We start from the raw sequence: 72,089 nt of genomic DNA, 5'->3' as shown, positions 1-72,089 counted from the left end.
TCAGAAGGCAATTAACTGTAGGTTCTAGTAGAAACATATAAAACAGACTAAATTACGAATTTAAACTTTTGATGCAAATAACCATTACCAACGGTTTAACAGGTTTAGTTTTTGCTGTTGTAAAATGGTAAAATTCAGTGAAAATAATTTGACTACTGTACCGCTTTCCGCTTTTAACATTCAAAACATCCCTGGTAGTTTTATGGCCACTTGCTTCGCTTAAATATGTATAAGAAATTTGGAAAATAAAAAGTTGCGATTTTTGAGATTATTTAAGAAACGGATCGGGTAACAACTATAACGCAGATTCTAAGGTAACAACTTGATTATCAGCAATTCTTAATGTTCTTTAATGGAGTGCGTAGTACGTACGGGCAGGGAAATATATTTTGAAAACCAAATGAACGAAATGAAAAAAAAATCACAAACATATTAATGCATGCACAAACACTGGCACATCTCGCTGCCTCATATGTAGAGTTTTTGTTGTTCAGTATCTATCTCATAAGAATTTTAAACAGCAACAGAGAAGAACTTTAAAGCGAAGAAAATATACTTTAATACTTTGGAAGTTCAGTGTGAAAACAATTTCAACTGTCACTTAGCTGGAATCGAAGCAGATCAATCAACTGCATAATCATGTAGACTGAAATGCAAAGAGATTTTTTGGTTTTGTTCGACAAATGACCTTCCCAGGGGGCTAGTTTAACAAAAATTGATTAAACTAATGGGGGAGAACATTAACAAAGAAAATTGATTGGAGATTTCGATTTTTTGTACACCAATAACCACTAAAACAAAATATAATTTTTTGGTAAATTGTATCATCCAACCCCAAAATCAATGCCAGGAGGGCACCAGGCTTGTGCAAAACCTCCCTTCGACTGGATTTCCTGGGGTCTCCTGATGTCCAGTTATAAGCTAGCCTTAGCGACTTGCTTAAATTTAGGAAGGAGTATTGGTCCCCCCTGAACGGGTGGGACGACTTATTTTGGTGAAGCTAAAATACCTTCTCAGATTTGAATAATGTAAAATTATTACAAGGAACTTTACGGCGTAGAAAGACGATCACCGTTTTGACATCTTCAATGACGAGCTTAGGCGATCTATAAAAAAAGACTTATGCGAGCGCCGCTTAAGTATAAAGCGAAGTGGCCTCTATGTATTATTTTTTTGTCGTTGTTGTTTTTTCCTCGCCCAGACCATTTCATATGAAAAGAGTTGTCGCAGAAAATTCGCAGGAGAAACACTCGATTAAAAATTGTAATTTCTAGTGCCCTTTTAACAGTAAAGAGTGATTGATGGGCACACAGCCCCTTTACCACGCCCCTATTAACTGCCTTCCTTCCAAAGATATCTGATAAAAATTTTAAAATATCCATCTCGTCATAAATAGTTTAAAGCTCTAATTAGTATGACTCAGGGGATAAAATGCATCCCACAGGCATTGGGGCAAAGGTAGTAAGTTGTACAGGTTTTGTTACTGGGAAAGGTGGGCTTGTTTGATCCTTGGTTTCGAAAAAGCCTAAGGGTATTAAGATGGAACTTGTTGGGACTTTTGAGGGCAATGTTAAACTAAATCAATACACTTCATGTGCATGCAGGGTGTCAAAAGGCCGTATCAGCAAAATCTTGGCAACAGTTTGTGGTATTAAGTTGAAACTTTCAGAGCATGTCTAAGAAGATGTTGAACTAACCAAAAGACACTTAATACGCAATGCTACTACTACTACTATAACAAATAAAACTGCGACTACTACGGCTACTACTACTGCACCTAACACTACGGATACTGCAACTTCTACTGTTACGACTACTGTAACTTTTACTACTACGAATACTACTACTACGATTGATACTACTACGATTACGACTGTCGTGACTACTATTACTCGACTGCTATTACTATGACTACTACTACTACTGCTACTACTACTAACAATATTACTACTACTACTGCTACTACTACTAATACTAGTAATACGACTACTGCTAACAGGACTACTACTATGACGATCACGACCACTACTTTAACTGTTGCGACTGAAACGGACACTGCTACTAAGACTACTATTACTACTACTACTGCTACTACTACTACTACTGACTACGTATGACTGCGCCTGTGACTACTTGTGATTATGACTAATAATGCTTGTGGCTGGAACTACGACTACTTGTGACTTGCGACTTGTGACCACTTTGTGACGGCTTGTGGCTGCGACTTATTAAAATTGCGACTGCAGCTACTTGCAACCGCGATTTTGAGTACTTGCATCTGCGAGTACGACTAGTTACGATTGTGACTGTGACTGCTTGTGATTCTGACTGCAACTACTTTCGACTGTGAATCTGAATACTTGCGACTGCACCTTCAGCTACTTGCTACTAAGACTGCCTGAGACTGTGACTATTTGCGACTGCAGCTACTTGTGACTTTCAACTACTTGCGACTGTGACTGAGAGTACATGTGACTGTGACTACTAGCACAACTGACGTTCTAGCCTTTAGAAGGCAGTGGGGGGGGGGCTTAGTCCTACTCCTGTTTGCGGTAGCTTCTGTTCGTTTTAAGCGTAACTCGAATATTTATTATATTTTTATTCGTTTTGGGGTTGCATTTGTTTATTTATGAAATAAAAAAACAGTCTTTTCAACTGAAAGTAATGAGCAACCTTTAAACTTAAGACAAACTTAAGTCTTTCCGCATATGAGGGTGACTGCCGCTTCCTTAACCCTCTTTCTTTAGACTAAAGTCTTAAAGTTTTTAAAAAATACTTCTCATCCAAATTTCAACAGGCTTGGTGTTTGAATAGTCTTTCTTAAAGAACTGCGACAAATTCCGAACTTTAGCATAGAGAGCGGGGGTTAAGGAACTGATGAATATGGAATCTTCTGAGTCTTTTTTAGGTTAAAAAGGAGCTAATAGTGTAGTTCTACTTGAACAAGTAAATTTGACTAAAGATCCTATGTATTCGACAGTGCAGCTTATGCCACTGTAGAGCCGACCACTTGAGTCATATTGACTGTGGTTGATTTTACGCAGTTTCAGTAGCGTTTATATAACATCAGTAAAACAACACTATTTTTATATTAAAGTAAAGAGCATAATTAAATCTTAAAAAGAAAAGAAATCATTCCATACATCAAGGAGATCCCTCTCCTCCACCCCTGCTCTTTACGCAAACGTTTTACATTGCTTCACTGAAAGAACATATGGATGTTACGCAGTTAAGGAAGTGCATAAGTTATGGAAGTGCAGTTAAGGATACTAACAAGTGTTTTATTTACCGATTGCCTTTAAAATATTTGGACTGTAAATCTTACCGTTTAAAACAAATGCGCATCAATAAGCTCTTTCACTCTTGAGGTATCGTGAACAAATTTTTAATTCTATTCCGATCGCCTTGTGTTTTAGCAGTCGATCTTAAAATATTAGGGCCAGAGGTTTAACCTCAGCGTAAAGCGTCGGGGAGGATGAGGAGGGGACAGCTATCTTATTTTTGGAATTATTTCTGTTCGTTTTAAGCTTTAATTCCGCTTTTTACTTTCGTTAGGAAAATACTTTTTTTTGTATTTAGTTTCTGTCCTTTTTAATACCATACAAAGAAGCCAATATAACTATAATGAGGTCTTCGGTCCACTCAACCCCAACTCTTTACATCAAAGTTTGCCTTTTGAGAACAATTTTTCGAGAAAAAAGGATATCCGCTGTATTTAATTTTTCTAAACAAAGCATCATTTTCCCGAATAAACAATTTTCTCCGAGATAAAAGGGCGAGCTTCATCCCCTCAGCCCAATACTACATGCCTCATCTTATCATCATTCACGTATATGCTTCCTAATAAAGGGCAGTCACAGGTTAAATCCATCAATCATTTGAATATTTATTTAACTCATCTGAAACACCTTTTATAGAAAGTTGGAAAATCTTGAGCAAAAATACATTCTTGAAGCACTAGGTACCCCCCCGACTCATAAAAATAATCTTTTGGACAACACTTGAGTGTATATCTGGTAACTATGTTTTACTTAATAGTCGTTAGTTTCGTACTATAAATGTTCTAAGGGTTAATTTTTTAAGGTCTGCATGTATGTTTAGATAAGAGTGGTGCATCATAAACCAGTCCAGTATGCCATCTGAGACTGGAAGACTAAATAAATACTCTTTCAATAATCGTCACAAATTTTGTCCAGTAACACTCGGGCCCTGATCGACTCAAAATTGCTGTTTTAGGGACAAAAATGCCAAAATTCGGTCTTTTCTGCAACGTAAACTCTTCTGTTGCTGAAAAAGGGAGTTTTCAGATTTTCATTTGGATGAGCTCACTTCCAAATATATGACTCCTGGTTCAGTATACCCTGGGAAAACAACCACGTATATGTGACTGTCCTTTTCAGGAAAAAAGACGTTTCGCATTATTTTAAACAGTGGCTCGAGGGTTCTGATACACTTAGAATTTCGTTGTATAATTTCTACAGATCGCGCCTGTTTTCGGGCAGTTTAACCCCTTTTTTCTGCAATTAAACCAATTTTATTTGCTGCTAGCTTTTGAGGATCAACTTCAAAATCAATGAATATTGCATATTTAATCAACACAAACAATATATTTTGATATGGCAAATGTAGATGATAAAAACTGTGCTTTATAAATTTTCGTTTCTATTGACCAGGGTCACTCTTTTCTTACAGTTTGATGCTACAATCTATTTGATACACGGCCCTCTTAAACTAAAGTTCTGCACATTCAAGTTTAGAAATTGTATAACAATGTGTCAAATATGATAATTGTTGCTAAAAGTGCACCCTTTCCAATTTTGCTCAGGAGGAGGAGGCGGGTCTGAAAAATTCAAAAGTGAATTTTTGCGTAATTTCCACGTGTTTTAATTCCACGTGTAATTCCACGCGTTTTAAGAGTATTTGTTTGAAGGAATATACTTTATAGAGATTTCCCTTAGGTATACCTAAAGGGGATTCTCGGTCACATTGTATAACAAGTAAATAAGATAGTAATACCATTATTTCATTCAAAAAATGACGCATTGTATAAAATAAATCTTTATATGTTCTCTATAAGGCTACATAGTCTGTAAAATAGGGTTTAGGAAGTTGGAAATTAACAACTGTTAAACAATTTAATTCTAAACTCATTTTTCTCCTTTATTTCAATTCTTTATCTTCTGCTTCCTTTTTTTCTGTTCGTTTTTATTATCTTCTTCTAAATTTTCTTCTTCTAAACTCATTTTTCTCCTTTATTTCAATTCTTCCATCTTCTGCTTCGTTTTTTTCTGTTCGTTTTTATTATCTTCTTCTAAATTTTCTTCTTCTAAACTCATTTTTCTCCTTTATTTCAATTCTTTATCTTCTACCTTCCTTTTTTTCTGTTCGTTATGTATTCCTTCTTCTTCTTCTAGGAAAAGCGACAAAAAATGTTTGTTTACCTAACAATAAAAAACATGAACAAAGCCGTAAACCTGGATGACGAAAAGAGCAGGATAAAACCACTCATCAAACGCTAAACACGCTCAACACAGAGTAAAACGATGGGAAGAAAAATTTCCCTCTACAGAGGGAAATCTTTCGAGGGGAGTTTTCTGGAGGTCAATTTTCCAGGCGGGAATCTGCCGGACCCCGTTGAGAGGTTTTGGTCAAAAAACGAGTATGTTATGGAAATGAAGCAAACAAGGGTCAATATCTTATTTTGGGGATAATATACTCGGTTGAAGGACCCTACCTTCCAACTTGTAATATCCTCCAAAATTCCCATATAAAATATAGGCAACGTTTGTCTATTATTCAGAACTTTGTCACTGTTTGGATCCATTTGCAAAGAGTGATTTTTTCTTTGCCAAGTGATAGCTAAGCTACAGTCACTCATCCTCGCATTCTTTGCGATTGGAATGTTTGAGACATTAAAATAGTAAATTGAAGTAGTTTATTAAATGCCAAAATGAAGACTTAGGTTTGAAGAATCTTCTGAGGCATTCAATTTTCTGGTCTATCTGGTCTAGCTATTGACTGCGCTTATTAGATATAAAATGTTGAGAAATTTTTATAGAACAAGGAAGTTTCAAATAGTGTTTTTAGAACAAGGAAAACTGACGAGGAAATTCGAGTATGGCCAGCTGGCGTACCGTTGTTTGATATTTCATCTCTGGTAGTCCATTCAAGCTTAAATTGATTCCTGGAAAACTGGTGTGTAGATATTATGAAGCAAGTTCTACAACAAGATAAATAATATAAAAATAGCTGCTTGATGCATCTACCACGGCTGTCAATTATCACAGAGCTTCTTGAAATCTATGATCTCTAGTCAATATTATTTAATGTTTGAGTTTTAAAGCATATCTTTAACTTCGAGATGTATAATAAATGGAAGATTTTCACCAAAGTGATGCATCAATAACTAGAAGTATTGCAATTTTTTTTTTAAGAATAATAATACTTTATGTATAATAGGGTTGTTATCACTGCCTAGCCAACATGCTAGGAAATATTACTCAAGCAATTAGGATTGTTTGGTGTTGCATATCAACCCGGTCCCAGTGGTGTCTTTCCAGCAAAACTACGTCTTGATTCCTTCTATGGTAGGCTTGGAAGATCCGTAAAACCATTTAGTAAATTGAATAAGGACTAGCAGAATAGCCGCCGTCGTGTGTGTATATATATATATATATATATATATATATATATATATATATATATATATATGTGTGTGTGTGTGTGTGTGTGTGTGTGTGTGTGTGTGTGTGTGTGTGTGTGTGTGTGTGTGTGTGTGTGTATATATGTGTGTGTGTGTGTGTGTGTGTGTGTGTATATATATATATATATATAAAGGTTTAGAGAGCCTTCTTCATGTTTCTCCATTCTAAGAAAAACTATGTCTTCAGTCATTCATCAGATTTAAGTGCTGGTTACATTTGTGAAGCTTTGTTCAGTCTGTATAAATGGGTTATAATTAATCCATATTTTTAAAAGGAGATTCAGAGAAAAATTCCTCTAGAATAAGGTCAGCTTCTTTAAGGGTTATAAATGTTGCCGTCGGCAAGTAGAGGAACACTGCGAAAACCCGTCATCATATATATATATATATATATATATATATATATATATATATATATATATATATATATATATATATATATATATATATATATATATATATATATATATATATATATATATATATATATATATATATATATATATATATAAAGAAGGTTTAGAGAAGGCCTTCTTCATTTTTCTCTATTCTTTGATAAATTATGCCTTCAGTCTTTGATCAGATTTAAATACTGATTACATTTGTGAAGTTTTGTACAGTCTATACAAATGGTTTACAGTTAATCCATATTTTAAGAGGAGATTCAGAGAAAAATTCCTCTAGAATAAGGTCAGCTCTTTAAAGGGTTATAAATGTTGCCGTCGGGACAGTTATAAATTTTTAAGTTATAGTAGAAAAAAAATATTGTGAGATAGAAGAAGTTACAAGTAACTCTTTTATTATTATTCGGTATAAAAAAAAATAATTTTTTAACTCAGCATGAAAGCATGCCATTTTAGTTTGTCAAGAGTACCGTATGTCAAGAGTACCGTAGTACAAAATAGAAATAGATTGAACACGAATATAAATATTTTTCGAGAAAAAAAAATCAAACGTAAAGTATCGACTGGGTGTTAAGTAAGGAAATACACAATTTGGTTAAAATATTTCCTTATCTTGATTGCATTTTGCAATTTTATTTAAGGGTCCTAGACAAAGAAACTTCATTGAAAAATTTACCGGCAAAGTTATTTACTACTTCAAGAATATAGAATATAGGTCAGATGCAAATACACACCACTATGGATTATGGTAAAAGTAGACTACAATGTTAAATAATAAATTAAATTTATTTCTTATGGAAACGAATTTATTAATTAAGCAGATACAAATTTTTTTTTAACTACCTCTTCTGAAAAGCAAAGCTCGTCCGCGGAAGGCTATAAAAAAAATCGTTGTGAGAAAAAAAACTTTGCCAGCAACACAACCACAATAATCAATTAATATTTAAAAACAGACATCATGTTTTATCTTAGGAAACTATGTATCACCATAATTTCCGACAAGAATATTTAAATAAATAGAAAATAAAATTCAGACTCCGCAAAAAAACAGTTCCCTAACAGTTTTTCTACTATACTTTTATTATCTTTTGCAAATATTCTGATACATTAACAGTCAAACTCAAGCTCATACTGTTCTAAAACCGCAACTTTATCTTTAAAGACATCAGGATTATTTCTTTACGAATTTTAGCCAATGTAATATTAGTGAAACTTCTGGCATAAATGAATCGTTTTCGCTGAACGCTATGTATTCTGTATCCTCATGTTCTGTTTTCTGTTTTAGTGTGAAAATACATCATAAATTAATATGTATTAACCTATGTTACCACTATGGATTGATCCCTGTTTGGCAGTACACAACAAGGGTTTTGATCCCAGCTGCTGCACGGCCGACGGGGCAGAGGATCCGTCGGTTAAATATATTCCTTCCAAACATCACTTGTTACCATATGCGCAAGGGGTGACACGGGATTAATTCTATTTTTATGCCTTATAGAAGTTGTTTCAAGTCAAACAGTTAAATTGGCATCAAAAACCAAAAAAAGTTACATTAGTAAAATTAACTATTTTTCCTTTTTTCCAACATAAACTTCGAATAGATCATATGTGATTGTAAGCCTTAGTAAGAATTGCAAAGTGCTAACCATTACACCATGAAACGATTATATGGTACAACTTATCCCAGAGGCCCAAGAACTTCAATTTAGATTTAGTTTTTAAATAAAGGATCGATATAGTTCGTCGTAAATGGTGTTAGTCAAGAGGATCTCGCGTAGTAGTCACTAATAGAAGTTTTGTTACATAAAGGAACGATCATAAATGGTGTTAGTCAATATAATAAAAAACGAACTCTAGACCGCATTAATATAAAAAGCAGCTTCAGAGACTGATGAATTATTTTATAAATTTTTAACTTAGAAAATATTGCTTTAAATTTCTTTCAAAGAGGCCACCAAACTACAGAATAAGTCTGCATATGGTCCACGCAAATGGCTAGGCTACTCACCTTAGAACAATTTTATTAATTCTTTCCAATCTTCTTTCTTTAAAGATGTAATCCGGTAAAATACTTGAAGAAAAAAAGAACCACAGAAACCACAATCTCCAGTGAAGTCTAACTAAGCAATAAACAAGGTTACTATAGTGCGTGAAAAAATATAAGAAAGCTAAATATCCCTTAGCCATTAAAATTTTGGGTGACAATAATTGTCGTAGGTTAATTTGCTTCCTAGGCGAACCTTTTTCTTTTTATAGCATCATTTCCAAGCAATGTGTTTGACCCTGAGTAATTTCGTCAAAATAAGAGCAAACATAAAATTGAAATAAAATGAAGCATTTTCTCGGCAACAATAAGACCTACAACCAAAAGCAGTAAAAATTGATTGAACACCTCTTGGAGACAAATGCAAACATAAAATTAAGCTTTTTGTTTTCTTTTAGTTCGTATACTGCATGGAAGGCTCGAATCGGAACACATTTTCTACAGGAAAAGTAAATTTTGGGAAATCGGTGTGTGGAGTAACGGGGTGACATTTTAGTTATAGCAAATTGTATGCTTGGAGCAGGTTTAATCCCTTGTTTGTTTTAAGAAAGAAATTTCTACAATTTTTAGTAGTAACTAATCCATTCCGGGCATTTTGTCAATGCTTTTTGGCAAAAAATAAGTATACCATAGCAAATAGGCAAGGATGTAGATTTGAGGTTTTCACTGCTGGATTGGAGTAGAAACTGTTGGGAGACAACGCCAATTTTAAAGGCATTAAAATAACATAGAATAGAAATTCATAAATAATAAAATTAAGCAATGCTTTAGGGGTACGAGAAACCCAGCCGATTTCAATAAAGATCCACTCTGCGTTTTTTTTACAAAAGAAAAAGTATGCAATATTGCCTGGAAATATTATTTCAATATGATTTTGCAGTGTGTGCAAGCAGATTCCATTAGTTTCGTCACAATACCTCCAAAAATCGAATGTCATTTGAGCGACAAAATTTGATTCAGTGATGATTCCAAAATTTGGAGTACGGCTAAGATAGGAAAAGATTTATTCATGATGAAATACGCATACAATAATACACTATAATATTCTCCCTAGTGCTCTTTGGCCTGTAAAGAAAGGGGAAGACACACGAGTTACTAGCATAGAAAGAAATATAAATCTCTTTCTTACCCACAGAGAAGAGCAACAGAAAAGAAAAAAAATCAGAAAAAATTATATAGCACAAAAATTACACAGACTGGATAGATTGAAAGAATTAAATAGATTAAACAGACTCCAATAAATCCTGCAAAACAGAGAATTTTTTCATTGGATTTATCGATTATTTTAGCTATCCAAAAATTTGGGCTGCGATTTAATTTTTACATATATTAGGCTGTCTGTTTGAGATGCCATATGTATATTTTTGTTTCGTGTAATGTATTTTTTATTTCGTATAATATGTATATTATATTTCGTTGAACCACTGCCTATATTTTTAGTTTCAAAACACGTTAAAGTCAATGGAAAACGAAATAGCTTAATTATGAGTACTTAAAAATAAATAAAATAGCTACAGCCGTACATGCATGGACTGAAATTGACTTATAAAGTAACTCTTTCTAATTTATGATAACAATAATAGAAAATGGGCAAAATGCTGATACTTATTCAATTCTTGGTCTTAAGTGGTAATTCTTTCAGTGCTTTCAGTTACGAATTCTTTCAGTTACAAATTCTCTCAGTTACAAAGTTAAGCAAAATCGACATGTTCAAAAATTATTAAAGAAGTTACGTCGGATTGGTGTTAGACATAAACTGAAATCGAAGTTATACAGTGTTTTAGTTTATTGGTAATAGCAATTATGAAGTGGTATTGGAGATTTAGAAATTTGATACTTATTTTGTTCCTACATATTTTTCTAAGGCTGCTCTAAATAGTGGTGGATCAAATCGATTTTTAATAGTTTAAAAAAAGGATCCTTGACAATGGAAACACCAAATAAAAGGAATTTTGAGCCCAAATTTGTCTTATAACTTAGCATAATAGGTCAATGCAATATCACTGATTGAGAAAAAGCCGTCTTTCTCCAATGGACTTTTTTTTCCCTGGCCTCATAACATAGAATAGATTACCCTCTACAAAACAGGGGCTCATTAAGTGAACATTACTGAGATATAGCACCCGCATAAATAGCAAAAGTAATTGGGAAGATTCAGTTACCCTTCGACGTACTCAGTACCAGGGACCCCTACAGGCAAACACGGGATTGCATCAAAATTGAATTTTCTTCCTTTCATGAGAACGGCCCAAAAGCACAATCGTGTGCCCCAGTGCATTCACAGTCAGCAAGGAACCAGGGGAAGGGAAGGGTAAGCCTATATTTAGCAAATGATATTTACAATTTACCAAATGAGGCATTTAACGGTTCGAAAATTTTTTAATTGCAAATATTATCAATAAATTGCACTATAAGACTCCCAAACCAAAAACCCAATGTGTAGCCTATTTTTTCACAAACGGCTTCCAGTTCTGAGCCTGTGGATTATGAATCAGAGTTTGGTATAAGAATATACAAGTCCAAGATGAAAATCGTAAGCATATATTTTAAAAACAGCGCTTGGTTTCCACTGAAATTGGCAGCTACGGGCTTTTGAAGCCATTAATCACAAATATGAGTTTAAAACTGTAATATGAGTGTTTTAAACGAATTACCGAATATAGTCAGTTTTTTCTTCACCGTCTTCCAATCTCCATCACAGTTTCTATTTAACGTCAAACATGATGTCCAAAATTCACCATGACTGATTTTTACAAACAATTATAGTCACTAGTTACAAATATGGAAGCTCATCTAACTTAAACCATATTTCAGATGCAAAAATCTTTTGGGTATTGCTGAATATAAATCAACAGCTTCTATTGCAACATAGAAAGAATTTCTGAGCTTATACTGATAATCAAACAGTGGTTAATACTATGGTATCAGGGGTCCAAAACCAAAACACGATTAGTAGGTCTTTAAATAACTGGCGTCTGGTCTTCACTAAGGTATTTCTATAAGATTTTAGAAGTAATTAATTATGAAAGCGATGCTGGAACTGCAATATAAGTCTATTGAAACAAAACAAGAATGCAACACGTACTATCTTTTATAAGTGTTTTGGCACCTATCCTCCCGAAGAAGCTTTCAGCTTTTTTTTTATAGATCTGAGGCTAATATTGCAACACTGGAATTCAAAAGCAACACAGCAAGAAATATATATCACAAAGAGCTTTGATTTCCTTCGAAGTTGGCATTGAGGGCTCCGAAGTTATTGATTTATATTTTACTTGCTGTTATATATCAAGTAAACAGTAATGTGTATCCTATGCACTATTTAGGTCTTTCTCCAGCCTTGTCTTGGCGAATGGTAATTGTAGAAACTAGGGATAGATTTCGTTCTATTATTTGTTTTTAGTCTGGTACCCTTTTTAAGTGACAAAGTAGGTAACAGGGCACCCACCAACTCTTTTCGGAGTCTGATGCGTCCAAAGGTGCTATCGCTTTTTGCTTCGTATAGTATCGAGACTAGAAAAGCTTACAAATATAACCCTAGTGATGACAGGATGTTTACCGCCACAAAAAGAAATAGTGTCAATTTTTGAAAAAAAACTGATCATGGCTGCAGTGATAGATATAACCTAGTAAAGAATGAACCACGACCCATAGAAGCACAACCTTTAAAAATGAGTTGTTTTTTTACGGAACTATCTCGTGGGAAGAAATTTTCATTTGTAGCCGACTCAGGAATGGTAGCTATTATTTTGATTAATGTTAATAGTAAAATGTTATTTTGGAAACAAGTTTGTAAATTTTTTAGAAAGAGCCTAAAAACCCAAGAAAATGGGTTTGGAGCAAAACGAAAGTGCAACCGTTGTAGTATCCATCGTTGAAAATCTTATACAGAAAACCTAAAGCCCCTCCACTTTTAACAAAAAGGAAAATCTGTGTTTTATTTTTTTTTTCCCTGCCGGAGCATTGGAACATAATAGAGAGCTGTCTAAGGGCTTACCGAAAGCTAATTTTTATGCCTAATTACTTTTTATACATCCAATTTGATAGCAGCATTACAAAAGGCAGCCCAATGTGCAATTTGGGTGTCATTTCTGGAATGGAAAAGCTGGCTGGGCACAGGAGCATCTTTGAGAGATGTTTCAGGGCTAAATTAAGAGCTATTTTAATATCTGATCGTTTATTATAAATTTGACTTGATAACGCTAACATAAAGCGCCGTATAAAGATTGCACTTTGGGTACCATATCCGGAATGGAAAGGCTGGGAAGAATGAAACGGGCACTATGATAATCTCCATGGTTTGAAGATCTAATTCTGAGGTTTACAATCTCCCTCTTTAATATTTTCTTCCCAGCCGCCTAAATATTGTTCATAACCTGTCTACTTACTAGCAGAACTAGAAGACTAATGCAACATGATAGAGAGCTGTTTAAGGGCTTATCTAAAAGGTAATTTGCATACATAATCGATTTTTATATAGTTGACTTTATGACGCATTATAAAGCGTTGTATGAAACCCAAAACGAACACCTTGGGTTAATATTTTTAAGGAAAATACCGAGAAAAGGGACCTTTCCAATGAAAAGACTCCAAAAAAAAGGTATATTCCAAAATTTAGGTTTAAGAAAAACCTAGGGGGGGGGGTAACGGGCCCCCCGTCCTCTATTACCACCAATAGAACCATTACGCTGGCAAAACTGTTAAGCGATGCTTGAAAGCTCGATTCAAAGCTACTAATCAATTCAGCGTGATTTTTGTAGACTTGTACTGAAAAAAGCATTATAAAATGAGCCTTATCAAGCGATGATAGAATCTTGTCGTCTATGTTACCTTATCATCTAAACTTTCTACCATGCAATAAACCTGTGGTCTGAAAAAGAAAGTCGTATAAAAAAGGCTTATTTATAAGATGCTTTAGTCTGGTGGTTATAGATCTGCCTTGTAGCTTCTTTAGCAAAAATTCAACTCTTGTTTATAACATTTTTTTAAATTTAAGCCTATAGACTCTTTCATTGGTCGATCCGTTTCCTGTAATCAGTTCTCCCAAAATGTTAATGTCGAAGAAGCCAAAATAATGAAAACAAAAACTTGTCTAAATTATTTAAGAGCTAATTTTCTTAGTCATTTCATAGATAATTTTATTTGATAATTAAACATTTTATTTGTAAGTCTTCAAAGGTGCCAAAGATAAATACTCCCCATTTAGATCCAACAAAGATTCAATTTAGAACAATAATGCAAATGAAGACCTCTCTTCGGCTGCTATTTCTTAATAATTTAATGTGTAGGAGTTATTTAGTTTTTGTAAATGTTTAAGTTTTTTTTAATTATTGGTGCCACTGAGAGGAGAGGAGGTGGGGTTAAAAAAGAGAGAGATAAAAAAAAATACTCCCCGGATTCTTTTGGTGATAAACCTCAGGTTTTGTAAGGCAAAGTTTAAGAGAGATGTGAAGTTAAGCCTATATTTGATGCACAATGAACAAAGCAGCAAACACTTACGTTATTCTTATTAGTTTCTTTGCCTAGATTGAATTTTCTTTCATAAGGTCTATTGGCAATATTGTAAAACGTACAAACCTCAAAAATTATGTTTAAAAAAAAGTTTTCTGATGAAAGTAAAAGCGAAGTTGACACTTAAAACGATCAGAGTTACTGCTTCGAGTTTTATGCAACATATTTGTGAAAAACTGTTTCAAACAAGCTGGCTCATAACGCTTCCCGATGTTTGTAGAACCCTGAAAAATTAGCGGTTTACTCAAAACTGAGCTTTCTTGAGTTTCTTAGAGAAATAGTGTCGTAAAAATTGTTGATTTCAAGGCCAATAAAAGACTGTTGAAAGTGTTATGAACTTTTCTTTTATTTTGTGCAGGTCACTTTAAAATTTTCCTGTTTTTATTTATATTTTTTCGTCGTTTTTTTTCGTCGGATGTTTGTAGAACCCTGAAAAATTAGCGTTTTACTCAAAACTGAGCTTTCTTGAGTTTCTTAGAGAAATAAAAGCGTCGTCAAAATTGTTGATTTCAAGGCCAATAAAAGACTGTTGAAAGTGTTATGAACTTTTCTTTTATTTTGTGCAGGTCACTTTAAAATTTTCCTGTTTTTATTTATATTTTTTCGTCGGTTTTATGCTTTGCATGCACGCATAATATTTTTTAGAGCTATTTAATTAATCTCTCTTTTCGATACAATTTATCATTTAGAAATCAATAAATAATTTTATTATCCATCTACAGGCCATTATTGTTATAAACGGGTTAGTACATACGAGCTATTACTATTTTCATATTTAAGGTACTTGTAGGTTATTGGAAATACACCCAAGAAGTGAAGTTAGGTCAATCTTAATGAAATATAACAAAAATTGATGATAAAATAATACTTTGGAAACAAAATTATTGAAACCTAACGTAACCTAACCTAACCCAGCCCGACCAAACGTAACCTAATCTGACCCCGCCCCTCACTAATGTGCAAATATATAGCTCAAATTATACAAGTTCAATGCATTTTTTCTAAGTCCAATGCATTGCATCACCCGTGACTTGTTTTTGTAGCTATAAAACCATTTGGTACTTATGCATTAGCTGGTACCCACGCGATATATTGTGCTAAATGAAACTAGTCAAAACGGGTATCTGTCAATAGAGAATTGGATCGCAAACCGTGGGTTGTCATTGCGTTTACAATATTTAAACTATTGTTTTTTGGGATTTAGGGGGGAAAAGGTACCTAGGTTAGGTTACGTATCTAATATATGTTATGCTTTACCCCCATCCCCCACACACACCTAATGTGCAAATATATAGCTCAAATTTGTTTATAAACTATTATATTTTCATTATATTTTGTTTTATTTCATTAGCACTAACCAAATTTGACTTCTCGCGTGGTACCCAGCTAATGCATAAGTACCAACCATTTAAACTGTGAAGTACCCATTTTAACACTATTTTATGCTGAACGTTCTTTATATGAAGTTTAAAAACTTTTTTCGAACTTTCGGTTACTATGGATCGTGGTTTGGTATTTAATTAGGCTGCCCCTATTCCCAAAACCATGATTACATTCCGTTATTCGTTTAGCCGTTAAAGAGTTAAAACATAAATTAAAATTTATAATTTTCACTTTGGTTTAGTGGAATGAAAGAGTTTTTATGTACACTCACATTTAACACATCCCATACACCATCTACAGCAAACACTATGTAGATAACAAAGTTCAAAATGTTGAAGTGAATCAAACTGCTCAGCACAAAAACTTTTGTAAACATAACATATAATAATAAAGTAATTTTTAAAAATATGTAGTTTCAGACACCAAAGATGTTGCCACTAATTCAAAAAGCAGAGCATCAAAGTTTAAAAGATACAAAGGAACCGTCTGTTTATTTGTTCTTCCTGGGCATCCTGTCCACCTTGCCGAAACCAGCAAATGTTTCTTGCGATATTCACTCTTGTATCCTTGTGCTAGACACAGAGGCCGCTAATTTGGTGTAAACAGTCGAAATGCAAATGACAATCGATTTTGCAACATTCAACCCATTTCTACATGACGACAGAATGGTGTCTGGTCACACTTTTGGTTTATTTGAATCTGTTTTTCAAACCTATTTTAGCTCTTTATTGCTTCCTTTCGCAAAAAAAACACGTGGAATAGGGGGCAAAACTTCCGTTTGGATAGCTCTGTACAAAAACATGTCAAAATTCGTGTTACATATTGTTAAATTACCAGTAGGCCTACCTGTATAATCCAACAAACCCTGGTTTTCTGAAAGTCAAAACAAAAGTAACGCAATAACAGAAATTTGTTAATGCAAACCAATTTAAACATTAAAAACAAATAAAAAACAGTCCTTACAAAATGAGACCCAGAATCTCTCAGATATAGCTCTTCGGATTTGTGTCAAGTTAGTCATTCAAATCCCCTCAAATAATCCAAATTTAATAAAGGAAATTGAAATAAAAACAAATAGAACTTAACCTAGTGGCGTCAATTCACAGAAATTAAGGGGAGGGACATATTCTTCAAAATCTAGGGGAAGAGTAAAAAATAAGGAGAAGCTATGTCCACCCCCAATTGATGCTACCGATAGCCATCAGATAATAAAAGCCCAATTAGCTTATCATATAAGCTAATATTTTTGCGTTGGTTCTTGTTTCACGATTATTGCCGGAAAAAGGGTGTCGATTACTTGATCCAGGCTTCTTTGGTGGTAGTTGCAAGTGTTTTATTTACCGATTGCCTTTCAAAACATTTGAACTTGAAATTGCATCGTTTAAAGCAAGTGCGAAAAATGAGCCTTTCATTCTTACAGCATTCTCATTAAAAAAAAACTTTTCTTCCCATTATTCCTGAGTATGGCCATTCATTCTTAAAGTATTGAGGATAAGAATTTAGCTTCAGCGCCAATCCCCTCACAAATAGGTGATTTTCCATTCTTTTCGGTTTTAATATCTTCTTTAATTAATTGAAAAAATTTGTTTTTGTTTAACTTCTGTTTGTTTAATATCATTTTCCAAGCAATCGAAATATTCGAGATGATCCCACCCATTAAGCCACCCGGTCTTAATGCTATTAAGTAAAAACAAGCTTTTTCTACTGAAAGTCAGGAACAACATTAAAACTTAAGACGAACAAAATTATTCCGTGTATGAGGGGGGCTGTACCCTCGTCAATACCCCTCTCTTCACGCTAACGTTTGTAAGAACTTTTAAAATAGGTTTTGATTCCAATTACACGGCCCTTGTGTTTCAGGAATCGTTCTTAAAGAATTGGGACAAAAGGTTGAACTTTAGCGTAAAGAGCAGGGTATTGAGAAGGGGGAAGCTCCCCTCATATACGGAATAATTTCTGTCCGTTTTAAGTTTTAACGTTGCTCCTTACTTTCAGTAGAAAAAAATTGTTTTTTATTCAAGTTCTCATTGTTCTTAAAATAATCCCAGGAAATCCGTCACCCTTCGTGGAAAATCCCCCCCCCAAAAAAAAAAATTTCTACATAGAAAGTTCCTCCCACATAAATTCTTCACCGGGAAATTACCCCCGGACGATTCCATCCTCACTGCGAGTTCCTCTCGCCAGAAAATTTCTTGCTTATGACTCCGCCTGAAAAACACTCCTTAACATACTTTCATTTGAAGAAAGACTCGTTTTTGATTAATTTCTGATCGTTTTTTAGGTCAGGGCAGAATCTCCCCTGTGTGGAAAGTATTTCTCAGAAATCCCTTTCCCCCAATGTAAAGTTTCTCCCGCAGAAAATTTCCCCATGTACAATTTTTTCTGGTGATAATTCCCCAGTGGAGAATTTCTCCCATGTGAAATTCCCCCCCCCCTCCGACGTAAAAATCCCCCAAAGTAATCCAATATTACTGAAAATTCCCCCTAACAATTCCGCCGGAGTATCTCCACTTGTAAAATGGTGTCGCCAACAACGAAAAAGACAGATAAAACGGAATTCGTATGTGTGTTCTGGCAAATTTCCCCGTGTACAATTTGCCCTGGAAAGTTCAGCCCCGGAAACTTACGTCCCTGAAAAATTTCGGTATACTTCCCGATAACAAATACTGTATGTAAGCAATGGGCAAATTTCATAACTTGCAGCCCTTCCTCCAGGACGCTGGGGCGTCATGTCATCCCCAAAGACATAACTATTTGACCTTTCAGCTATACTGAAAAAAATGACTATCTCAAAATTTTGATCAGACGACTTTGGGGAAAAACAGGCGTGAGAGGGGGAATACCTCTAAATGAGAGAAACCAGGCAAACGCTGATCGAGGTTTTTTTTCTAGGAGGGGTGGAGGGTTGTGCTCGAAAAAGGGTAGGGCAGTTCCAAAGGTAGAGCAATAGCCTGGCAGTCCGTCTTTTGAAACTGGGATGCTGTAAAACGGGTTTTTAGTAATTCTAAGTCAATTAGGTTTCTGGGAATTGTCGCTCGATAGCATTTGTGTCTAATCTGTTGCCAAATCTGTTGTTTTGTGGCAAATAATAAGATAAATAGGGAATTTTTTTCTGGCACGGTTATTTTATAACAAAAAGGGTACTGTATTTCACATTCCTAATTAGCTTTAGTCCTCTTCCTATACTATACAACTATGTACTTGACACAACAATCCTTAAAATAACCTATCTGTGACTGTTCTTCCCGGAAAAGATCCTAAAATTCGTGTTTTTGTGGAAAAGTGCTTCACTCCTCCGCTCTGGGGCTCTTTGACATGTTGTATTTCCTGATTTAGTGTTCAGAAAACATCTTTTTTGCGGGAAGGGGGGGGGTCTCTATTTTCAAAAATACACAAACCCACTTATACTAAATACTTTTTAACAGTATGTCTGAGATAAATAAATTTTGCACATTCAGAATCAGCAAAAAAAAAATCTCCCAAGAATTTACGCAATAGAATTGTCCTCTCACATGAACCATATTGCCAGAGTCATTTCCTAGCAGGCCTCTCACTCCCAAATTTTCTTTTGGAAAACTTTTCAAGAAATCTCCCTGCCCCAGCCCATCTATTGGCAGGAATTCTATTACTTGGAATCAAAATATTCTTGATTCCAAGTGGAATTCGTTTTTCTGTGCCGAATTTTAGCACTGAAGCAGAACTTGCCTCATTTTAGAAAAAGGAGAAAAAAACCCCTAAAAGTCATAGAACTCTGATGAAAATCAAACCATCAGATTCAGCGTATCAGAGAACCCTACTATAGAAATTTCAAGCTCCTATCTGCAAAAATGTGGAATTTCGTAATTTTTTGCCAGAAGAAAGATCACGAATGCGTGTTTATTTATTTTTTTCCCAGGGGTGATCGTATCGACCCAGTGGTCCTAGAGTATTACGGGAGGAATAATTCGAACGGAAATTAAAAGTTCTAGTGCCTTTTTTAAGTAACCAAAAAAACGGAGGGCAACTAGTTCCTCCCACGCCAATTTTTTCCCAAATTCACCCGATCAAAATTTTGAGATAGCCATTTTGTTCAGCAAGGTCGAAAAATGTAATAACTATGTCTTTTAGGATGACTTAATCCCTCAAAGCCCCCAGGGGGAGGGCTGATAGTTACGAACTTTGCCCAATGTTTACATATAGTATTGGTTATTGGAAGTATACATAAGTTTTCAGGGGGGATTTTTTCTGGTAGTAAGGGGGAGGGATGAGTCGGGGGTTACGTGGGAGGATCTTTTCATGGAGGAAGTTTTCATGGGTGAAAGGATATTGCTATGAAGGGGGCGCAGGATTTCCCAGCATTATTTAAAAAATGATCAGAAATTAAACTTAAAAAATGGATTTCTTCAACTGAAGGTAAGGAGCAACATCAAAACTTAAAACGAACAGAAATTATTACGCATATGATTGTTTTCGCCTCCTAGTCATTACCTCAATCTTTATGCTAAAGTTTTTTTTTGTACTTTCATCAGAGCAATTATTCTAATTAACGGCCTTTGTGATTAAGGGGTCATTCTTAAAGAATTGGAACAAAATTTGAACTCTAGTGGAAAGGGTGAGGTATTGAATAAAGGGCGAGACCCCTAATATACGTAATAAAAATATAGGAATATATAAGTTCGGTACGTAAGTTAATTCGTAAGTTACGTCAGATAAAAATTTCGAGAAAGTCATTTAGCCAAAAAAAAATTAATATGCAAAATTCATGTACGGTGAGCCAAAATCAAAGCTGCATAAATTCGAAAACGTTCAGAATTTAAATATAAAAAAACAACTTTTGTTTAACTGAACGTTAGGAACGACATTAAAACTTAAAACGAACAGAAAATATTCCGTATATGAACGGGGCTGTCCCCTCCACAACGCCTCACTCTTTACGCGAAAGTTTGACTCTGTCTCACAACTTTATTTTTAAAACAATAAAACACTTTTGCCTAAAGAGTGACGCGTTGAGGAGGGGACAGTCCCTTTCATATACGGAATAATTTCTGTTCGTTTTAAGTTTTAATGTAGCTCCTTACTTTCAGTTAATTTTTTTTTTATTTATATGAAGAAAGGCTAGATACTTTTCTTTAAAGTTGTCCTCTCAACAATTTCGTTGTTTCAGTTGATACTCTAGCTCGAGCAACCCTACGACCAAAAGGTACGGAATGTTTCAGTATTGATAGGGTTAGTGCTTTTAGGATTTTCCATGGTAGTAAGAAGCTGGTTAACCATATTACTGTCTTAATACAGATTAAATGAAAAAACAAGTTTTTTTTAACTGAAAGTAAGGAGCGACATTAAAACTTAAAACGAACATAAATTATTCCCTATGTGAAAGGGGCTGTCCCCTCGTCAACGCCTCCGTCTTTACGCTAAAGTTTTTTATTCTTTAAAAGAAAGTTATGAGACAGAGTCAAACTTTATCCTAAAGAGCGAGGCATTGAGGAGGGGACTTCCCCTTTCATATACGGATTAATTTCTGTTAGTTTTAAGTTTTAATGTCGCTCCTTACTTTAAGTTAAAAAAACTTGTTTTTTTATTTAATTTCTGAAAGTTTTTGAATTAATGCAGGTTTTGATTTTGGGCTCACCGTACATGAATAATTAAACCAAATTTGCATATTAATTTTATTTTTCTTTTGGTTAAATGGCCTTCTCGAAAGTTGTTTAATGTTATTTACGAACGTTCTTATTAGTAATAGATATACGTAACTTACGAATTAACTTACGTAACGAACTTCTATATTCGTATATTTTATTACGTATATTGTGGGGTTCTCCCCCTAGTCAATACCTCGCTCTTTACGCTAAAGTTCAATTTTTTTTCCATTCTTTAAAAATGACCCCTTAATCACAAAGGTCGTTAATTAGAATAAACAGCTCTTATGAAAGTACTAAAAAAACTTTAGCGTAAAGAGCGAGGTATTATGGGGCGAACCAAATCATATACGCAATAATTTCTGTTTATTTTAAGTTTTAATGTTGCTCCTTACTTTCAGTTGAGAAACTTGTTTTTTTTTCATTTAATTTCTGATCGCTTTAATTTCTAATGCTGGGAAATCTGGCGCCCCCTACTTATCAATGTCCCTTCTCCAATGAAAACTTCTTCCATGGAAAGATCCTCCCACGTAACCCCCGACCATCCCCACTATCAGAAAAAATCCCCAGTGAAAACGTCTGTATACTTCCCAATAACTAATACTTCCCAATAGACATCGGGCAAGGTTCATAACTTGCAGCCCTTCCCCAGGGGACTGTGGGGGTTAATCATCCTCAAAGAGACAGTTAATACATCTTTCGACCATGCTGAACAAAATGGCTATCTCAAAATTTTGATCGGTGACTTTGAAAAAAAGGAGCGTGTGAGGGGGCCTAGTTATCCTCCATTTTTTTGGTCACTTAAAAGGGGCAGTACAACTTTTAATTTCCGTTTTAATTAGCCCTCCCGTTATATTCTAGGACCACTGGGTTGATAGGATCAGCCCTGTGAAAACAAAAAACCAAAATAAACAAACAAATAAACACGCATCGGTAAAAAATACAAAATTCCGCTTTTTTGCAGATAGGAGCTTGAAACCTCTGCTGTAGGGTTCTCTGATACGCTGAATCTGTTGGTGTGATTTTCATTAAGGGTCTATGTCTTTTAGGGGGTGTTTCTCCCTTTTTCGAAAATAAGGCATTTCTTTCTTGCTTAAATTACGATGGATAAGACTAAACTTGATGAAACATATATATTTGAAATCAGCATAAAAATCTGATTCTTCTGATGCCTCTATTGGTATCAAAATTTCATTTTTTAGAGTTTCGGCTACTATTGAGCCGGGTTGCTTCTTACTTACAGTTCGTTATAACGAACTGTCTGATAATTGTTGTCCAAAAAATTGGGCCATCTTCGTTTTCGATCCGAGGTCTCAGTCCAATTTTGAAGAAACTCGAAGTTCTCACCTAGTGCTCGTTGTTGACCCTTTAGCTACAACTTCATGAAAGCTCTTTGAACTTCTCTTCATCGGCCTTATGAATACAAAGTGTTAGGTTCATCCAGTTAAGACTCAAATCACGCATTGGTTGTGCCCAAACCTTGTCCATTATTGTGAATTCAGTGTTGGATGCTGATACCTCAGGCGAAACTCTAGTGCTTACTGGCCACGACGTGTGTAAAGTACTAGAGTCTTTGATTCACGCCAAAATGTTACCCCACACAGTAAAATCTTATTCATAAAGAACTTTCGAAGATTCTTGCCTCAAAGTTCGCCTAGTACTTCGTTCGTCGACCAAAGCTGATGACCCTCAAGTGAGCCGCTTACCTTTTATCCACTCAGTGCTTCCTGATGCTGTAACAAGTATAATCAACTAAAATAAATAGTCTAATAAAATAAAACATAATGTAATACTTCTAATTTTGGAATTTGAAAAAGTAAAATACGAAGATTAGATATAATATGCCGGATGTCCAGGGTATTTTGATAAGTGTTAATTTCCCAGATATCATACAAGATGTGGTACAAGAAATAGGCGCAAAAGCCCAAAATTATCATAGAGAAAAATACTATGTAAGGTCGATAAAATAGAAAAATTGTGCATTATTGAAGTCTATTGACACATGGTGCCACTTCAATACGGCACTTTTGGGATGAACCAGTTTGCTTCGATTATAGGCGTTATTTATTTGAATATATGTCTGTAAATCATATTAGAAGTCATATATTACAAGAGATAACCTAGATTTTCCTTGTTCAGGACTCAGCAGAACCTTTGCCAAATCGTAAGTTTCTTTGTTTACCCCTTTCAATATTGCCCTTTGTAGCTAAATCAGGAATGGTAACTGTTATCCCGATTAATCTTAATAGTAAAATATTATACCTAAAACAAATTTATAGGGGTTTCCAAAAGAGCCCGAAAATCCTCAAAAATGGCGTCAGATAAAAAAAGGGGCACTGTTGGAATCATCATGGTCGAAAACTTCACACCCCACTTTGAACAACAAGGCAAATCATTTTTTTCATGGAGAGGACTGTTGTGTCTCCTTTTTCTTCTTTTTCGTTATTTTCTTTGCCAATAGGGGGGCACTAAAATACCATAGAGATCTGTTTAAGAACTCAATTGAAAGCTATTTTAACATCTACGCACAAATTTGACTTCATAACACCATCGTCAAGTGCCATATGGCACCCAAAAATGGCATTGTGGGTATTATTTCTGGAGTGGAAATACTAAGAAGCATGGAAAAGGTACCATAATAATCTTCATATTCAGAATCCCAAGCCTAAGTTTTACAACTCCCTGTCTCTCATGCCCCCTCCCATCAGCCTTAATAGTTTTCATAAATTGCTAGCTGAATATGAGAACCCGGAGGCTTGTGCAACATCTTAGAGAGATGTTTAGTAGCTCACTTCAGAGCTTTTGGTCATATCAACGTAATTTTTGTAGATTCATCTTGACAGCAAATTCCAGCGTTTCTAATAAGTTTCACAGATCGTCTAATGACTAACAGAACTAACAGGCTACTGCAACATCGTATGTCAAAGAGCTGGATATGGTTCAACATCCTGAGTTCAGCCACTCCTTAAGGTTGTACCCCGGGGGAGAGCATCTATGATTTTACCATCCCTGAAATATGAAAAATTGTACACTCTCATTGTAAATTCTTTTGAGGTGCAATAACAGCTAAAAGAGACCAGCAAACATCTTCATCATAGCTAACCCCATCATGCCTCCAAAACAGTTACCAATTAAAAGTTTTTGTGACATTCAACCTCAAGAAGTTGGAATCTCACTGTACGGAAAAATAATCAATAAGACAACACCAATTCAATTAATATCGCTTTTCTAATAAAAAACTTCAAATTCACAAATTTGTAACCTGCTTACTTTTGTATTATTTAGCAAGTGGTGAGAAGGGAAGGGTTCTTCGAGGAACTGCGGGCCCACTTTGCTCCTTAAACCATACGTTTTTAAGTTGAAAAAAAAGGATTCATCGTTCTCACGTTATTAAACATATTTTCTGACGAAAAAAAGCAGGAAAAAGTTAATAAGTAATTTTCAATAATATCAAAGCATTGATAACGATATTGTTCGATTATCGAGGAGTAAAATTTTCCGATAGAGACCGTTATTAGCTAATGCAGGGAGAAACTTTATTCTTGGGCGTTCCTTTTTTATTTAGCATAAATATATTTATGCCATGGTTCTACACTAGAGGCTTCTTTTCCAAATTATCTTTCTCAAAGAACATGGTATATTCAAGTTACTATTTAGATTTTCCTTGATTTGTATCTTGAATTGATCAATGATGCGCTCTTTAAGAAAGACATTTGCGTCAACTTAGTGGAGCCTTTGTCCCCTAAAATTTTCGACCCCCTCCCCTAGAATTTTAAATATACCTATGTAATTATACTCTAATTGAAAAACGCGTCATTTTTAGTATTTTCCTTGAAAAATTAAAAAAATGAAAATTTTCCCCTCGCCCCTATATATTAAAAATACTTTTTATCCCCTTTCTATATTTTTGTGTATTATCATCAATGAAAAAAGACTGTAGGGGAGGGTGTGTATGAATTTTTCTTAGGACAAACCGAAAACACTCTATAAACAAATTAAAATAATGCATAAAGACTCCTTACAATCACATCAAATGCCTTTTGTTTTGTCTCTTGGTTTTGTTTAATGACACTTTTTTTTTTAGCAAGAAAATACAAATAGCTAAAATGTATATAATCCTAGAATACGCGGTAGGGGGTACGTAGAAAAGACCAATGGGCTCTGTCTTTTTTTTGGTTCACCATCGTGCCGAATCGTATCGATGATCATAAAAATTGTACAAGGGCTTAATTGACCGCAAGTTCTGAGACCAATTGTAGGTTCTCAGGGACGAAATAAAATCCACGAGGCACAATGACCTAAATCCTAAAAAATCTAGTCAAATGTTCAAAGACAGTTATTGTGGTTGGAACTTTGATTTTTTTGTTAAAAAGGAAATTTTATTTTAATTTAGTTTATTTACCCTAGAAACTCACAACGTATCAACAATTTCTTTATTCAAACCAATGCATCATGAGAAAGCTACTGGAGCCTTGCTGAGGAACAGTAATTAATGCTCTAACCTGTATTGTACGCTAAATCATTATGTGAAACAAAACAAAAAAGAGAAAAAATTGTATTCGAGATTAACGAACAAACTATATAAATGCGTAAAGTAACAACATAGCAAGGAAAAACCATTAAGAAAATAAAGTCCAAAAAACAAGGATTTTTTTTACAAAGATTTTCAACTCCTCTATGAATACGAAAAAAGTAATAATTCTTTCTTTAAGGAAACCATTAATATACTCTATTTTAATCTGTGTCTGACATGGCTTGCAGAGTAAATGTAGGCCAAATTTGTCTTACCAACTCCTTTCTATTTTCACATAGAAAAAGGCCGCTTCAAGGAGTTCGTTGCCTCCCTCTTCTTACCTCACTCGCTACGGTTGACATCTACGGCCCTTGGCCCTTGCAAGTGTATAGTACGACAAGTATGTACGACCATAGATAGTGCCAAATTTGATAACTTTGAGGAATTGTGGTTTTCTAGGATTGATAATCTATAAGTCTTATGGTAAGTCCCAGCGGCACACGGTCTTCCTCGACAGTAAGTAGATGTGTACTTTTGAAACAAATGATATGCCGTTAACGATGATGCATACGAATGAAGTGGCAAGGACGGTTAGAAAATACGATGATGTTAAAAAATATTGTAAGAAGACGAAGATGAAGTGAATGAATTGGTCCTTATCCCCTGTGGGATGATGATGATTTTGACAAAAATTATGCGGATGATGGTTTTTCGTAGCTTTCATTATTATTTTAACGTGATTTAAAATGACGATGAGATGAAAACCAAAATGTAGATTATACCCTCGAGTAGAATTTTAAATCCCTTATCTACAGAAAAAGGAAAGAGATTCAATTTTTCTCAAGAAGGATATCCAAGTTTTTGCAGTTGTTCATTTAGAAGCAACTAAGTTTCCAAATCAAATAGTTCGTAGTAACGAAGTGTAAATAAAGAACGACATATGTCTATAGTAGCCGAAACTCCCCCCCCCCCAAAAAAAACAACTAATTTCAATAACAGTAAATATATCAGAAAAATCCCCTTTTTATGGTAATTCCAAACATGAAAAATTTCAATTCTAAAATTACGAACAAAAAATAATAATAAACAGAATTAAGAATCAGAAGAAAAATTCTAAGATTTGAGAATAGGTTGAAACACCTCCAAAAAGGGTATGCAATCCTTATAAAACTGTATGTTCATCTTCAGTATGTCCAAGGGCACAATTGTGAAGGTTTCAAGTTTTTATATGCGAAAACACAAAAGTTGGCATTTTACCGGAGAAATATGATAATGGTTGCATGTTTATTTATTTGTCTTTTTGTTTAATTTTTCCTCCAAGATTGACAATATTAAAATGGTTGTGGCAAAACATATGGATAAGCCTCAATCAAATGTTTTAGGCCGTAAACAAAAATTTGGCCCGGAAACGAAGAAAATTGCTATTGAGTTAAACCGTACATGTGAATAATGGGTTTTGAATTATTTGAAAGTTACTGTCATATATATAGTTACTATCATATATATATATATATATATATATATATATATATATATATATATATATATATATATATATATATATATATATATATATATATATATATATATATATATATATATATATATATATATATATGAATAGTTCCTATTCCTGCCTGTGTGTGCAGAAAACTAGAAATTTTGGCCCAAAAAGGGTCAACATAGCCTAGTATTGAGCGAAAATTCTTAGACAGCCAATTATATATATATTATAATTATATATATATATATATATATATATATATATATATATATATATATATATATATATATTATGAATAGTTCCTATTCCTGCCTGTGTATGCAGAAAACTAGAAATTTTGGCCCAAAAAGGGTCAACATAGCCTAGTATTGAGCGAAAATTCTTAGACAGCCAATTCAATTGGCTTAAAACTTTTGAAGAGCTATATGAACATTCTCCCAGTTTCATGGATTATACTGTCACGTGGTGTGGCATTTTTCTCTAAACATGTACACTTTCCATACAAAATGAAGAAATTTTCCTTTTCGGAGTTGATTTTCATTTTTGAAAACGCTCTCATAGATGAACAATGTCATAAAAAGTATCTTTTTTGTCACATTGCCTCAAAAATAGAATTATTCTAATTCTTTTTGCATTTCTATAAGAAAACAAACTAACTCGAAGCATAATTCACACTATTTAGTGAATTGGGACTGCTTAGAAAATATTTGGTGTTCGATTACTAAAATATATAAGACCATTTTGAATTAATCCATACCTTTCGGAATATAAACGGGCAAACTTGAGAATCACTAAATTATTTTGAGGCGAACACCCTTAAATGACATATAATAAAATTCATTTATTTGAGCACTGAGCAGATCAATCGCGTAAGTAATTGTATGTTAACTTTACAAGTGGCTCACTGTAGTCTTTCCAGTAAAAAAAAAAAAAAAAACAAAAAAAAAACAGTTTTAACACTCGCAATTATGGTTTAATTTTTTGTGCTTACCCATATGTGCTTAGGTTTCTTTTCAATTTGTAAAAATTTGCATTCAGACGAGCTACTTAACTTTGATTATTTTCTCATGATTGCAGAACTCAGCTGGGTACCGACTAAGAGTTTGAAATATAGAGCTGAAACAAAACAACTTAAACAAAACTAATTACTGACTTTCATGAAAAACAGTGGCTTAGCATTTTAATACCATAAAACTTCCTACATTGCAAAAAAATCACATCCCTCAACCATAAAGTTCTGAGTAGATTTCGTCTAAATGTGGATTCGCTCTCATATATTTTTTTTATACCTTTCGCTATTTGATTTGCAGTGTAATTAAAATAGCCGAAGATGCTAACTGTCTTAGATGTGACGGACTCTCCTAATTAAGTTTTAGCATTGACTAGACTGTCATGGTCTCCAACAGTGAGTAAAAACTAAGTATGCCGCATGAATTAAATTTTTATGAATCAATATATTAGGAGAGACTTGTTAAAATCAGTGTACTACCACTACTAGAAACATATTGCAGCATCAAGCCACCTGAGGATGGCACAGCTGCACCCGCACCTTCCTCCTCCCATCTTATCTATTTATAGGTTCAATCTGTATCCCCTCCGATGAAGTTTCAACTTCCTTTAAATCCTTATGACCTTGTCTCACCCCATTGAAGGACAATCTATTTTTCGCTTATTTGCAGACGGATAGGAAAAGAGAACGTTTTTGGTAATATGTCACCCTTCATCCATAAAACGTGTCCGAGCCGTCTCGAACTTTTCTTTCATTATAGTCCTAGGAAGTGAGATGGGACCGATTGTTTTGTACAGCTTGTTGCTTGACATATATTCAGTCAGACGGGTACCTAAAATTTTTCTGAGAAAATTCTTCTGGAAAACATTTAACAGATCTTCCTTTGCCTTTCAAAGCGCCCACGCTTCAGGACCATACTTGACCACGGTCATTACTGTAGCTTCCAGTATTCTAATCTCGGTTGGCAACATTATCTTCCTATTCCTCCAAACTTCTTCAACTGTATAATAATACCCTGGGCCTTGGCTATTCTATCTTTTACATCTTCAGTACATCCACCATCTTTGCTAATAACACTACCCAGGTAAGTGAAGCTATCAACTTGATCGACCTTCTCGTTACCCAAAATCTCCTCTTTACCTTAATTTATTCCTTTTCTAAGCTACTTAGTCTTCTTAACATTTATTTTCAAACTTATTCTTGCACCCTGAACCCTAAATCTGCCAAAATTTTATTCATATTGCTAGCATTTTTATCTAGGCCACTCAGGTCATCTGCATACTCTACGTTTAGAGAGTTTTACTTTCCCATTTCATTCCATGTCTCCTATAGCCTTTGCCGTACTCCTTAGGATAAAGTCAATCAAGATGTAAATAATCTATTTTTTTATAACTGTTCAAATGTTATAATGTCCGGTATTTACCAAATGGCAAAGTAGGACGTTTATCAAAGCACCATCTATATTCAAGGGTCCATGGAAACTATGTTGTCATTGTCTGTTCTAGGGCCTACCTTTTTTTCAAGTGTATACCATGAAGGATATTCCCAAATTAAGACCTGTCAAACTGACAGATTCTGGAAACGGCTAAACTAGGATTATCTAAATTTGGAACCCACTGACGACTTTACCACAGGGCATAAAAGTAGATGATTTTGACCCTGAAAGGGTTTAAGTTCATTATAGTGAGTTATTATAATTATCGATTAAACGATAATGTTATTGCACTAGAATAATGGTAGTACTAAAATTTACTAATAATAAATTATCAACATATTGAAAATTCTAGCTATAAAAGATATGCTTCTTTGAAAAAAATAATTTGCAAAAGAATTGAAAAAAAAATTACAACGTAGACTTTTGTATACTATGTAATTTAAACACTGTGATGTTTTATTTAATACACCCCCCCCTCCCCTAAGAAAAGTAGATGCATATTACAAAATGTAAAAGTAAATATCGAGAAAAAGGTACACAATTTCGATACTTTGAGTGGGGGGGGGGGCGGAAGGCGCTCTGTTCTCATCTCTACTACGGACACAAGACGTAACAAATCCCTGAAACATATTTACAAGTCTACTGATTAAAATAAAGTTGTCTTCTTCCGTTGACTTGTAGCTGGAGTTTCAATAGAAGTTTATTTATAAATAAAAGTTCAAATAGGGATAAAATCCTTTTAATAGACAGTGTTTTTTATAACAGTGATAGAAATTCACAAAAATACCAGATATTTCGGTCACATATACAGTGACCGTCATCAGTGACGGTGACGGTCACTGTATATGTGACCGAAATATCTGGTATTTTTGTGAATTTCTATCACTGTTATAAAAAACACTGTCTATTAAAAGGATTTTATCCCTATTTGAACTTTTATTTATCGTCATGGAAAGGCAGTGTGGTCTCCGAAATTATCTAAGTTTATTTATATTTTGGTTCCTACACTACGTCTTAGTCTTTTAAGACCCTCTGACTAAAAATATTTCAATCAGAATAAAAAAAAATATGAAACATATATTCATGAACAAACTGGGTATTTCAACCCTAAGAATGTAACTTTGCATACCGAATTTAGGACTAAATTAAGGGCTTTATCTCTTCTGAGTATACATAAAATACATCAAAAGCAATTTTCTGACCTTACATGTCAAAAAACTGTTTTTAATACTCTTTACAAGAAACTGTCTTATTTTCGGTATTGTAATATTGAAATTTTATTTTTATGAAAATTCTTGAATTAATTGCAAATTTTACTAAAATCATAGGAATATTCGCCCCTACACAAGTATTAGTCTGTTTGGGACCATAGACTTAGTTTATTTCAATCAGAATGGGAAAAAGAAACATTTATTCATAAATAATATAGGATAAACGTGTTTTCTATGATATAAAATCGAATATATTAAATATAAGTAGAAGAATAATAACTTCAAAAACGTTATCTGAAATATCAAAATAAATACGTAGGTATTAGCCTTTAATTTTCTGAATACAAATTTCATTCCCCTTTTCAAAAGATGTCTCATTTCAAAATTGCAAAATCGAATTTTCAAGTGAAATAAAATGCATATTAACTGCTAAATTAGCACGACTCAAATTATTTTCAACATACCCTTTAAGCGAGCTAGATCAAAACTGTAAATTTTATTGCATCTTTTTTTTCACACAATGGCATCTAGCGGTATTTTTTACTCTGAGAGGGCTTTTTGCAAATATGTAGAAGCGCGCAGCCGTGTCTTGTTTCGCGAAAAGTTCTTCGCCGGAGCACTCTTTAAAATGCAAGATATAGTAGTGTAGTTTGAATGTTGAGGCTGGCCCATTTGAAGGCGGACGTTTTTACGTCGGCACTTTGGAGGAGTTTATAGTGTCGGCAGCCTGTATTTCACGCAAAACGATTGGCGCGTCCGTTGCAGGCACTTCAGGTAGATTTCAGGGAAAATGTTTAGTGATAAAAACCCATTTCGTGGCAACGTAAATGTGAAGTTAACATCAATAAACCAGTGTATGCTTAGTTTACCTGGATTTGAGTGCTCATAAAATATCTTTAACTGGTCATTTCGATTTTGTCACAAGACTGTGAACTACTGTTTTGAAATTTAAGTGTTGACCCTAAGTGCAATTTCTGTGATATGCAATTTTGTGTGGGGCACCTTGTAGCCCCATCACTATGAACTCGGGTGGGATTTTCGAAGAAAGTCCGGCCTCTGTGCCGTCTCAAAGAACCTCTGGGGAAAGTGCAATATCCCCTATTACTACTTCTAGCCCCTATTCAACAAAAAGGACATCAACATATTGCAATTCAAACCAGGTAGACTCAGATACAATTGATAGTGTACGCCATACCGCCCAGTCCTGGGCCTATTCTGTAGACGGTCACGTCATTTCGAGTACCACTGCACCTTTTGACCTTACATACCATACTCAACACCTTAGAGACAATATGGCTGCAGCCGCGGCAGCTTACTATAATACTGATAGAAAACCTTCAATACCCTTTTGGCCAGCAGAATATAGTAAATATGTCAGCGCGCCTACTAATTCAGGTTCAGGGCCTGGAATGCTTTCTAGCAGTGTTGACCCCTCCGTACAGTTCGGTCAAGCCTGGTGTGCTTATGGTTATGGAGGTAGAGTTCCAGAGCCTCATGGACATCCTCACCCTCATCCTCTTGGTGCAAATCCTACGCAAATGGGGGTTTCTCCTAGTGTAGCCGGTTATTTAGACCCTCAAGATGTTAGGAGAGCCGAAGCAGGATGCTTTTCACATGACGGTTATGGGATTCGAGCCTATGCCTCAGATATGCCGCCCTCATTGTACGCAACAGGTATCTGCCATTTTTCCTTTCGTTTGCAATTCTAAATAGCATACCTTTTTGCACTCCTTTGCGAAAAAACTAGTTTTACAACTTGATTTTGCTGAAAGTTTAGCAGGTAGTTTTCGTCTGTTTCAAAGAATCACCCTTGTCAGATTATCGATTTTTTACGACAAAGGAACATTGCATGAGAATAGTGTATTTTCCGACAAATTCTATAACTTCCCTGTTTCAATTTTCTTATCTGGTAAATTCGCTACAATGCTTTTGTTTCAATAGCTCTTTAACGGTATATATTATTTTTTTTTAATTTTTGTAAAAAAAAGGAAAAACTAAGAACAGTTCTTAGATTTTTTTAAAGCTCCATTAGCCTATTTTCAACCAGTTTTATTGTTTAAAAAAGCTCAAATTCTAAATTCTTGTTACGTTTTGAAAAAATTATCTTTTTTAGAGTTGTTTACACTTTAAAGTGGTGTTTAACCAGTTGACCATGTATGTATTTATGACTTTCATTGAATAGCGGCCTTTCTGACCAAAAGTAAGTAATAATACAAATTTCGAAACAAAGTTTCTACTAACCGATTGAAAAGAAAAAAATATGTAAATATGTAACTCCTTTAACTATAAGTTTCTTTTTAATTTTTAAGTGTTTATGAAAGGTTGACTTTTTTGTTGATTATTAAACTAAAAATTTGAAAAAATTTGTGACTTCAGGGAAAATTGCATGTATGTTTTATTTTTTTAAATTGCGCATATGTAATTTTTGGGTAAAATCTATTAACAGAAACTTATTCTTGCTCGATTTTATCTATCACCGCTATTCAAGATAGTTCACATCGAAGTAAAAATTTTGGAAACTTGAACATTATTTTGCAAGAAAAGGGGCTGAGTAGCTTTAAAAAATTTAAATTTTTCTGAAGATTTCACTTTGAAAAAGAAGTACAGCATAATAATTTAGCCACGCTTCTGTTGTCTCATAGAACTTAGTATAAGAGTATGTTTTATACGGCTTATCCCCTTGAATAAATGATAGCATTTGGGTTAAAATACGTACTTAAAAATGAATGATTTTACTATTTCAAGTTAAAAAATTGTTCCTATAATTTTTCTGATCTTCTATATTTTTGCTATTGAAAAATTATTCTCTACTATGCTTCATTTAGAAATTTTGGCATCCGATGTATTAGGAATTAATAAATTTCAACTAAAAGTTGGCTTTAAAATCTTGGTAAATTTCAAAATCTCGACAAGCCTGGTAAATTAAATATTAATGTTTTACAGGAACATAAAATTAATTTTTTTTTATTCCTACGTAAAAAAAACAACTCGGTAGAATATAATTTTCCGCTTTAATGAAAAAATAATTTATATCGTCATAGTCGGGTGTTTCAATGTCCATTGCTAGAGCACATCTTGCATACGCCTCATCTAACTAATTATTACATGTGATTTTGTCTAAGGGCTCATAACGTTATTTAAATATATTTTCTGCTTCCCTTTCGTTCTGAATCCAAAACTTCTGAATATTGTTTTTTTATAAACTTATCGATTTCATTACATCAGATACACAGATATAGGCAAATATCTTTATTGAGTAAGTTTTCTGAAGGCTTACAGTCTTTACACTTCTATTTGTGTCCCTCTGAATCAAGTATGTGATACTGACTTATTAGTTACTATATGACTTATTAGTTAGTAAATGTTATTTTGGTTACTATATCTGTTGTTCATCTGTGGTTTAATAACTTACCAGCCCATTTCACCACAAGGTTACCAATTCCGATTATGCATAGATTAGTTGACTTATATTTTATTATTAGTGACATTTACGTAAACATTGATCTATTTACTATTTTATGACCTATATGTTTCTTCTTTTTTTTTGTCAAAACCCCATCACTAACTACTGCTTTGTCTTTTTTATTATAATGAAATAAACTATCTTTTAATCAGTGGCCTCAATTGGGGGGAGGTAAATGTGCCCCTATGCTTCCCCCCATATTGAAAACTACAATTTGGCCCCCCTCTCCTCAAACTTCTATGAATCAATACCATTGTCTTAATGGGAGACTTGATCGACGAAGGAAAATATTTTACATATAGTAAATAAAAAAATGATCAAATTATTTATTTTTCACTTTTTTCTTATATATTCGTTAAGCACCCTCGTTTATTTTGTATACTAAACTTTCAGCTACTCCTGAGTAACTATGTTCAAGTATTTTGAGAGCATCAGCAAATAGAGTACAGAGTATTGACTGGAACATTTTAGAGCAAACTTTCGAGTTTTTAGCAATGACATTGGTAAATAATAAATTACTGTGCTGAAATCAGGAAAAAATAACACGCCAAGATTATAGAAATACATAAATAAAGTGTTTATTCTTCAACAAAAATAAAATGTTTGTTTTTATACATATATAACATGTTCGTTTTTATACATCCTTCTTTTTTCTAAGTATTATATTCAAATAAGGTGTGTTCTTCCATTTTTTTTCCTTTTCACTATAATTAGACACGCCTTTCAATATTGTAGTTTTCTTGAAGTATTTTATGTCGATAATTGGACGTATTCCAGGTTTGCGTTAGAATAATTTCTATTAGTCCCAATATTTTGAACAAACATCCCCGGATACATAAACATTATCACTGGTTCATAAGACCAGAAATAGTTCATGAGAAAAAAAAATGTTTCTTTAGCAAAAAATGAAGTTTCTTTTCAATATTTACCTAAAAACATAAAGTTTTATTCTAAAAACTGCAGTTAAAGATAACGGTGTGTAACTGAGGGACCCATCCAACCTAAGCTGCAAGTGACGCTGCTCTCGTCTAAGGGCAATAAGAGATTTTGCCAGACTCCATTGCGTATCTTCCTTCCTTCCAAGTTTTTTTTCTCTCAATTTCTGGGTGAATTTAAGGCTTCTAGGATGACAGATTTTATTTTTAAATTACTTTCCGATTGTGGAAAGAAAGCCGCTAATCATAAAATTTTGTCCGGTCAAAAAAAAAAAAAAAGCTAAAGTATTTATAGGCTTTATCAAGGCCGTATCTAAGGGGGGAGGGTCAAGGTTTGACCCCCCCCCCCCAAAAAAAAAATCCAACTCGTAAGAAAATAACAAAGATGCGTATAAACAGATTTTTGATCCGTATTTTAAAGCTTTTTTGTACACCTTTATACCCTTGTGGGGGTGAGCTGATATAAAGAAAGCTTTGTTCCGTTGTACTGGCAATGAGGTAGGCCTACTAAGAAAATTTGAAAAATTGCTTTACATCGCCTACATTAAAATAAACATATTATATTAATAATCTGTATGTGCATAAAGACCGTCTTCATCTTCATGCTTGCTGCACTTGCTGCATACTTACCTGCACTGCACCTTTTGTAGTTAAAGCAACAACAGAGGAAAAAAAACTAGTGAGATCGAACTTCAAAAGAATTGTTCACGTAGATCAAGTGAATCATCACAGAACATTATAATAATAATAATAATTAGCTATAAATAGATTACAAGTTATTATACACATTTTAACTGAATTAAAAACGCTCAAAATATTTTATGTTTCAATTTCTGTTTTGTTTTCAATTGACAATGCCTTTTAGCAAAGCATAGTATTTTATAATTTAATTTGATCTTAAATGTGCTCATATTTTCCAATTTTATTTATGATTTATTGTCTTATGTTCAGGACAATTATTTTTTTTTGCTATAACGGTCAAAAACATAGTAATTTGTCGGCTGTACAAGAAATAATGCCGGCTTCTTAGTAGCTCAAGTCAAGGACTAAGTTTAAATATCAAAGTCAGTATTACAACAATAATGTAAAATTTCTTATTCTGAATTATCTATTTTTTATCCATTATTCTGATGAATATTTGACCGTAAAGAATCCTCTGGGCTAATCAAAAATGTGTGCCTTTTTTGGACAATTATTTCCATTGCTATATGGAATAAACAAATTTACCCCTTCCCCCTCTTCAGACGGAGATACGCGCCCATAATCTTTGCTAGGAGTCCATGTGAGAGAAGTTTCTATTTAAATATTAAGAGGCTCTAATAAATCTACGGAAACGCAAACGAGTTTACAGCATGGGCAGAAACAAATGCCCCCCTCCTCTGCTCTACCGCACCGTCTTACATAAAATATTTTGGTATGACCATGGCACATTATCAATAGGCTACTTAAAAACACAAATATAGCATCAAGTAAGCAAAAATTGAAAACAACAACCCCCCCACCCCCTTCCTCTGCTTGACCACCCTCTTGTGTATATAAAAGTTGTTGGAAGGAATACGGCACAAAATCAGTAGGCTACTTGAAAACAAATATAGCATCAAGTAAACAATGATTTAAAGCTGTTTTATAATCAACAAACAAATTTAGGCTATATCCTTTTTCAATAATCTGTGTGATTTTAGATGGCTCTTGGATATTCTTTTTCATTCTTAGAGCGTAAAACGGCACCGCCTTTCATTGTAGCAATGGCAACATAATAGCCTTTAGGGACTCATAATTCGACTGGAGGTAAACAGATGCGTAGACATGATTTATTTATATAGATTTGCACGCAACTTCCCTGTTCACTAAGAAAGCAATTTAGGAACAAGTGAAAATTATTTGATAATGTTGGAGTCCTATGAGTCATATTAATCAAATCGTAAATTCTCATAGAAAGGTTGGCACAGCGACTAGGTGTAATTTATATGATAAGCTAATTATAACAAAATTGACGGTGCGTTGGCCAGATGCCTATTGGTTATTATTACTAAATTCATCAAAAAAAGTTAGGCATAGCACTGATGATGAGATAAACTTAGAGAGGGAGGCCAGAAGAGAGGGAGGCAATGTAGGCACCGTTTTCGAGCTTTTGAGTTGGCAATTGCGACTTTTTTTTTAACTAAGTGGCTTAAACCCAACTCTTTCCTACTAATTTATTCCAGGAGTGGGGGGGGGGGATATGTTGTTAAATAGTAAAAACAAATGCATTGAATTTTAGAAATTATAGAAGATAATAATATTTCGGAAGGGGAGCCTGGCCCAAAACCCTCTTGTGTACACTGCTAATTTTACCAGAGAATATACCCCAGCCAGATCATGAAAGGGTGGCTTGGGCAAGTCCTTGGCTTGACAAAGTCTGCCGATACACAAAATTTCTGCTAAACATTTTGCAGCTTGGAATCAGCCACATTATCGCAATGTGGTTCTCTCTACAAAATCAGTTTTGAGGCCCATGTGTTTAAGAAGTCGTTATTAAAGAATTGAAATAAAAAGTTTTAGCTTATTTTTATCTGGTCGTTCTTAAGGAATTGACATAAAAAATCAAGCTTCAGCACAAAGAGCGAGGGATAAGAATAGGTCATCCTCCCCTATCTACGGAATAGTTTCAAGTCGTTTTAAGTTATAATGCTGGTTCTTATTTTTAGTTGGATTTTTTTATATTTAATTTCTGACCGTCTTTCAAACCATTCAAGGAATCCCCCTCCTCCCCATAGCGTAAAATTTCTCCTGAAAAAATTCTTCTCTGAAACATTCTTCCCCATAGAAAACCCTCCCCGTGGAAAGTCTTCCCTCCCCACGCATAAAGTGACCCCTCAAACAATTTCTGTATGTTTCCCAAGAAAATTTACTGTATGTAAACAATGGACACATTATATAACTCACAGTCCTTTCTCCACGGGCTCTGGGGTCTTGTCATCCTCAGAGGCATAGTTACTAGAAATTTCAACTATGCCGAATTTGATTACTATCTCAAATTTTAATCGGATATTTTTGTGGAAAAAAGAGGCATGGGAAGGGGGCTAGTTGCCCTTCATTCTTTTTTGTCACTTGAAAAGAGCACTACAGCTTTTAATTTCCGTTCATATTAGCCCTCTCCCTATCTTCTAAGACTATTGGTTCGATACAGTCATCCCTGTAAAACAAACAAAACAACAAACACAAACATTCACACCCCCACACAAACAAACTATAAATAAACATGCTCTACAATAGGGTTCTCTGATATGCTGAACCTGATAGCTTAATTTTCAATAAGATCACTTGAATTATGGGGGGGGGGTCCATCCTTTCCAAAAATCAGGCAAATTCCTTTGGCTCGTATCTTCTGATAAGTAACATTAAACTTAACGAATTTTAAATATTTGGAATCAGCATAAAAAGCCAACTCTTTACACGCATTGATTATTACCAACTTTTTTTCAGTTTATTTTACTATTGGGGAGAGTCACTCCGTACTTACAGTTCGTTGTAACCAACTGTTTGGTACAAAAATAAAAATTCTATGATGTTGAATTCAGTTTCAAGACAGGATCAGATTACTTTCAATGGAGTTTAGAACTCTTCTGTAGGTATATGGGTCAACTCGAATTTTATCTTCAAACTAAGCTCAACATCATCGAACTTTGAGTTCTAGATTCGGTCCAAAACTGATTCTGGTAGTTGAATGCTGTAACACGCATAGATTCACTGGCACATCCAGATGGATCCGGGGAGATCCCCCAAGATTTTTTCAAGTGCCCTCATTCCTTGCTTTTTTTTGCTTTTTTTCACTCTTTTTTTAAAATAAATTTGTCAATTTGGTCAATTATTGGTGCCCTTGTCACAATGCTTCCCAACCCCTCGCCCAAGACTTTACTCATTGGCACCCTTGTCACATCAGGGCCCCAAAGATTTTGCTCTAGATCCGCCCCTGCACAGATTCAGTTTGTCTCAATCGGAGGTATTGCCTGATGCCATCAACCAGATTCTAGCTTCTGTTTAAATCTTGAAGACAGCTATTTCCACAATTTGTTCCCTTAATTTTTGATGTAATAGGAACAAAATAAAGCTTTGGCTACATTCGACTATGAATGTCAACTAATCATTTATTGTGAACAGGCTTGAGTTTACCTGATTCAAAAAATCAGTATTGCTGTGGGCTTTGGGCTTTAGGCATTGTGCTTAGACTTTAAGAAAAAGGTTCTTAGACGCCCCAGGCCGCGATGGGATGAGGTTTTAAAAATTCACTAAATATATTTAGAAGTAACAAAAGCAAAATTTTGAACCGAATTCTCATTCTAGAGGATAAAAATATTCTAGAGGATAGATGAGTAGTGTTTGCCTGCAAGTTAACTTAAGGTGGCTTGGAACTGTACGGGTCTGTAGTAATGAAATTAATAATCCTTTACACGAGGGTTCAGGGGGTCCTGGCTTCTGTAAGGTTTAGCAATGGACAAAAGAAAAAAAAATACAAATTATTAAAATAAAATTCATTCTGAAAATTGAAACAAATATATCCTCGCCCCTAAGAACAATTTTGGCCATCCCCAGTCAAATCAAAGCAAGATTTTCTTTAGGTCCTCTAAGACATATACTTTGTGAAACCAGTGCCATAGTCACAGAGAAGAAACGATAATAATTTAAAAGATATACTAGGTACGCCTTTCAAGAAACACTTGTAGAACTTCGAAGAAAATTTGTGCGAATAGAATTGACATATTTCTAAAAGAAATCAAATGAGACCTGCTGACCAAAAAAACAAAATATTTTAGAGTTCTGGGGTACTCAAGCCCCTCAACTTTTTTGTGGACACAATTATCTGGTATCAAAAGCTACGCCAGCAAAGCTTGGCCACCAATCATTGGTGTCCATTGGAGGTAATTCAACCCCAAAACTCAAATATACTATATTTTTGGGGGAATGCTACCAGTTTTGTTTTTACAGGCTGTGTCAAAGTGCATCAGCTAAATACAGTTAATACAGTCTATTAACTGCGAGGACCTATGAATAGTTTTCTATGCTGCTAGGAAGATAGTCTTCAAGTGAACAATTACAATTTTTTCCTAAAACTCCTAGAATATTACAATTTGTTCTATAATTTCAAACAGTTGCAGAAAATCCTTCTTGGTAGCTAACTCGAAAGAAAACGGCAATTCAGTTCCTCTTTGGAAAATAGTTGAGAAACTAAAATTTTCAAGGGAACGTGGATTCAAGATTAATGAATATTACCTTATTAATTAAAATATATTTCTTTTTTAGCATACTCCCAAAAAAGTGAACCTTGAGGAGTGTGTGATTGCACACACCCCTGGAAGCACTCTTTTCACACCGTCTGTACATCCAACCGAAAGTGGGAATTAGTAGTAATGGTTTTTAATCAAATTTTAATAATAATAATATGAGACCTAAAATCTAGAATTTAATTTTTCTTTTCTAATTTCGAATCTTGATTCAGTTCTTAACGCTAACAAAAGTTGGTTTGACGTAATTATGTGTTGTTTGGAATATACCATGACGCTATAATGACATATTACCTCTAGCCTTTATAATTCCCATAGCCTGAAAAAAAGCAAAGTATACAATTATTCCGCTTCGAACGCAAAACGAGTCAACAAATCGATGCAAGCATATTTTGTCTGTGGTTAGAATCCAATTACTTCTTTTAATTTGTACTTTCAATAAATCTCACGCTTAAGTCAAAGTGTAAAATTTACGGAAGGGCTTCACAAGTGGTCACGAAGTAAAACAGCTTAAGCGTACATTACTTCTTTAAAATCAAACAGCTTGTGGTAAAGAACAGTAATTAAGGAGCGACGCGGCTCAATAGTAACCCAAACTCGGAATTTTGATATCAATAGATACATGAAAAAATTGGCTTATTATGCAGATTCCAAATATATAAGATTCATCAATCTTAGTGTCACCCACCAAAAGCTACGAGTCTGAGAAAATATGCCTTATTTTCAAAAAAAGGGGGAAATACCCCTTAAAAATTAACCAATCTTAATGAAAATTACACCATCAGACTTAGTGTGTCAGAGAACCCCACTGTAGAGGTTTCAAGCTCCCATCTGCAAAAATGCAGAATTTTGTATTTTTTTGCCACAAGAAAGATCACGGATGGGTGTTTATTTGTTTTTTTCCCCAGGGGTGATCGTATCAAACCAATAGTCCCAGAATATTGGGAGAGAGTTCATTCGAACGAAAATTAATATTTCCAGTGTCATTTTTAAATGACCAAAACGATTGAAGTGCATTCTGTTAATAATAATTGAAAAGTCCAATAAGTATGCCTTTGGGGATAACATGACCCCCCCCCCCCATAGCCCTGGGGAAAGGTCTGTAAGTCATGAAATTTACTCATTATTTACATATAGCATTAATTATTGGGAAGTACTCAGACATTTTTCGAGTGGGGAGAGAATTTCTTACTGGGGGATTTTCCATAGGGAGAATCTTAAGTGGGAAGGGAGGTTTCCGGGGGTGGGCTTTCCAGGATCAATTTTATGCTGGGGGGTTTTGACAGAATTCCAACACGAAATTATTTTATTTGACTTACTTTCTCTTTGCCTAATCAAATTTGCAGGTTGACCGCAATAGAGATCCGGAATATTGGCTATATTCTATTTCGAAAGGGTTCAGTTCACTTTGGAGAGGTTCTTGCTGTAGAAAAATGTACAAAAATGCCATTAAATGATCGGAATTTCCATCTGTGTATTATTATTGATTTTTTAGGATAAGAGAGGTCTAAACCCCTGGACCGTCTCAATATACACCAATGATTTTACTGATGGTATAAATTGTTGAAACCTTGATCTCCATGTTAAATCCTCTCTCAAAAAATTTTCTGATCCCTTTTTACGTGTTAATTGCTGTGAAGAAGCGTGCGAAGAAGAAATTACTTTATTTAATTCCAGTAGCAGAAAAAATTGGAGAAATATAAGAAGATCGAAACTATCATTGACATCTATTATTTTTATTGGTCCTCATTCTGTCACTTTCGACGCTTAAACTGTTCTGTCGTTTATTTGACCGCAAAATTCAAGCTTTTTTATGCATTAGCCAGGGCTAGTAAATCTGTAATGGACTTGCTTATGGAGTGCTAAAATTCATTACGACCACGCGTTGTGTGGCGAAACAGTATCATAAAATGTAAGATGTTCTTTTTATAGCATACTTTAACTATAAATCTGCTACTTTATCTTATTTACATGATAAAATGAAATTGTTCTTTGTAAATTGTTTTAATACTGCTATAAGAAGAACAAATGCTAGAGATTAGTCAATAATTTTGGCTGTGTACACATATTTTCTATAATACCAGGTTATTTAATATTATGTATAAAAGTTAGATAGGAAAGTGCAACATTATTACTTAAAAATACTAATTTTACAAAATATAAGGATGGGGCCTCAAGCTCTGTATTGAGATTTAAGCTTTTATCGTCAAGCTTTGAGGATTAAAGGCTATATTTAAACATGCCTGCCTTAAACAAAATGATTTTCAATGCAAGTGTTTTGAACAGCATTTACTAAAATAAATGACTTGCAATGACCAAATGAGCAAACATTTCTTGTCCTAATAATCTTTCAGCAAAGTTAAATTTCGGTGCAAATAGTAAATGGTTAGGGGGCAACAGCCCTCTTCATATTCACTCTAACTTCTGTTCGTTTTAAGTTTAAATGTTACCGTTTATTCTCATGTAAAAACTATGTTTTTTTAGAATTGTCTTTTTAAATAAGCCCGTTTTTATTTAATGAACTTTAATTAGCTAAATGAATATATTACTCACTGCTTAATAATGGGCATACGTTGGTATATACGGTCACGTGAGAGCGTTCTTTTGGTAATTTGTAGGTTCTTAAAAGGCTTTTTGAAAACGCAAACGGAATGAATAGCTCAGCACTTCTGTCTCGTGACATTGATTCAAAGTTGCACACAGTAATGGTGGAAAACGGCAAAGTACTGAGGCACGATCTTTATTTTCTTAAAAAAGTAGCATGAATTAATTTTTTTTGCTGGAACTAGCCCTTTATCTGTTTTCTACGACCATTGGTTCGATTGCTCACAAAGTAAAGGGTACCCCTAACTAGACTGAGGGAGGACGTCTTAAATGCCAAGAATTCCATGTCCTAATTGTCAAAGCTTACAATAGGATGGGGTTTCTAAGGACAAAGGATACTTTGAGGGGATGATTCGTACCACCCACCCACTCTGTAAAACTAATTTACTTCTTATGATCTTCCGTTTGATACTGAAAATCTATTTATAGATGGCGGAGCCGCCTCAACGACTATGTTTAACTCTTAGTTTATACATATTTCTTGAACTTAAAGGAAATTAGCGGATAAATTGCATTCATCTTAAGATTTATCTGAAGTTCGGGGTAAGTTTGTTGAGGAGGACCGGAAATAAAAGTGGGTTTCAGAATATAATTTTGAAATTGTTGAAGAGAGCAGGAGCTCTTTCAACAAATTATGGTTTTGGAAGGATGTCATGAAAACCCATTTCAGTTTAAAGATAAGCGTCTGAATATAATCTTCCTGTTTAAACTCAATATACCCTTCAATAAAAAGAAGGCCCCCTCCTCAGTATCCAGTAAACTAATCAACAGCCCTTAAAGTATTTCGCGAGCTATGGTATCGATAACTTTTAGTGTAAAATGTAAATTCTTATATAAATTCTGAGTAAAAACAAGAAATATTATTATATTTGCCGAAAACTCAATGAGCATTCTAAAAAAAGAAAACAAAAATGACAAATAAGGCAACTAATTTGTCTCTCTATTCGTGAAATCAACTCCATGTAATGTAAAATTTTAAACTGTTGAATCACTCTTTAGCATTACTCGCCATGAAGAACTAATGAACCATAGTATATATGTTCCAGAAACCCAGCTTTCTCTTTCTTTGTAGTATAATAATTTACGATAATTGACCTAATTTCCGAAGTTTGTTTAGTTCTAACACTACGAAGAACGTTTCCCTTCTGATTTGTCAATAAATCATGAATTTTTGGCTGTAAAACCAAAAAGAGAGCTTTTCATTGGATCGATCTCATTTTGCAGAAATTACATTCAATTAAAAGAATTCCAACCATATAGAAACTTCTTAAAATGCTTTTCTATTTAAAAAAGTATCCTAAAGTGCTCTATGATTCTATTCTATGTAAAATCAACAGTCAGTTTATTTTTACTGATTTTGTATATATATATATATATATATATATATATATATATATATATATATATATATATATATATATATATATATATATATATATATATATATATATATATATATATATATATATATATATATATATATATATATATATATATATATATATATATATATATATATATAATTCATTTGCAGTCCAGCCTGCTTGTGTGAGTGAAAGAAAAACTACTAAAACAATGTATTTTCAAGGATAGGCCATAAAATGCTTTGTGAGTGAGGGAAATTTATATCATATGGGCAAAGAGTTTTGTATTTACGTCAAGTAGGAGAGAACGGTGCCTCCCCGGTGCGAACGATGTTTGTATTTATTTATTGTTTCAAATCTACATTCCAATTTCATAGATAGGCTTATAAAAGGAACGCATTTGTACGGATATGCCATAAATTTGTTTGGGTACTAGTGGGTATATATGCTACTGTACTAGCAACTCACCACAGTACCAAACCGTATGAGGCCCACACAGCTGCACACACATCTGCTCACCCCAACTTATTCAAGGCTTTCCTCCTTGTAAACTTCATGAAGTTCTGATTTAATTTAAACCCTTTATTATGACCTCTTTTCACCCCATCCGTGTTAGACTTGTTTATTGTTTGGCCCCAAACAGATGACCAAAAAGCACAATCTTTAGCAAACTATTATCCATAAAATGTTGTCCAGCCATGTGAATCTTTCTTTTATCATTATAATCCGAGATAGTAGGGACGGAACCACACTTTTCGTAAGGCTTATTGTTGATACAAGGTCAGCCGGACCAGTACCAGTACCAGGAGCAGTACTGTCTCTGAATGATTACTTTGGAAACTATTAAAATTCTTAGCCTTTCGAAGCTCCCACGCTTCAGAGCCATACTTGACTGCTAATGCCACCTTGGCTTCCAATATTCAAATCTAAGCTCGCAAACTTTTCTTCTTAGTCTTCCAAACTTTTTAGAACGGCGAAAAAACAACATTTGCCTTGGTTATTCTGCTTATTACATCTTCACTTACGAATGCTCTGACGAGGATAGGCTGGGTATAAAGATTGCAGCTGTTCCGATGCTGTGAGATGTTTTGGCTCTCCGCTCGGTAATGACTTCTTTCCCCAGCTCTTACCCCTGAAAGGGAATTCCAGCTTGCGTGGCCTCATAGTGGCGTCGGGGCGGGCCTTCACGAGTTTTTGTTACCAAGGCCATGACTACAAACAGAGTAGCAGGATGACGTTAAAGAGTGACGCCCCTCGAGGAAGTTATAGCCTAGTAAACGAAACAGAATTTGCACTGGATTTTGACAAATGGATATTGTACCTTGGTTCCATTGGTTTTGGTGGGCTTTTTTGGGATGAAAAACCTCTTCCTAGCTAAGTTATCTATTCTGGGCTGCCTTCCTATAGCAGTGTAATAATTTTAGAAATGATATCTTAATGAGTCGGAGGTATTAGGCTTGAGTGTGGCTGTTTTCAAGTGTGGGAAACCATGTTGTGGCCGATATGGGCCCAGGATTACATAAAGCTTGCATTCATACTGGAGGTCCCAAGGACTAACTGTTCTCCGATTCTAAGCCGGCTTAAGCGCTTCGTGTACTACTGAGACGATGTGTTGGTCCTCGTCCTGCACTGGTATTTGGGACTGTTGCTCTTCTAGAGACAATTTTAATCTCAAAATTGCATTTCAATCTGAAAATTGCAGTTTGGAATGTTGCAACGTTAAAAAATAACTATCTTGTAGAAATTTTGACTGACGAATTCAGACGCTTTGAACTGGACATTTTAGAAGTTTGAGAAACTCAGATCCCAGAGGTAAGAAAACATGGTATTCACAGGATGGTGAAAGATAGAGGCGAAACATCTTTGTCTGTATTTATAGATATTCGTAAAGCATTCAAAGCATTTGATTTTCAAACGCTACTAAGTCGGATGGAGCCGTTAGGTGTCCGCGGAAAGGGCTTAAAGGGGTTTGATAGCTATCTCACAGGGAGATCCCTCAAAGTAGTGTTTAATGATGTGAGCTCAGCAGCATTTCCAGTGAGGTGTGGAGTACCCCAAGGGTCAGTGTTAGTTCCGCTGCTTTACTTTATCTATGTTGATCTCACGCATCTCTACTTGAAAAATGTGTGTCTTACATCTTTTGTTGACGATACCGTTTAAACTGTGTTTGAGCAGGAAAAAAAGAAAAGAGAAGAAGCAACAGAAGGAAAGGGGCTTCATTCAAATATGACACTGAAATCAGATGATACAGGACTCCACAAATCTGGCAAAAAAAAAAGATATAACAAATCACAGGCTAGAAATTAAACTATAGAAAATCAGCGACCAGACTTATTAAACAATTAGTTTTTTTATGACCAAATAGAAGCAAATAATCAATAAAGCACTTACAAAGAAAGACACTTAATGAGAAAAAAATATCTCAGGAACGGCTTAGAGCATTAAGTTGAAGCTTTCAGGGTATGCTGAAGCGGAATTTGAACTATACAATAGGAACTATGCGCATAGTACTACTAATACTACTGCTACTTCGACTACTGCTACTAGTAAGGCTGATGGTATTAAGGTGACACTTTCAGAGGATGTTTAGGGGGAATTTTCAACTAAAACACAACATATCCATACAGGTTGTCAAATGGGCATATAAGCAATATCTTAGGAAAGGCTTAGAGTATTAAATCGAAACGTTCAGGGCATGTTGAGGGGGATATTTAACTAACCAAAGGCACTGTGTGCATGCTACCACTATTAGTACTATTAGTACTGCTACGAATACTGCTTCTATCGAGGTTGAGGGCATTAAGGGGAAACTTTCAGGGAATATTCAGCGGGATGTTGAACAAAATCAAAACTCAATATGTATATCCAGAGTGCCCAAGGGCCCACAGTATGTACATCCAATGTATGGGCAATTTCTCAGAAACAGCGTTAAGCATTAAATTGAAACTTTCAGGGCGGGTTGAGAGGGATGTTGAACTAACCAAAAGGCACTATGTGCATACTGCTACTATTACTACTGCTGCTGGTTCTACATCTGCTACTACTATTGATACGAGTACTATTTTTACTATTACTACTAACATTACTCCTACTACTGCTACTACTACAACTACTACTAGTACTACTACTAATGACAAAGATTATCTAAATTAAAAACGACCAGAAATAAATTAAAAAAAAAATTCCAGAAAGGAGGTTTTCCAAAGAAAAGTAAAGATCTGCATTAAAATCAAAGAGCTAGATTAAACCAAACCCTAGAAAAGATAAAGTCAAATGATTTTTCAAGGGTAAAAGTACCATAAATCTCCATCAAAAATTAATGAAACCAAAAACGAAAAAAAATTACAATAAATAACTGAGTCAAATTCAAAACGAACAGAAACTAATAAGAGTAAGGTTGACGCTGCCTGTGACTTCTAAAGACCAGAAAATAATTTGTACTATAGTGAAAACAAGATAATTTTAACTTTTTTTTCTTTTTTAAACTTTAATAAATACAAAATTATTAAGACTTTCAGGAATGGATATCAGCATATATATTAAACTGTCAATCCATGTTCATTTTTTCCAATAATCTTGTTTATGATGGTGATTTGTTTCTTTTTTTTCGATATTATCAGAAACGAAAACAAAGCTCGAAACCAGGAATATTTTCAGTAAAGTGCAAGCTATGTTCCGGTGTTTCTAAGGCACGGGGGGCGTCAGCCCTTCTCCTCTTAGTTTCTGCTCGTTTTGAATTTGTCTCGGTTATATATTGTAATTTCTGTTCGTTTAGGGTTTCGTTTATTTATTGACGGGAGTTTAAGGTAGTTTTGAGCAATTATTAGACTTTATTAGACTTTATTCTAATGATGTCTATTATTAGTCTATTATTATATTATTATTATTATATTATTATATTATATATACTATTTATATATAATACTATATATATAATATTATATTATGTTATATATTATATTATATATAATATATACTATATTATATATTATATTATATATTATATTATACACATATATATTATATATATATATATTATATATATTATATATTATATATTATATATTATATTATATATTATATATTATATTATATATATTATAATATTATATTATATATATTATTTATATATAATATATATTTATTATATATATTATATTATATATATTATTATTATATTATATATAGTCTATTATTATATTATTATTATTATATTATATTATTATATCTATTATAAAGTCTATTATTAGACTTTATTCTAATAATGAAAAATTATTAGACTTTATCTCTGCCTATCTTTTGCTTAACTTAGCTCTTTAGTTTTCTTTGGAAAACTTCTCTTATGGTTTTTTTTTTTAAATTGATTTGCTTTAAACAATAGCATTTTCGTTCAAAGATTTTGGAAGGCAAAATGGCAGAATAAATACTTACGATCACCAAATGACTATGTTGTTTGCACTTTCAAAGTTTTCATTTAAACAGTTAAATTTCATTGTACTGAGAAGAGGGAGGCAGATTCCCTCTTATACACAGGATAATTTCTGCTGTTTTTTTATTTCTAATGTCAATGTTGATTTTCATTAGACAAAAATTTAATTAATAGAAAAATTAGAAGGAATATCCAAGACGACATCAGATTAGTTTAAATACTATTGAGCCTGGGGTGTTAATCTCCGAAAATCTAAAGGAGGCGGCAGTTTTGTTGTCTTCCAATTCTCTTCAATGAATATATCAAAACGGGTACTTTTCAAAATCTTGGGGTGCTATAAACCCCTGTACTTCTTCCCCTTAACAATTGACACCCCTAACTTGAATACGATAAAATGACGTTTAAAGCAAAATATCAGGGAATCTTTAAGATTCTACTAACCATATAAAAAAGCAAAAAAAGTATAAAATTAAAATTTTGATTAAAAAAAACATCTATTGATATTTTCCCTAGAAAAAAATATGGAAGAGATATACTATTACTCGAGGTAAAACCAGAAGTCCGAAGTTTGCAGCATGATTGAGCGATAAGACCTTCCTCCCTCTCTAGGGAAAACCCGTGCCAGAATCACTACGGCTCACATAAAACCGATCTAATAGAGGCAGTTACATCGCCGGAAATATGCCACTGTTATTGTAAGGGAAGGTTACTTAAGAGAGTGTGACTATAGTAAAAAAAAAAAAAAAAAAAGAAGTAAGCAAGACACGTACTTCAAGCGTGGCATGCAGTTTAACTATTAATGGAAAGAAAATTATAAACTGGGGACACATTTCAATTATTATCTTTATTGTGATTGAATACACCAAAAAAATCTCGGAGAGAGAGAGAGAGAGAGAGAGAGAGAGAGAGAGAGAGAGAGAGAGAGAGAGAGAGAGAGAGAGAGAGAGAAATCAATACAAATTGGGCTTTATTGAGAAAAAATAATAACAATTTTGAAGGGCTTCAGTCTAACAAGGTTTACAACCCTGTGATGTGCATGTAATCAGGGTCCGAAATACCTTTAACAGTTGGCCGTTAAAAATATGCAACCGCACAAATGTACCTTGTATGTGTTTTCCCTTTGGTACACTTTCTTTGTTTGTAGGTGCAGTTGGTGCAAACCCATTAGAGTGGACCGGTCAAGTGACAGTTCGAAAGAAGAGGAAGCCATATTCCAAGTTCCAGACTCTTGAATTAGAAAAAGAATTTTTATTTAATGCCTACGTTTCAAAGCAGAAACGATGGGAACTAGCACGAAATTTGAATCTCACTGAAAGACAAGTTAAAATATGGTTCCAAAATCGAAGAATGAAAAACAAAAAGACTACTCAGAGACAAAATCACAATGATATACATAGTGGACAAACCTTAGCTGGTGTGAATGGTACTTCTTCGTGTTCCAAACTTTAGTCTCTTTTTCCAATTCCATTAAGCTCGACACCGTCATCAATCGACAAGAATAACTGACGACAATTTTGTTATCCCAAAGCCATTTGCTAGTTGCTCAACTTTGTGCTTGAAATATATACAAGTTCGCTCATTTTTCGAAACTTCATTGTAGATCTTTGTTTGGCTTCGTGATAAGCACAAGTATATTTTGTTACTATTACACCATGTTTTATCATGGAGTAGATCACAAGACTTTTAGAAATTCAATGAGTAAATGAATTTTAATGTGACAGTGTTAAATTTTACTACATTCAGTACAGGATAATAAATTTATATATGAAAAAAAAATAGTCAACAATAGCCATTGTCTCAGTCATTTTTTTCTAATAGTCGGTAAGTTGACGTAAAATCATGATTTCGTCAATCTTAGCTAAGTTTGCTTACATTTTTTAGGAGTAGGCTAATAACTATCAAAAACACTTATTGGGAAGAATTTACTATTTGAGAATGCAAAATTTTTATTTTGAACAATGGCACCGTAATGTTTTCCTGCTCCTAGACACTGTCATATTAAAATCCAGGTTTACGCTGAGTAAATTGGTGATGATTAGAATATATTTGATTGTTCTGCACTTTGTACTGTGTAGTTAAGTATTTTGCTTTCTTATTTTTGTTCAATCTTTTTGGTTATTTGTATGGCAAGCTTGAAGTAAGGCTGTCGATTTAATAACAATGATTGACCTTGTACTAGTTCAAAGAACAAAATGCTGGCGGTTAGTGGGCAATATATCCAGTCGACTGTTCTTTAGCACTGGTTAGATATATTTGGCGCAAATAATTTAATTACTTTTTATCTTGTTTAGAGTGTTTGACTTAGATTTTTTTTACCCCCATCTGAGATAAAAAAACGATGTTTCTGGTGGTAAAACCAACAAAACATTTAAATTTCAAGACAATCTTTCAAATATTGTTGTCACTCATTTTGTTGTAGAATATAGTAAACAGTAGGGTTGCCACAGTTTTAAGTGTGTCAAAGCAGGTAAAAAGTATGCAATTGATGTTTATGCCTCTCAGATGAGACTTTTCTTTCCACAGTTTAATTTGATGTTAATGTATCTATTTACCTATTTTATAATGCTGAATGGTTAATTTCCAACTGGTTTAAACCAAGGACGCCAATTCATGAAAATAATTCATGAAATTCATAAAAATAGGAGGGGGGCAAAAAGTTTTTTATTTTTTTTTAACGAATATATAGAAGTTCTTTTTTCAAAATCTAAGGAGGCAGAATCTTATTGTTTTTTCATTTTTTCAATAAAATAACAAAAAGGATAGTTCTTGAAATCCTAGGAGGTGGCGTTAAAATCCTGGAAGAAGGAAAATACTTTATGCTGACCCCCCCCCCCCCCTAATTGACACACCTGGTTTACATAGGATTTAAAAACGAAAAAAAATATGTATAAGTTTTTAATTTGTAGAGACTTTTCTGAAATGGGCTTTTTAATAGGAATACTGTTTAAATGGCAACCCTGGCCTTTAGCATTTGAAATCATGTATTTCCAGTACTTAGTGCAAAGCAATCTATTTAAAGCTGTAGATTATTTTAGTGCTTTTTACTGCTTTATAAAAAACTCAAGTGTGATTTTATCTCTAGAGCCAATTAGTCGTTACATTGTGCAATACCTTAAAATGCAGCGTCATTATTGCAAACATGGTTGGCTCATCCTTTAGCAAGCAACTATTTAGAATTTTTAGCTTATGTTTCTTTTTCCAGCTGATTTAAAAAAAAAAACACAAGGTCGTGGATGCATTCCTGGCTTCGAACTCTTATTCCATGCCCTCAATCCTCTTGGTTGAAATTTCCTGTTTGCACTATTTTCCTAAAATACACAAGATTGCAAGGCGAGATTTCAGCCAAAAGTTGTGGAAAGAGGGAGGAGGAAAATTCGCGATTTTAGTTATGGCGGTGGAGCATACTAAAATCCACTACCTAGCCCAGTTTTGAAACAGTTCAAATTTTTGTAGCATACACATTGTCTTTTGCAAAATAATTTGCAAAGTGAGCCTTGTAAATGGACACGGTTCAATACTACAAAGATAATGCCAATCTAGCTGCAACAAGCTGATTTCCGCCGAGCGTTGTCGTAACGAACCAAAATCACTAGTTCTCGTATATAATAAAATTACCTGAATAACAAATAACTGAATCATCCGATTCAGATTCATAATAGCTGGTGAACTAACATGATACCACTCTGCCGAATAGGCCCGAAAAAGCAACGGAAAACAAGATATAGGCTTAATTACCGATGCCATCTATGTTTAAGTAGATAGCTTCAAGGTGCTAACATAGCGCAATGTCGTGTTTCTATTTGGCGTATTATGAATAAACACAGAACGAATCAGCCAACAAAAATATTGTTTTGTATTCTTTGTTGAAAAAACACTTTTCTCGGATTTTAATGGGTCGATTAATTTTCGTCTTGTCTAAAAAATTTCATTTGGAAATGCGGCATAACGTATTTCCCCAAGCCCTGTTTTTACTGGGTGCTTTAGAGACACAATAGAAAGTTAAACAACCAATTTTTAATTTGCTGATTCGCTGGAATTTTGTTCTAAAGAAAAATGAAAATCTGGCTTTTGGGGATAGTTTAATGCCCAAGCCATCGCATAGTCACATATGTTGCTAAAAAGTGGAGATATCGGATTGACATTTGTTCTTTGTCATTTTTATCGTCAAAACAGTAGAACTGCTGTTCCAAGCTTTAATTTTATTTATTAAAAAAATGCTTTAAATCTTCACTACAAATTACAATTAAAACTTGAAGTTTGTCCAACTCACTAAATTATGAACAAAATACATTGTTAGTACTGATTTTGTACGTGATCTTATTTGTATTGACCAATACGACTATAGTCTAACTCAGGTACAACGGCTGGGCAGAACTATCTTTTTCTCGGCGGGAATTACTTTCAAGACTTACATCAGTTGGTAAAACAATTTATTTGATCAGCACTTTGCTTATCAGAGACTCATACAGCTCCTATGGGTGCTTACAATCTTTGCTCGGAAATCATTCATTTTACAAACTTGACAACCCTGCAGCTTATTGATGATTTAGTAATTGCCCAAATGTCACCACAATACGCGTATGTAATTTCAAAATCAGCTTTCTGATCCTGCTATTTCTATTTGTACACTGGGGGGAGTCAAAAAGGGCTTAGACTTCCATTCTTTAGTTTCAACACTTGTATTTCCAATAGAGATAGGGATGGTCTCACATACCTCCTACGCATTTTCTCTTCGAAGGTTTTTTTTTTTTTTTTTTTTTTTATTTATGAGAGTAGCGTAGAAAAACAAATCCTCCGATCAATTTTGGAAAATTGTCTCCTTTTTGGAAAAGAATAAATGTAAGGATGCTACTATCCAGCCTTTGGGTGAGCCACTATTGTTTGCAAATATGTTGTATGGACTATGGAATACTAGTGCAGCCTAATCTTATAAGTCTTGACATGGTCTGCACACATTATCATTGGCCAAGAGTACCTTAACCAAGTATACGCTGAATAGTCTAGTTTTGATTAGTGATATTTTGCTTGTTGTAAGTATTGGTCTTTTGTCTTACTTTCCTAAAAATTGCACAAAATAATTTATTTTTAAATAAAAATTAATTCCCATCAAAATAAAAACAAAATCAAGGTACATGATTCTTCGGTAATTTTAATGAAAAGATTAACAGTAAAAATTGATGGAGCTTAATATATACTGAAGTTCTACAAGGATACCAAGCTTGGAAACGCAATAAAAATTTTTCGACTTTTGTAAAATTGGTAAGACTGCATCAGCAATTACCGTTTTTTTGGTTTTGACAGAAAAAATAAAGACCGCATATTGCCAAAAATATTTTATGAATGTCAAGAGCTTTCTACACAAGGGGGCTTAGGGCCTTACCCTTACTTTAGGGCTTAGGACTTTTTCTAAAAAATATCAATATTTTCACAGTTTGTCACTAATATCTTATGTATTTTCAAGTGGTTCACTTATTTTTTTCAATCTTTTGTATTCTCCCCCCCCCAAGCTCTCCTCGGAAATGTGTTATCAATTAAAGATTCCAGTGTTTTGGCCTGGAAGACATCACTTAATTATTAATTCAGGAAGCAAATTCTTTTATTTAGTATACTGCAAAAAAGATAATACAATGGGAATAATGTCTTAGATTTAACTTTTTTCTTAGGAAAAAAGAAAACAGTTCTAAGAGCAAAACTCGAAACAGGAAATTTTTAGAGGAAAAGACCATTACGTTCTCACCTCTTTTAGCACAAAACAAAAAATATTTTATGCTGCTAAACGCAGCTTTTTTGTGAGTTAGGATTTATCAACTGTTCTTTGCCTGCTCAGGTGAGGCTTTTTTTAATAGTTACTTTCTGTTTTCAGCCATTTCGTGATGTATTTGTTATTGTTTAGTAAGCGAAGTTATTGTGCGATTAAATTGTTTTGTTGACTGTACCAAATAAATGTGAACCATCCCAGTGAAAGATAAACTAGTTTTTTTTTCTCGATTCTCCTGGTAATCAAGTTGCAAATATTTGAAAAGTTTTAGACCACCCTAAAATCAAGGAGGCACACTTGTGCCTCTTTAAAGAGGCGACACACCACAATGTTAAGCGATTTCCGGTCCTAGCGGTCGCAGAGAGACAGCAGGGATCGCATTTTGTAGCCCAAGCTTCAACTAATAAACGTGCAAAATTTTACCCCCCTCCGACTTTATCTTCATGGCTAAAAGTGGGCCGGAAGTTTCGAACCTCCGACCACAGCTCCCTTTAACGTTGTCCGATTGGGCTGAAATTTAGAGGTTAAGCTTTTCTAGGGCTCGGGAGCTTATCCTCGAAATTTCTGCTCAATTTGATCACTCCTTCCTTGTTTTCCAAAAAACAAATATAGCCACTTAAAGTTCATTTCTCTTTTTTTTATCAGCCACGCCTACAGGTCACAGTTGGCAACGGTCCGGGTGAATGAGGACTCATTCGAAGTGGAATTCGACCTGTTAGGGCCTTTTGATATTTTCAGACCGAAAAAATTATCCCCCGAATTTGCATTTACGAAAAACATCGTTTTCCTATAAGAGCCCATGTTAATTTTTCCCGCCACAGCCCCCCTTTAACGTTGTCAGATCGGGCTGAAATTTCAAGGATAAGCTTTCCTGGGGCCTGGAAGTTTATCCTCAAAATCTCAGCTCAATCCGATCACTCCTTCCCTGTTTTCCGAAAACCAAATATCAAGTTTTGTGGGGATTTGCTTGCGTCAAAAATAGATTGCAGAGACTAAAACTAAAGTAAAGAGTGTCTCTGTGGTACAGTGGTGGCTCTTCCTGACTTTCAAGTGGAAGATTCAGTTTCGATTCCCCATCAGAGAAAATTTTTTATATATTGAATTTAAAGTTTAAAAGAAACTCAGTTTCTTTTTTAAATCCAATCTATTAAATCCTTCGGCTCAAGGGGCGTCTCCATAAGAGTATCACTGTCGGCCCTCAGGTTACGGGTAAGTCTCCACTGCTTTGATAACATGTCGTACAACCGCATGCTCGAAGAAAAGTTGAAAAAAGAAAATCTTGCTGTGCATTTGATTTGATTATTCAGGAATTAAAAGCCTTAACACAAGTATCTTCAAGAGCGGGGGGTTTGGGGGCTGCAGCCCTCCAACTTTAGCTCCTGACACGATCAGCTAACACTTAGTCAAGCAATAATAAGTAATAAACTGCACAAAAACGTGCAGAAATTATTTAAAAAAAAACTACGTTTTCTAAAGAGTTAAAGGGGCTGAGTCACAAGTTTGAACCTTAAAACGTACAGAGATTAGGAGGTACAGTTGGGGGGCTGCCGCCCCCCAAACCACCGCTTCCGTATATAAAAGGGTCTGTTCCCTCCTCAACGCCTCGCTCTTTACGCTAAAGTTTTTATTGTTAAAAAAAAGAGTTGTGAGAAAGTCAAACTTTAGCGTAAAGAGCGAGGCGTTGAGGAGGGAACAGCCCCTTTTATATACGGAAGCGGAGGTTTGGGGGGCGGCAGCCTCCCAACTGTACCTCCTAATCCCTGTACGTTTTAAGGTTCGAACTTGTGACTCAGCCTCTTTAACTCTTTATAAAACGTAGTTTTTTTTCAAATAATGATAAATAGAAATACCACTTCATCGATAGTTTGCTTTGCGGTAAAAAATAAAAGTATAGAATTGCCACTGCATAGAACCAGGTGGTTGGGGGCAAGACACCTTTTTTTGGTCTGGAAATAAGATAGAGAATGGGGAACTTTTGGCGGCAGCTGCTATGGAAATTTTATGATTGTATGGGGGGGGGGGGTACCTCCGTCAAGCAGCCCCGCATAGTAAAATTTGAACTGCAACGATGGAAGAATAATAGGAAAGTTATATAATATCGGCAGACCTAATTCTTGGGTACCTTTTCAACCTTTCGAAAAAACTAAGCTCCGGACAAGCGTATACGAAGAGCTATTCCGAAACCTTTAGATTGTTACTATTTTTTTTCTAGATATTTATCCCAGAATTGCCAATATTTTAGCTGTATATGTTTATTTTTGGAATTGTGCCCCCCTTTCCATGTAGAGTTCCGCAAACGCTTCTCGGATCTGTAGACATTTATTGCTTTTACAATTTTAAACAGCAATCTTTTAAAGGTTTCCTGCCACTTCTTAAAGATGGAATATCACGACCACTCCCGTAATCATCGCAAAGTAGTTTTAAACAGTTCGTGGTAACGAACTGTAACTAAGGAGCCCAGTATAAAGATATGGTTTATAATTATAATTTATATACTGTGCTAAGGAGCGATCCGGCTCAATAGTAACCAAAACTTTAAAAAACGGAAATTTGATACCAATAAGTACGACAAAGGAATAATATTTTTATGCTGATTTCAAATATCTAAGTTTCATCAGGTTTAGTCTTACCCATCAAAAGTTACGAGCCTGAGAAAATTTGCCTTATTTTTAAAAAAAGGGGGAAACACCCCTTAAAAGTCATAGAACCTTAATGAAAATCACACGATTAGATTCAGCGTATAAAAGAACCCTATTATAGAAGTTTCAAGGTCCTATCTACAAAAATGTGGAATTTTGTATTTTTTTCCAGAAGAAAGATCACGGATGCGTGTTTATTTATTGATCTTTTTTTTTCCCAGGGTGATCGTATCGAATCAGTGGTCCTAGAATATCGCAGGAGGGCTCATTCGAACAGAAATTAAAGTTTAAAAACTAAAAGTTCTAGTGATCTTTTTAGTGACGAAAAAGTGGAGGGCACCTAGGCCCCTCCCAGGCTCATTTTTTTCCCAAAGTCACCCGATCAAAATTTTTAGATAGCCATTTTGTTCAGCATGGTCGAAAAATACAATAGCTATCTCTTTGAGGATGACTTAATCCCCCACAGTCTAGGGGAGAAGTTCTGCAAGTTATGAACTTTGCCCAATGTTTACATTGGTTATTGTTTACATTGGTATTGGTTATTGGGAAGTATGCAGAAGTTTTCAGGGGGGATGTTTTCTGGTAGTAGGGGGGAGGTGGGTGGGTTAGGAGTTACGTGGGAGGATCTTTCCATGGAGGAAATTTTCGTGCGGAAAGGAGTGTTGCTAGGAAGGGGGTGCCTGATTTCCCACCATTACTTAACTTATGGACCCGAAATTAAATAAAAAAAAACAACAAATTTTTCAACTGAAAGTAAGGAGCACCATCAAAACTTAAGGCGAACAGAAATTATTATGTATATGATTGGTTTCGCCCCCTAGTCATTAACTGGCTCTTTACACTAAAGTTCCTTTGTACTTTCATCAGAGCTATTTATTCTAATAATCGGCCTTTGTGATTAAGGGTCATTCTTAAAGAATTGAAACAAATATTGAACTTTAGCGTAAAGAGCGAGGTATTGACTAGGGTGCGAGCCCCCTAACACACGTAATGAAAATATAGGAATATAGAACTTTGTTACGTAAGTTATTTCGTAAGTTACGCCGGAACAAAATTTCAAGAAAGCCATTTAGCCAAAAAAGTGAAATGAATATGCAAATTTCGTTTTAATTATTCATGTACGGTTGGCCAAAATCAAGCTGAATTAATTGAAAAACGTTCAGAATTTAAATAAAAAAACAAGTTTTTTTAACTGAAAATAAGAAGCAATATTAAAACTTAAAACGAACAGAAATTATTCCGTCTATGAAAGGGGATGTCCCAAAAATCAAAGCTGCATTAATTCGAAAACGTTCAGAAATTAAATAAAAAAAACAAGTTTTTTTTTAACTGAAAGTAAGGAGCGATATTAAAACTTGAAACGAACAGAACTTGTTCCATACATGAAAGGGGTTGTCCCCTCCTCAGCACCTTGCTCTTTACGCTAAAGTTTGACTTGGTCTCACAACTTTATTTTTTAAAACAATAATAAACTTTGGCATAAAGAGCGAGGCGTTGAGGAGGGGACATCCCCTTTCATATACTCTTTACGCTAAAGTTTGACTCTGTCTCACTATTCTATTTTTAAAACCATAAGAAATTAGCGTAAACAGCGAGGCGTTGAGGAGGGGACAGCCCCTTTCATATACGGAATTATTTTTGTTCGTTTCAAGTTTTAATGTCCCTCCTTGCTTTCAGTTGATTTTTTTTTATTTAATATTTAACAGCTTCAAATCGTGATTAACTAATATTCAAGCAAAAATCATAGCAAAACAGATCGAATATTTTCTAAATAGTATTAGTTAGTAACTTTTCTACAATATATCTATTTTCATTAATGACAATGATGATGATTGTAAACTCCGATTAGAAATCGAAAAAAAAATGAGATGCGATTTTTTTTGTAGAATAAACAATAAACCAATAATATTTTTCATATCCCACCCCCTTCTTATATTATGCCATCATCCATAGTGTCGTCGTTGTAAAAGGCACCCCTTTCTTCATTTGCGCTGTCATGATGATTGCTGCTCTTCTGCTACTTTTATTTATAGTATTTCATTTAATTCAGGAACATGTTGAAATCTACGACAACGGAAATACAACCATTTATATCTCGGGAGAAATACTCAAAAGGATATGTCGATTCTTTCTAGTCCTTCTTTATGCAATATTTCTGAAATGCTTTTTCTCTCCTCATTCACAAACCGAAATTAGTGCAATAAATATAAAAAAATGAATCGAATTTCCTATTATTTAAGCCAGGTTCATATACTAAGTTAGGTACATACGCAGGGGACAGTCTTTGGTCTCACTCCTCCCAAGTTATGAGACTCTTTAAGGTTTTGGTTTTAGACGTTCTAGGTTTTATCAAGGAGGCACACTTGTGCCTCTATAAAGAGGCGACCCACCACAATGTTAAGCGAATTCAGGTCCTAGAGGTCACAGAGAGACGGCGGTGATTGCATTTTGTAGCCCAAGCTCAAACTAAGAAACGTTCAAAATTTCATCCTCCTCCGACTTTTTCTTCATGGGGTAAACTGGGCCGGAAGTTTCGACCCTCCAACCACAGCCCCCCTTTAACGTTGTCCGATTGGGCTGAAATATAGAGATTAAGCTTTCCTAGGGCCCGGGAGCTTATCCTCGAAATTTCAGCTCAATCCGATCACTCCTTCCCTGTTTTCAAGAACCCAGATATAGCCACTTAATGTTCATTTCTCTTTTTTTTTGTTAGCCACGCCTACAGGCCACAGTTGGCAACTGATCCGGTTGAATGAGGACTTATTCGAAGCAGAATTTAGCCTGTTAGGGCCTTTTGATATTTTCAGAAAGAAAAAATTATCCCCCGAATTTACATTTACGAAAAACCTCGTTTTCCTATAAGAGCCCATGTTAAATTTTCCCACCACAGCCCCCATTAACGTTGTCCGATCGGGCTGAAATTTGGAGGATAAGCTTTCCTGGGGTCTGGAAGCTTATCCTCGAAATTTCAAGTTTTCCAAAAACCAAATATCAAGTTTTGTGGGGATTTGCTTGCGTCAAAAATAGATTCCACATACTAAAAATACAAATACAATTGTGTCTCTTTGGTACAGCGGTCGATACTCCTGACTGTCAGGCGGAACACCCGGGTTCGATTCCCCGTCAGAGGAAATTTTTTATATACTGAATTTAAAGTTTAAAAAAGAAACTCGGTTTCTTTTTTAAATTATTTGAAAAAAACTACGTTTTCTAAAGAGTTAAAGAGGCTGAGTTACAAGGTCGACCCTTAAAACACCCTGTCGAGAAAGAAAAGAATAATACACAATCATCTAACAGTTAGTCAAGCAATAATAAGTAATAAACTGTACAAAAACGTGCAGAAATTATTTGAAAAAAACTACGTTTTAAAGAGTTAAAGAGGCTGAGTCACAAGTTCGAACCTTAAAACGTACAGAGATTAGAAGGTACAGTTGGGGGGCTGGCGCCCCCCAAACCCCCTGCTTTCGCAGCCTTTAAATAAAAAAAAATAATTTTAAACTGAAAGTAAGGAGCGACATTAAAACTTAAAACGAACAGAATTATTCCGTATATGAAAGGGGCTGTGCCCTCCTCAACGTCTCGCTCTTTACGCTAAAGTTTTTATTGTTTAAAAAAAAGAGTTGTGAGAAAGTCAAACTTTAGGGTAAAGAGCGAGGCGTTGAGGAGGGCACAGCCCCTTTCATATACGGAATAATTTCTGTTCGTTTTAAGTTTTAATGTCGCTCCTTACTTTCAGTCAAAATTTTTTAAAGGCTGCAAAAGCGGGGGGGTTGGGGGGCGGCCCCCCCCCCAACTGTACCTTCTAATCCCTGTACGTTTTAAGGTTCGAACTTGTGACTCAGCCTCTTTAACTCTTTAGAAAACGTAGTTTTTTTCAAATAATTTACATTAGTTTCTGGTTGTTGTCAGCTTGGCTTATTACATAAAATTTCCCTGCTTGTCTTCAGCTTTACTATCACTCGTTACTTTTTTTTAAATATTTTTTTTTTGACAGGTTTCTTAGTATTGATTTTGTTGCAGCGATAGCTGCAATGATGATGTCTAGTGAGAAAAAAAAACTATTTGACGCAGTTCAGGAATGATAACTATTATTTCGATTAAATTTTAATAGTAAAAGTTTATAACAAAAACAAATCTATGAGAATTTCAAAAAAGATCCCGAAGCCCTTCGAAAATGGCGTGAAATCGAAATGAAAAGGCATCATTGGAATCTCCATGGTCGCGAGCCCCAAACATGAGAATTAAAGCGCTTCGCCCTGAAACAACAAGGAAAATCATTTTTGTTTTGCATGGGAAGCACTAACGTGTCTCCTTTTTTACCCAGGACCGCGATATTTTTTGCATGGTTGGAATAAATCTTATTATTTATTTCTAATTATTTTTCTGGTATGGCCAGCAGATTTTCTAAGATCGTAGAGAGATTTCAACGGCCCATTTTAAAGCTACTGCTTACCTACCTGTCATTTGGCACCTCCTGTAGCAGAAAAGTTGGAAATAATAATAAGGTATCATTATAAAATCCATGGTCCTAAGTCTCTAAGTACGTTCGATACCAAAAATATCAGTTTACAATTCATAGTGCCGGCTGATAGTCTCAAAGACAAAGGTTCATTAACAAATTTTCTCGGGATCACAGGGAGCTTCCAAAGTAATTATGATACAAATTGATACGGGATCTTAGATCTGTAAACAGTTTAAAAAGCTAACGAGAGGCTAGTTTAAAACAAAGAAAATCTATAATCACTTACTAATTGTTAAGCAAAACGCTGTCTAATCAATGTACGTACAGCAAAAATAATGTGCATCCTGTTTCTGCAAATATTTCAATCCAGACTGTTGGTATAACTGGAAACTTCCAAAGCTGTCAAATTATTCAATGCGTCTTGTTTTAAGCTGATTTATAATCTTTTCCAAGCAGGTATACTAGAATATTTTTAGGGACTGCCTTTTCCTGAACTTAAGAAACTTTCAATAAAAAAACGCTGTCTAATGGTGTAAGTTCCATTAAATCTGACTATCTCTGACACAAAACTAGAGAAATTAAATGTTTTTTCTAAGATTTTCGGGAAAGTAGGTGTCGACTTTTAGTTTTTTGTCGTTTATTTCGAATCTCTTATCAAAGCCATGCAAGTTAAGGTAAGACTACCCAATCATTTCTGAATAGTTGGGCCATACACACTAAAAAAGCGTGTAATGGACGAGGTAGGATGATTCTTTGAGGTTTCAAACTATTCTTTCAAGCTATTCTTCTTAACTCCCCTTAGTTAGTGAAAACTACAATATGTTTTTTAGAAGAAAAAAACTGCCCATTGAAAAATGTCATTTTTTTAGCTCTTAGGAAAATAACTGAATTTCGTATCTACAAATTTCCAAAGATACTGTAACAATATACCCCTTAGACCCTTTAGCTATGTGACAAAGAAGCAAATATCTTGTGGAAAAGTTCATGGAACGTGAAATTAAACCTAGATTTTATATCCCATTTCAACAAAAAATAAAATTGAATTCTTCAGTTTCATCACCGAAATTAAACTAAAATCTTTTGTAACATCTATTGTGTAGGTTTATAAAATAATCAAAATGATAAAAAAAACTAATAGAAAATTGAATGAGCAAAAATTAATTAAATCGAATTTGTTTTTACAGAAGTAAAGAGTGGAGTGAAGAAGTAAAGATATCAGTAAATTCTAAGATCTAATGTGTTACTGAAAACTGAGCTTGTTTGAGTTTCGCAGAGAACCATTATTGTATGCTAAAAGTTATCGATATCACGGTCAATGAAAGACTATTGAGAGACTTATAAACTAGTCTTTTACTTTTGCAGGCTGATCATGGATTACTCTTATCCTAAGAGGATGTCCTGTTTTCTAAGCTCGTTTTTGTTTTCAGTAAAGCGCCAATTTTTAGACTCCTACAGGTATTGGAAAATATCACGAGTCAATTTTTTTTAAGATATATGTGTAGATCTATCTTGTGTAATCTGCGAAGCGATAATTTTTGATAGTTTTAAGCTTCAACTTTGCTCTTTGCTTCGACAAGAAAAACTTAGTTTTTGTTAATTAGTAAAAAACAAATACGATTCAACTCTATTTCTTTGAAGGCCCTCAAATCTTCTTTAAACTTCAGGTCTTTCTCGCCCTCCAAATAAAGTTCAAACTATTCTGCAATATCAATGTTCAATGGGTTTATTAACAAATGAAAAGAATAAATCACGCATAATCAAAATACTCTATCCATTCCTGGACGCCGAGAACCAAAATCATTACAATTTAACATAATACGCAGAATGGTCACCGCTCCTAATCTCAGACACAACCATACCCCCCATTTGCCAAATAACTAAAACTATTACCTTCCCGTTCTTTACCCTCAGGGGAAACCACCCCGTCATATTTAAAAATCATACATTTGTAATTTAAATTTACTACTTACATTTAATTCTATTTTTTTTTTATTGTTATTAACTATTCATTTGTAATGCTATTAAATGATATTTTACTCTTTTTCTAAATGATGCGAGGGAGCTCCTACCTCTCAGCTCTTCTGGGATCATGTTCCATATCTTTGCACAAGCTATGTTAGGAGTGAAATCTGATCGCACGGTCGGGGTGAGGGGTATTTGCAGGTTTGATGATGATCGGGTATGCAAATTATGATGGTCTGAAATAGGTCAAAATAATCTTTTAAACGGAGATGGCAGCTCTCCAGCTAAAAACTTGAACACAAAGGTCAAGCATGATAGTTGATGCAGGGACCCTAATGACAAGTACTCTTCATTTTTTCCAATTAATATCAGGCATCGTTGATGAATCGAATTCAGTTTTCGCAGGTGGGATTTAAAAGTTTATTGCCAAATCATTGTACAACACTATAAATGGGGTTTTATTAGAGCGTTGTACAGGAGGACCAGCGTTTTCTGCGGCAAAGCGCTTTTCAGTTTTTTATTATTCCAAAATTCAGAGATAGCTTCAACTCTACTGCTTGAATATGATGCACGAATGATAGGTTTTCATCGAGGAGGATTCTTAGGTATTTTGCAAAATGCTTTTCTGGCCGACTAATCACACCTCGGGATGTCTGGATACCACATATCTCCGGATGGACACTTCCAACCCAGGAAAAAAAATAGAACGCAAGATTTCTCAACATTAATAACAAGTCGGTTAGCATCCATCCAGAGATACGTCCCATCCAGAACCTTCCTCAGTTTAGACATGAGCGCTGTCTTATCCGTTTCACAGCAACCAAGCGTGGTGTCATCGGCAAAGGCCACGAGCTCATCATCTTCACCTTCGGACTGGAGGGAGTTTTCATCCTGGCACAAGTAACAGCAGCGAAGATTTGTTCGTGCCGGGTTCAGCACTCGACTCAGATCGTTAACATGGATCAGGAAAAGTAATGGTCCTAATATTGAGCCCTGGGGGACACCACAGTTAACGAGCACATCGTTTCCATTGTTTCCACATCGTTTTTTCTCCCAAATAAATCCTGCGGTCCCTCAGATATGATCTGAACCAATCCGGAGCTTCACCTCTTATTCCTATATGTTCCAGTTTCCCGAGGAGAATCGAATGGTACATGCTATCAAATGCTTTCCTGATAACAAGCAGAACCGCTGCAGGTAGTAGACCAGAATCCAAAGCTTTGTTTATCCATAAACTTAACGCCTTTAGTGCATCCTGTGTGGAGTGCCCTGGTCTGAACCCAAACTGGCGATTATTAAGAAACCCTTTCTTCTCCAGAAACTTGAGTAGCTGCTGTTGCATAGGTTTTTCAAAAACTTTTCAAAAAACTGAGAGTATAGAAATAGGTCTCTAATTAGCCGGGTCAACTCAAGAACCCCCCTTGTGCAGTGGAATTATTTTAGCTTTCTTTAGCAGTTCTGGGAAAGTGCCCTTGTGCAGAGACAAATTTATGAGGTAAGTAAGTGGCTCTATGATTGAAGGGGCAACTGCTTTTAACACTTTGGTATGTACTCGGTTGAACCCAGAAGCCAAATTGCCTCTTAGATTCAGTACAATTAGCAGAATTTCAGATGGAGAGACAGGTGCTATTGCCATGGACTTAGTGCATGCCGGGCCAAGGTAATCTTTAAAACTCTTTGCAGAATTCCCAACAGAATCTGCTGTTTTTCGGCCCACTTCTGCAAAAAATGTTCCCAATGCATGTGCAACGTTATCTGGTCCTGTTACTGTCTCCCCATTGACAGATAATTTAGATGGAAGCTCAGGTGGGAGGCTGCAGGGACGCAGTATAAAGTTAACAACCTTCCATATTTTCCGAGAATTTTTGCCATTTTCAGCTATTTTCCCACTAAAATAATCTCGTTTAGCTTTACGTAGAACTGATCGAAGACATTTTTTATATTTTTCATATTTCTCCAGCGTTGCAATGCATGGGTCATTTGTGTAATCCATCCACAGTCTATTTTTCCTGTTGATACACTGGAGCAGTCCATGACTAATCCAAGGGCTTATGGGTTGATTTTTCCGTCCCGTCTTTCTTGAACGCTTTTCACAACAGCAATCCGTATATATTCTCATGAAAATGTTATGAAATTCCTCAAATTCTGAATTAATATCATCTGTACTCTTTCCCAACACTTTCCCAGGATGTGCTCTCCAGATTTTGATTAAGAGTTTTCAAGTTCTCGTCATTCAGATTCCAGGTAGTGAACCCCTGCTTAATTCCAGCATTAGGCTTTGGATATTTATGCTGTATGTTGAATTTTGTAAGCAGAGGGAAGTGATCTAAAGTTTTGGATAGAAGAACGGAGGCTGATGTTGGAGGCAGAGTCGAAAAAATGTTGTCAAACAGTGAGTAAGAAATCACAGTTACTCGGAATGGAATCGTCGTCGAGGGGTATATATTCAAATCAGTGATCATACTAAGCAGATCTGTCGCACCGGAAGATAGAGGAAGAGTAAGATTGATGTTGAAGTCCCCCACTAAGAGAGCTTCATTCCCTTGTTTCTCTAGACGATCCGATATTTGGTTTAAGTTTTCCAAGAATGAAGAAACAGATCCTGCCGGTGGGCGGTAGATTGAGTGATTCATAAATTCCTTCTATATTCTGGGTTAATTCTTTGTTAATGCATACCGAGTACTCTTGCCGTGTGTAAATAACTAAACCTCCTCTCTTCAATGCTGTTCTGTGCAAAAAATGGGAAGTATATCCAGGTATTTCCAGAAGGGTATCTGTTTGTCTTGTTAAAAAGGTTTCGCAAAGTCCGACTACATCTGGCTGCAACTGTTGACAAAGAGTCGTTAGATCCTTGAACGATGAGCATAACCCTTGACAGTTCAGTTGAAGAACAGTGAGCTGAGAGTCAGAGCGTCGCGTACTTAAATTACACACTTCTTCATAACGGCTTCTAGGATTTTTACTTTTATCAAATAACGGGGTATCTGATTCATTATTAATTTCTAAATCAAAAATATTTTCTAAATCCAAAAAATTTTCTTCCAGCTCTACTAATCTAGCATTACTTTGGCTTGTCGACGAGGAGGCACCCTAGGGAGAAATAGAACAGGAATTCATTATTTATCAACATACAGAAGAGAGGCAATGGCAGTACGTTGAAGAAGCATAGTAGACCACTCTGAAGTTTATAAACCCGTACTTTTCTTATAACTCTGGAAAAGAAAAACAAAGCAAGAACACACGAAAAGGAAAAACATCTCATTGGATAAACAGAAATCAAGAATACGCAAGCGGCAAATTATACATAAACACTCTCTCATGGCGCAGTTATAATACTTTTTAAATTTAAACTTTTCATCAATTTTACTACTCTATTTTTACCAATATTCACTCCTAATTACTTCAGTATTATTGCTGCCCCACAAACCTCACAAAGTATTAACAAAAAATGGAAAAATTCTAAGCGTCCGAATTAGAATCATTCGCATCGTCCGAGCCAGTGCGGGGAAGCTTGAGCAGATCGTAGCATTCGTTTGGACACTTCATCCACTGAGCCGTCTTTGCTTTCTTGGTTTCCAACCAAAGTTTGATCCCTTTTTGGATCAGACGCGTTTCCGCTATTTTCTCACTCGCTACTTTTGAAGAATCAGCGCAGTAACATTGGTAATATTATTCCTTGATCATTTGCATCATATCATTGTAGTTTTTCTAATTTAACGCAAAATTTAATGCAAGTTCTCCACTCCATTATCTTCAAAATAAAAGTGCTCGTCTGGCTTCCAAAATAAAATTAATAATTATACTTTACTCTCCAAACACAAAGAGCAAGTTCAGGAGACATGACGTTTATATCTAGCCTCTGGACCGAGAAACAAGAAAATATGGGCTCAAGATAATGGACTACGGGTTAAGTGGGAAGTTAGAATACTTCCCACTTAAAAAGAAAGTGCGTAAAGACTTGATATCTATAAGTAAATATATCGAAAAAATACAAGTTTTTTTTTCAAGTAATACTATTGACGGACGTCAAAATTTAAACCTACTGAACTTATTCTGTAAGTGTCTCAATCCCCAGTAGTTCACAATATAGTTTTATCAGAACTTTACTGAAAGAATTTTTAGTCCAAATAAATAAACAAAATATATTTTCGTAACTGAAAGTAAGGAGCAACATTAAAACTAAAAACGTACAATATTATTCCGTATATGAAAGGGGCTGCCCCCTTCTCAACACCTCGCTCTCTAAGCTAAAGTCTGACTCTTTGTCACAGCCCTACTTTTTAATGTAATGCAAAAACTTCAGCGAGAACAGAAAGTTGCTGAGGAGGGGTAGCCCCTTTCATATACAGAATAATTTCTGTTCCTTTTAAGTTTTAATATTGCTCCTTACTTTCAGATAAAAAAACTTGTATTCTTTTAAATTTAATTTCTGAGACGCAAAATGGTGCACCCGATTTTTGAAGGCCATATGACAAAATTAATCCATCAAAATTAATCCATAATAAACAAAATTATTGTTCAATATGTGGATAATGCAAATTAACTTTTTGTTCTTTTCCCAAGTAAGAAATATAAGTATGAATAAAGTAATTTCCCAAGTAAGAAATATAAGTATGAATAAAGTAAGAATTATTTTCTTAACATGTCTGCTTCTCAATAGCCCCATTTATTTGTTATTACCATTGGTTCTTGCTGTAAAATAACATCAATAACGAAAAAAAGGAAATAAAAAAAATAACCTAAGACATTACCTAGCCTATTAATGGATTTCCAGAGAAGGGAAAATTATATTTTGAAACAATCCTGAATCAGGAATCAAATAAAGCTACTCCTTTGTTACCACACTGCTCATTTCATATTTGAAAATAAGATACAATTTAAAATAATGTTTCATTTTATTCTCAACTTAATTTCCTTTTCAAACATAATAGGCCTAATTTCTGCTGTTGCTAGCCTGACCTACGTATATTAATTATTTATTATAATAGAAAGGTTCCCCCACCCCCCCCCTCCTCAATACCTCGCTCTTCACGCTAAAGTTTTTAGTACTTTTAAAAGAGTTTCTTATTCTAATTAAACGACCCTTGTGCTTCAGGAATCGTTTTTAAAGAATTGGAACAAAAAATAATACTTTAGCGTAATAAGCAAGGTATTGGGGAGGGGTAACCCCATAAGAAACGAAATAATCTTTGTTCGTTTTAAGTTTTAATATTGCTCCTTAATTTCAGTTGAAAAATCTTGTTTTTTTTTAAATTTAATTTCTGATCATTTTATAAATAATTTTTGAAATAAATATTCCCTCCATGGAAAATTCCCTCCCCACAGAAGTTTTCTCAAAGTAAAGCTCTTGTCAAAAAAAATAAACCCCGCCCACTCACCTGAGAAATCCCCCCGGACAATTCCATCCTCGCTGAACATCCTCTAGGAAATTTCTCGCGGCCGTTTTCAAAACATGTCGGAAATCCCACTCCATAGAAAAATTTCCCCGGAAGTGCCACCACCCCCAGTGTATTATTTTATGTCAAAATTCAAGTCATTACTCTTGCTTTTTCAAAAAAAAGTTAGAGAATAACCAGTTTTGATCTGATAACCCCTCAAATGCCAGGCGAACGCTACCACAACAGCCACCAAGGCTACGAGATGTACACTGCAAATACGAATACTATAATTGGACAATATTGCCAAATTTCACAACTTACAGCAATTTCTCCAGGGGCTCTGGGGGTCATATTATCCCCAAAGGCTTATTTATTGGACCAAGCTGTTATTCTGAAGAAAATGGCTATCTCAAAATTTTGATCGGACGACTTGGGGGGAAAAGGAGGAGGGTAGGTAGGCGGGATAACTGACCTCCAACCTTTTTGGTGACTTAAAAAGGGCACTAGAACTTTTAATTTCTGTTCGAATGAGCCCTCTGACAATCTTCTACGACCATTTTTTCGATACGGTTCCCCTTATATCACCATAATTGCGTAATTTACGGCCCTTTCCCAGGGACTATGTAGGGTCATATCATCACCAAAAGCACAGTTATTGGATCTTTGCTCCATACTGTGTTCGGGAGACTATAGAGGAGAGGGCTCAGGGGGACGGGAGGATAGGTGCCCCCAATTCTTTTTTGTCACTTGGAAAGGGCACTAAAACTTTCAACTTCCGTTCGAATGAGTCCTTTGTCGATCTTCTAGGACCATTGTTTCGATACGATCACCCCAGGAAAAAAAACCCATCCGTGATCCAAAAAATACAAAATTCCGCATTATTGTAGATCTGTTCTTGAAACCTCTATAGTTGAGTTCTCCCATATGCTCAATCTTTTGATGTGATCAAATAAAAAAAAACAAGTTTTTTTAACTGAAAGTAAGGAACGACGTTAAAACTTAAAACGAACAGAAATTATTCCGTATATGAAAGGGGCTGTCCCCTCCTCAAAGCCTCGGTCTTTACACTAAAATTCTTTATTGTTTAAAAAAAAATTGAGTTGTGAGAAAGTCAAACTTTAGCGTAAAGAGCGGGGCGTTGAGGAGGGGACAGCCCCTTTCATATACGGAATAATTTATGTGTTTGATCGGGTGACTTTGGGAAAAAATGTGCGTTGGAGGGGGCCTAGTTGCCCTCCATTTTTTTGTTCACTTAAAAGGGCACTAGAACTTTTAATTTCCGTTCCAATGAGCCCTCCACGATATTCTAGGACCACTGGGTCGATACGATCACCCCTGGGGAAAAAAAAAACAAATAAACACGCATCCGTGATCTTTGTTCTGGCAAAAAATGCAAAATTCCACATTTTTGTAGATAGGAGCTTGAAACCTGTGCAGTAGTGTTATCTATTACGCTGAATATGATGGTATGATTTTCATTAAGGTTCTATAACTTTTAGGGGGTCTTTCCCCCTTTTTTCGAAAACCAGCCAAATTTTCTCAGGCACGTAACATTTTGATGGGTAGAACTAAACACGATGAAACTTATATATTTGAAATCAGGATTAAGATCTGATTCTTTTGATGTATCTGTTGGTATCAAAGTCCCGTTTTCTAGAGTTTTGGTTACCATTGAGCCGGGTCGCTCCTTACTTACAGTTTGTTACCACGAACTGTTTAATACACACCAATTAGCTCTTTTATTTTTGAAGCAATATAAAAAAAACCCACTTCTTATCCCGTTCCCATTGCCCTTGTGATACAGCAGTTCGTTAGGTACTAGTGAAAAATAAAACTTTAGAATTAAAGATGGTTGACTGAGGATGGGGGGGGGACAAGCCTCGTCACATACTATATTATTCTGTATCGTCTATAATTTTAAAATTGCTCTCTACGTTCACTTTAGAAATAGTTGGTTATAAGTTAATTTCTTGTTCATTTTGAATGGCATGTTCGGCTTTGTTCTAAATGTGAGGAGACTACCGCACTGTCGGTTCTTTACAAATAAATTTTAACATTTACATAATGATGCTTCGAAGAAAAGGAATCATAAAGTACATTTTGTTTTTCAAAATGAGATGGAATTTTCTTAGATAAACAATTGTTTCCAGAATGAGAAGGAATCTTTCATCCAACTTTTCAGCCAGTTTGTGCATTTTATCCAGTACTTACGAATTATTTCATGGAAGTATAGCTATGAGAAACACAAAATACTTTGATGAAAATTATAGTTGCAGCAATTACTGCAGCCTAATAAAGAGCGAACCCCGCCATTAAGGAACTGCTTTTTGCTGAATATGAGTTTTGATTCATTGATTTATTTATTGTGGGGGTTTTGTTGATATGATGTCCCCGGTGAAAAAGTATAATATATGATATTATTTTGTATTTATTGTTTAGTGTGTTGGTATTAGTGGTATCAGTGGCCAAGTGTTCTTTTTGTTTTAAGGATTTTGTTTTCTC

At 34.8% G+C, this 72,089-nt stretch overlaps 2 protein-coding genes across 2 annotated transcripts; one reads left to right on the top strand and one right to left on the bottom strand.

The window, feature by feature from the left end:
• The first annotated feature begins 31,994 nt into the window (after positions 1 to 31,994).
• Positions 31,995 to 55,346, top strand: LOC148943485 (uncharacterized). Its single transcript, XM_089101822.1, has 2 exons — positions 31,995 to 33,006; positions 50,533 to 55,346. The coding sequence occupies exons 1-2, from the start codon at positions 32,352 to 32,354 to the stop codon at positions 50,835 to 50,837; spliced, it is 960 nt and encodes a 319-aa protein (XP_088957948.1). The 5' UTR covers positions 31,995 to 32,351; the 3' UTR covers positions 50,838 to 55,346.
• A 10,271-nt stretch (positions 55,347 to 65,617) lies between these two features.
• On the bottom strand, positions 65,618 to 66,202 carry LOC148943484 (uncharacterized). Its single transcript, XM_089101148.1, has one exon. The coding sequence runs from the start codon at positions 66,200 to 66,202 to the stop codon at positions 65,618 to 65,620; it is 585 nt and encodes a 194-aa protein (XP_088957274.1).
• Positions 66,203 to 72,089: the final 5,887 nt, after the last annotated feature.

This window comes from Artemia sp. Qi Xiang Cuo, chromosome 15, assembly GCF_049724085.1.
Source record: "Artemia sp. Qi Xiang Cuo chromosome 15, ASM4972408v1, whole genome shotgun sequence".
NCBI classification, from domain to species: domain Eukaryota; kingdom Metazoa; phylum Arthropoda; class Branchiopoda; order Anostraca; family Artemiidae; genus Artemia; species Artemia sp. Qi Xiang Cuo.
Note: the sequence above shows the minus strand (reverse complement) of the source record. Positions and strands in the feature narration are given on the sequence as shown.

Bases quoted from the DNA above. Each gene is read 5' to 3' on its own strand.
- LOC148943485 (XM_089101822.1), top strand. From the start codon at position 32,352: ATGAACTCGGGTGGGATTTTCGAAGAAAGTCCGGCCTCTGTGCCGTCT. The intron at 33,007-50,532 runs GTATCTGCCATT...CTTTGTTTGTAG, and splicing joins GCCCTCATTGTACGCAACAG to GTGCAGTTGGTGCAAACCCA.
- LOC148943484 (XM_089101148.1), bottom strand. From the start codon at position 66,202: ATGGATTACACAAATGACCCATGCATTGCAACGCTGGAGAAATATGAA.